The 63,347-nt window shown below is 45.7% G+C and overlaps 4 protein-coding genes across 8 annotated transcripts; all 4 read right to left on the bottom strand.

Moving 5' to 3' along the window:
• Nucleotides 1-2,735: 2,735 nt before the first annotated feature.
• On the bottom strand, nt 2,736-9,470 carry rnf208 (ring finger protein 208). 4 transcript variants are annotated; one of them, XM_029253211.1, is made up of 2 exons: nt 8,750-9,470; nt 2,736-4,829 (listed from the first exon to the last, which is right to left on the bottom strand). In XM_029253211.1, exon 2 carries the CDS (start codon nt 3,876-3,878, stop codon nt 3,090-3,092), a length of 789 nt encoding a protein of 262 aa, XP_029109044.1. In that variant the 5' UTR covers nt 3,879-4,829; nt 8,750-9,470; the 3' UTR covers nt 2,736-3,089. The 4 variants fall into 4 exon arrangements, with proteins under 4 accessions (XP_029109044.1, XP_029109045.1, XP_029109046.1 ...); XM_029253212.1 differs by having other exon boundaries at nt 9,192-9,470; XM_029253213.1 differs by lacking the exon at nt 8,750-9,470 and adding an exon at nt 8,185-8,499.
• A 3,246-nt stretch (nt 9,471-12,716) lies between these two features.
• LOC108932862 (uncharacterized) lies at nt 12,717-22,535 on the bottom strand. Of its 2 annotated transcripts, none has more exons than XM_018749535.2 (6): nt 21,860-22,535; nt 16,518-16,745; nt 16,276-16,447; nt 14,107-14,198; nt 13,651-13,730; nt 12,717-13,517 (listed from the first exon to the last, which is right to left on the bottom strand). In XM_018749535.2, exons 1-6 carry the CDS (start codon nt 22,394-22,396, stop codon nt 13,433-13,435), a joined length of 1,194 nt encoding a protein of 397 aa, XP_018605051.2. In that variant the 5' UTR covers nt 22,397-22,535; the 3' UTR covers nt 12,717-13,432. The 2 variants fall into 2 exon arrangements, with proteins under 2 accessions (XP_018605051.2, XP_018605060.2); XM_018749544.2 differs by having other exon boundaries at nt 16,518-16,682.
• A 5,500-nt stretch (nt 22,536-28,035) lies between these two features.
• On the bottom strand, nt 28,036-46,073 carry nt5c2l1 (5'-nucleotidase, cytosolic II, like 1). Its single transcript, XM_018754394.2, has 18 exons — nt 45,822-46,073; nt 41,405-41,478; nt 40,287-40,404; nt 40,026-40,121; nt 38,162-38,253; nt 37,753-37,810; nt 37,464-37,557; nt 36,093-36,146; nt 35,687-35,770; nt 34,817-34,858; nt 33,684-33,791; nt 33,020-33,086; nt 32,755-32,925; nt 31,976-32,027; nt 31,790-31,850; nt 30,970-31,146; nt 29,855-29,950; nt 28,036-29,634 (listed from the first exon to the last, which is right to left on the bottom strand). The coding sequence occupies exons 1-18, from the start codon at nt 45,941-45,943 to the stop codon at nt 29,590-29,592; spliced, it is 1,611 nt and encodes a 536-aa protein (XP_018609910.1). The 5' UTR covers nt 45,944-46,073; the 3' UTR covers nt 28,036-29,589.
• A 1,368-nt stretch (nt 46,074-47,441) lies between these two features.
• On the bottom strand, nt 47,442-60,705 carry slc2a11l (solute carrier family 2 member 11, like). Its single transcript, XM_018749899.2, has 11 exons — nt 60,700-60,705; nt 59,310-59,470; nt 56,962-57,086; nt 54,758-54,887; nt 54,292-54,440; nt 53,855-54,042; nt 52,827-52,937; nt 51,447-51,548; nt 51,164-51,239; nt 48,873-49,000; nt 47,442-48,284 (listed from the first exon to the last, which is right to left on the bottom strand). Exons 1-11 carry the CDS (start codon nt 60,703-60,705, stop codon nt 48,075-48,077), a joined length of 1,386 nt encoding a protein of 461 aa, XP_018605415.1. The 3' UTR covers nt 47,442-48,074.
• Nucleotides 60,706-63,347: the final 2,642 nt, after the last annotated feature.

The following is a 63,347-nucleotide window of genomic DNA, read 5'->3' as shown; positions in this document are numbered from 1 at the left end:
TCATAAAGCGAAGGACATTCGCTTCGAAAACTTTGTCCCAGCCGCAATCCAAGAGGCTTCAGTCCCCCGTTCATGTTGTCTCTAAGTATTTAAAATTGGGTGGATCGTAGCAAGTTTTCCTCGTTGTGTGAAAAATCGTGCCATATAACACTTGGACAAAGGCTGAATTAACAAACGATAGTAATAAATGACCGTGGCACGTTTTACATGAGATCCAGTCTGCACATGCGATCTGGAGACCAAAAGGCAAAGTTCACACCCCCGTTTCCTCATTCTGGCCACGTTATGTTGTGTTAAATGTTAATGAGTGACAGATTTAGGACTTTTCTGCTTGGACACCTTCTACGTGACAGTAAAATACAATTTCCTTGACTTGGACACATTACATGATTTACCTGTACTGCCCCCTACTGGCCCAGACTTCCCTGAGCAGAGCTCATTTTTTTCTAGCTCATGAGTTCCAGTCCTTTCGTTGATGCTTTTCTCCAAAGCAACTTACACTGTTAATCTACATACAATTATTTGCCCATTTATACAGCTGGGTAATTTTACTGGAGCAATTTAGGGTCAGCACCTTGCGCAAGGGTACTACAGCTGGAGGTGGGGTTCGAACCTGCGAATATAAGGTGCCTTTTTAATGCCAGCTGGTATGATGTTGTACCCTCAGTGTGTCCTAATGTCAGACTGCAAACAGCCTCAGGTCATCATGGTCCCAAAGCCCATGAGACAAACACTGGACACCTCACACAAAAACAAGAGCCAACACCCCCCCAAGCGGTACAATGAGTGAGCCCATCAATCACATGTCAGAAACACCCATCTACACTGACAGTGCACTTCAGAGTGACTGTTTTAAGGTTCAACATTAATTCTTTTACATCATTAAGTGGCCAGCTGCTAGTACAGTGGTTAGCGCTATCACTTTTACACCCAAAGGTTATAGGTTTGATTCCCACCTCCAGCTGTTGCATCCTTCAGCAAGGTATTTACCCTAGAATTGGTCCATTTAAATAAAAGTACTAAATGTGTGAATAACTGTAAGTACCTAAACATTGCAAGTTGCTTTGGAGAAAAAAGTCACACAGCGTATTTACTCGAAATTTATCTCGTACCCGTAATTTTACTTTACGAAGAGGAAAAAGTTTCGCATATCATATATACCTCGCACATGAGAAAAGTTTAAAACTGTAAGCGGTAGATGTTGTTACGGCACTTTCAGATATTTCGCCTAAAGAGAATCTGCGTTTTAACAATCGTCGGCTTTCCTTTGTTGTTGAGTCGCACGACCTTTTGTTCATACCGCACCAATCACATGCGGACCTACCGATCGGCGATGTTGTCCGTTTCGCGCTCAAGCAGTCGCGCGTGATGAAGGCGAGCGTCCGATCGCGTAAATAACGCTGATAATTAAAATTTAAATGAGCGCGCGCACGCGCGCGCGCACACACACACACACACACACAGAGTCTGAAATCGCTTGTCCCGAGCAGGGTCGCGGCGAACCGGAGCCTAACCCGGCAACACAGCACAGGGCGAAAGGCTGGAGCGGGAGGGGACACACCCAGGACGGGACGCCAGTCCGTCGCAAGGCACCCCAAGCAGGACTCGAACCCCAGACCCGTCGGAGAGCAGGCTCTAGCCAAACCCGCTGCGCCCCAAATGCATTCATTTTATAAATAATGTGAGAAATTATAAATTGTAATGAATACCGAGGATTTAACTATAAGCAACAATTTAATTTTTCACTGAAAAAGTTTAGTTTGCAAAAATTCCCGCACATATCTCACACCCCGATTTCTTGAATTCTGGGGGAAAAAGTGCGAGTTATATTCGAGTAATTACGGTAAATTAATGTTAATTATCAGACTTCTTGGCAACACTACTATAACACTAACACTGATGTTTTCGCTGTATTTATACTGTGCTGTTAACAAATAAATTCCCAAATGTCACATTATTCCTCTTTTTGACTTTGGCTGTGAAATGTGGATGCTGTTAAACATGTAACATTTTCGCACCCTTGGAAAATTGACAAATACAAATATGAAACTTGCAGTGCATAACATTGCAGAGCCTCACCTGAGTGTCGGTTTTTTGAGAAGAGACGTCGGCCCACCGCCGATTTCAGCAGAACACTAGTTCATAAAGATATATACAGGAATTCTTTCTTCTAGTTGGGAAAAATATTTACAGGCATATTTACAGCAATTCTTAATTCCATAAATTCCTTTTCTATGGGTTCAAATGCAGAAATTATGGCCTGGTTGTTTTTGAAACATGATGGTGAAAATGACATCAGAGCTGTTTCGCAGCCCCTCGGCATCAATTAAACCGAAACTTGCGGTTTCAGGACACGTCCCGAGTGATGCGAACCCCGTCTGGAGGGCGGGAACGTCGGCCGTTCGGCCTGAGCTGATAACATCGATTGCGATCGAGGACAGGGACAGACCTATGACGTTCAGAGGACACCGTCAGGTGACAGAGACCTTGGCGCAACTCAGACAATTTCAGATATAGTTTATAGTGGAGCGGTTTAACAGCTAATTATTGGATTGCATTTGCTATCAGGCTCCGATTACAAAAAAAAAAAAAAAAAAACACCAAAAAAACGCACGCGCGCACGAACAACCCAACTCTGTTCAAAGGAACACGAAGCCGAAGCTTCCCTCCATCCGCATTGACCATTTGTCCCGTCCACGTTTCGGACGGTTCGGACGCGCGGCTTTGCGGCGAACTCAAGAGCACGCGATGGACACAAGGTCGGATCGAGCAGTTGGTCGCTTTTTATTCTTGATCTCGAGCAAACCAGGGCGGCAGGTTGTGCCCCTTCTCGCAAACCCCTCCCGCTGCTTCTAGACAAACACATCAGGAGTAAATGAAAGTCCGTACATAAATACATTTATTAGTTACCTCCCATCAGCTGAGTCTTTCCCTTTAAGTCCCTCAGTCCATTAGTCTTCTCCAGCGCTATTAGATATAGAGATGTCAGTGTGTAAAGGGCTCCATCAGGGACGGCGGGGGAGGGGGGAGGGGGTGTCGGGTTCGGGTGGCGCGGCAGCAGGGTGAGTGGTGAGTGGCGGATTGGACCTCTACATGATGCCGCAGGACGACAGGGGGTTACTGATCTGGCAGGTGCAGGCCGACTGGCAGTACTGGCGCACCGTCTGGTAGCAGCTGCGGTCGCCGTCGCTGCCCCACTGCACCGTGCCGCCGGGGTCGGAGGGCAGGCGGCCCAGGATGCTGGTGTTGATGGCGAGCGCGGCCAGGCCGTAGTCGGTGAAGAGCACGGTCTCGCGGCGGCAGGTCGGGCAGGAGATGAACTTGTACTTGGGACACGACTCGTAGAGGATCTGCAGACACTCCTCGCACACCGAGTGCAGGCAGGAGAGGATGCGCGGCCGCTTGTTCGCAAAGTTGTAGGTGTGACCGCAGGTGGGGCAGTCCAGCGGCTCGCAGGGCGTGACCGGGCCGCCGACGACGCCGCCCCCGCCGCCCGCCGAGGACGAAGCGGCGGAGCGCAGCACGTACTGGTTCACGATGACGTCGTCCATCTTGTAGTGGAACTGGCTGTGGTAGCAGAGCTCGGCGGCGCTGGTCTTGCGCTGGGCCAAGTAGGCCCTCTCGCGGCGGGCGGGGGCCGGGGGGAGCGGGCGGGGTGGGGAGACCAGCGGCCGCGGGGGTATGTCCAGGGCGAGATCGCTGCACGCCTGGTTGACAATAACCTCCCCCTCACCGCCCCCATCCCAGGCCACCCGCGGCGGGGGGGCGTAGCGGGGCTGCGTGACGGGGGCAGGGCAGTCGTGGGGAAACTTCTCCGACTGGATGATCTTGACCGTATCCATGGGGATGGCCATGGGCTGGCGCCTCAGGCAGGACATCCGTTTTGCAGGACGAGGAGTAAGGAGGGACGCTAGTAGGGGGTGGGGGTCAGTGCCTGGTTCGCTTGTGCTCTCTGGGCCTACGGCAGGGCGCGGGGGGCACCGGTACGGTCAATGGCCGGTGGCGCCATCAGCCTTTGCAGAGGACATGTGGGCGGAGGGCTCTGTCCATGCTCACCTTAGACTGTGCCCCTGTACTCTTGACCCCGGCGGAGCACGACGGAGGGACAGAGGGACCGGATTCGCGGAGAATCTGGATCGAAGGCGGCCAGGAGAACAAACCCGGACCCCTGAGCTGTCCTGCGCCGCGATCAAGCGATGACCCGCCTGCCCGCTGCCGAGGACACGTGCGGGAAGAGCAGGGAACCCGGGACGTCGCTGGCTCCCGCGCAACCGTACGACGGCATCACATCACCACAGAGCGCCCTCACTTTTTACGCCGGTAAGGAGACGACCGCGCGCACGCGACACACGCGCTTCGGGCGCAGACCTCAGCCGGTGTCGACCGCGCCCTCGCCAGGAGTCTCTGAGGCGTCGGGCTTGGCCTCGCGCCGCTTCCCGTTTTAGCGCAGAGGAAGCGACGTGTCGGACGACTTGGGCTGCTCCACGCGCGTCCGAGCGGAAAACGTCCTTCCTCTTTTTGCTCACGGTGCAGATGCTCCGTCTTCAACTCCCGGCACCGTTTTCAAACAGCCGTCGCGGGGAAGACGACGATGTCCAGATCACCGGCGCTCAGGTCCGGCCGCGACGGACAGAAGGGCCACTCGCAGCTGAATTGGCTGCTCAGATAACTGCCCCTGCCCCCAAAAATCCCCAGGGGTTCGAGGAAGGGGCTGCCGACGTCCCTCTGCCGACAGCTCTCGACGCCGGCCGGCGGGAGCTGGAACCCTTCTCGCCACGTTCCGCTTCGAGAAGGTCTCTTGCCTTCCTCCAAACGGTGCGCTCGGCTGCCTGGAGACGAGGGAAGAGAAACACGATTTGTTCAGCGTAATACAATTTCCTTGTCGGGGGAAGCAGTAAGGAAGGCAGGTTTGTTCAGCAAACACAACCGCGGTTCTACCAGCGTTTCGTTCGACCGCGAGCCACCGAAGGCCGAGGCCTTTTCGCATCTCCGGGTTTTTCATCTCGCCTTTCCACTTCGTAATATCACATACACTTAAGACTGGCGATATTAAAAATATTCGCGCTCTTTGAGAGGGCGATATCTGGCGCTATTTATTCCTCGGGATTCAGCCGATCTAGTTCATCTAGTGCAGCTGTTGGAGGAGGATGAACACAATTTGAGTGCAAAATGAAGTACAATGAGCTCTAGACTGAAATTCACATCACGTTTATTAATTTGTCTGACAGTTTTCTCCAAAGGAGCTCACAATGGTGAGATACTAACAATTATTTACCCATTTATACAACTGGGTAACTTTACCGGCGCAATTTGGGGTAAGTACCTTGCTCAAGGGTACTACAGCTGGAGGTGGAATTCAAACCTGCGACCCTTGGATCCAAAGCACCTCTAATGACTCCACCACCAGCCACCTCACACTGTTATGTGAGGTGGGACTTGAACCTGCAATCTTTGGATCTGAAGACAGCAGCTCTAGCCCCAATCCCGCCCCCCCGCATGAAAGTCCTTCTTCCCGCCTCTGACTCGGAGGCTCCCGCTTACAGGTATGTGCAGCAAGGGCCCCAAATCGCACCCCAGCCTGTATATAAGTTTGTGGAAGGTGGGGGCGGCAAGGATGTAGGGGTAGCTGCAGTGTGAGGAACGGTCAGAAATACAAACGGCACGATAGCGAAAGGAGGGACTGCCCCGCCCACTTTTCCCAAGATACGTCTGTCCCACGGGCCCAGCCGGAGGCCGCAGCGGCGACACCAGAACCAGCCGTACCACTCCGTCGACATGCCAGGAAAGGGGGGCGGGGGGGCAAAGAGACAAGGCTGGCTCTCAGCAAACACAGTCCAGACTGCAGCAGCCAGACAGGGCAAGGGGCTGGTGCACATGGGGGGGGGAGGGAGGGTGCTCAGCTTGATGTATATGCTGTTGTGAGCCAAAACATTCCAGTCATTCATTCATGCAGAGCCCCCCCGCCCCAACGGCCTGTCACCACAGAAGCTAGCACTCGGTGTATTAAACACACACACACACACACACACACACACACCCCGTCTGTGTGTGTGCTGGGAGGACGGAAGACCCAGACCAAGACCAACTGCCTGGTTCGCCGGGGCGAGTGGCGCCTCACGCTGGCAGCCGCTATCAACCATCTCCTCTGCTGGGCTGAGACTTCCTGTGCAGCCTGATGAATTCAGGGAGATAGGGCTCATCTGTTCCGCCCGGAGCGACCCCCCACCCCCGCCGCACCGAATCCGGGAAGGGTTAACCGCCTTTCGTGTTCTCGTGTCCCTCGCTCCGCCATGTCCAACCGTCAGCAGGACAACTAGGGCAAAGTCCGGCCATTTGTTTCCTGCTTTGTCCAACTGTTGGTGACGCCCTAACCCCAACCGGTCGAGAGGCGGCCATCCAATCCCCCCCGAACCCGCCCCACCCCACCCCGCCCCGTCTCCAAACCGTGCCCGACTGCCCCAGCCCGGCTTCAGCGAGGGCACATTTTCAACCCAAAAAAGGTTGCGATCCAATCACATGCACCGCACCGCCTTCCCTGTCTTTCTTCGCCAGCAGTTTGGAGACGGTGCGCTGCCGCTGATCTGGGCTCAGGGAGGCATCCACTCCCCCCCCCACCGCTGGGTGTGCTGTGGCTGTGCCTGGGGGGGTGGGAGTCTGGCACGCTGTCCCCACCACCTCTGAGGGTGGGTCAGTCTACAAAATCCCGGAGGAGGAAGCCGGAGGCTGAACCATTCCAGAATCTAAGGGTGGGTCTCCTTAGCCCCCCCCACGCGCACACACACACGCACACACATGCTGTCAAGTACAGAGCTGTGCATTTACAGGCGAGCACACACACACGGACACACGTGCACTTGTTCATGGACACACACAGAGGCTAAAAGAGCTCATTATTCCTGCCCCCGCATGCATCCCGCACACTTTGTGCCGCTGCGTAACACCCGTCCCATGTTGGCTGGCGCACAATTAACGAATGAACAGCACACGTCGAACGATTTGTGACAGGCCTCCGTGGAGCGCGGAAAAGCGGTTTAGGCGTCACGTTAACGGAATAATTACCGGCACACACTCCTCCTCTAGGAGAGCAATTAAATTAAACCCCCCTACTGTAAAAAGAAACACACGTGTGGATGGGAGCGGTCAGTTAACCTAGTCCCCACACCTATGGCACCAATCCTCCCTGCCTTCACAAACACACACACACACCCCCAGTCGCCGACACACACGCGTACCCACCCACCCCAAACCTCCACTTTCTGTCTTTCCAGCACATTCCATCACAGGCTGCCCAGGGTGTGTTGCACACCTGCACCGGGGGTGTGTGTGTGTGTGTGCGTGTGCGCAGTTCGCTCACACACAGAACATAGCTCTCCCCTCCCCCAGCCGCTCTCATCTCCTCTCATCTCATCTCACTTCATCTCAACTCATCTCATCTCCCTCTCTGAGCTGGAAAAACACCATCACATGCTTTTGGCTTGATGGAAAACACTCACGGGAATGTGTGTGCGTGTCTGTGTGCGTGTGTGCGTTCACCGCTCTGCCTGCGCACGGGGAACAGGGTGTTTACTTTGATTTAACACCTCGTCTTCCGACAAGTCGCCGGCCATCTTGCCCAAGATGAACGCAAGCATCCTTTGTTACGGCGCCGGAGATACGGACGTGACACAAGCTCCCGTCCCCGAGCATCAGCACGGCAACGGCACAGGATGTACCCAGGGAAGGTGGCAGCATGTCACTCCCCTTCCCCTGCTCTCAATGTCTTTGGGGGGGAGCAGATGGAACGGTATTTGATAAACCATCGATGAGCGACTTCGATGATCCGGCGATCAGCGGGAGAAATGATGTGAAGATCCACGAAGGTCACCTGTTACCACGGAGGACCTGGCAGCGTTGGACACTTGACGCCCCCCAGCAGGAGCAGCAGCAGCAGCGGCGTCGCCGCATCCGTCCAGCCGGAAGAGGCATGTGGACCGTGAGGGATGCTGACAGGTGCTGGTGCTGAAGGCACATTCGGTGCTGACCGTGGTGGTGCCGTAAGGTTCAGGTTGAGGTCAGGATGGACGAACCTGGGTTTGCTCTCCTCTGGATTTCTGTACCTAAGTCGGCTATAAATGTGGTAACCACCCCCCCCCCCCCCCCCACCCCAATCCAATCCAATCCCTCCGCCCGCTGTTACATATTTACCCTTCCCCGTCACGAGCAGGCAGTCGGTGTCTCCTGTTCTTTGTCCTCTCGTGCAAACACACACACACACGTAGTACGTACATACAAATTCACAGGTGACAGGGGCAACAAAACACACACACACAGGGCGCGCCACACGAATCGACAGAAAACGCGCAGATCGGCACGCGGACACACACACACACACACACACACGAGCGCGCGCGCCGACGCGCGCACCTCCGGACACACAGGCGCATACCGCAACACAGCACGGCACACGTACACACGGGCGCGCGCGGCGAAAATACGCACGAGAACACACGCACCGTCGGACGCGTCGGCGAACACACACACAAGCACACGCGAACACGCGTCCTTGAACGCGCACAGAGACCGTGACGCACAGAGACGAGCACGCGCAGGCACGGCAAATATCCCCGCAGCCAACACATGACATGTCGCGTGTGTGTGTGTGTGTGTGTGTGTGTGTGTGTGTGTGTGTGTGTGTGTGTGTGTGTGTGTGTGTGTGTGTGTGTGTGTGTGCGCGCGCGCGCGCGCGCGACGTCCGTGGCGTGGGTCTAACCTGCAGTTACGGATCCCGCTGGTTGCGGGAAAGGCAGTGGCACGTCGCGCTCCGCTCTGGCTGCGGCGGTGAGGGTGGGGGTTGGGGGGGGGTGTCGATGCGGTCGCCTCGCGGCTCTTCGGACCGGATTACGTGCCCCACTCTTACGTAACGTTCTCCGGCTTTCTGGGCGGCTGCTGGATTCGGATCTCCGGCATGTCAGTCAGTGGGAGCGGAGCGGAGGATGAGCTGAAGGATGAGCTGGAAGATGAGCTGGAGGATGAGGAGTCAGTCGGGGGCGGGACGGGACAGAACGTGCGCTGGCGGTGGGTGCAGGAGGGGGTGGGGCTGAGACGCAGGCGCGAGGTGTCGGCGCGGGTCCGCGCGCGGACCGAGATGAGAGAGGCGCAAGAGTAGCGCGCGCGGGCTGCTGTGTCGGTGCGCGTCGTCGTCCCCCCCCCACCTGCGGCCGCTCCTTCCGCCTGTCACCGACTCCGAGTCCGGGCTGCCGCGACTGTCGGTGCGCCTCTGTGCGATCCCTGCTTATGCGGGCGCGTGATGATGCAGTGGCTCCCGCGCCCCTCTCCTCCTCTTCCGCGGGTGCTGTCACTCCACGCGCGCCGATCGCCCCCCGCGCAGCCCTCCTTTGCTCTCTTTCCGTTGCGTGACGTGCCGCTGCCCGCTGCTGCTTTCTTCTGCTGTGTGCGTGTGCGCGCGCGCGCGTCCGTGCCCCCCTCTCTGTCTCTCTCTCTCTCTCTCTCTCCCTCCCTCTCTCTGTCTCCCACCGCCCCCCCGCCCCCTCTCTCTCTCCGCAATGTGCGCTGCAGTGCTGCTGCAGACCGGTGCCTGTCTCTTCCCAGTGAAAGCAGCCGCCATCCAATCGTGTTGCGAGCGCTCCTTAACCCTCTGCTCACCACATGGCACCAGGAGCACACTGATGGAAGCCCCTGCGCTCCGAAAGCACACATGGGCACGTGAACGCGCACAAGGATGGTGAACAATGCACGCGCACGCTCCCCCGCACAGCATGAATATGGACATGCGCACACAAACGCGCATACGCAGAGTCCGCATGCATTTCGGCGCGCACCTAATAATTAAACACGCAAATTCTTGCCCGTGCATGCACATGCCTCCTTGCGGATGAGCGGAAGAACATACAACTTACAAATGCAAGTGCATGCAAAAACACTGCACGTGCACACGCGCTCTTTCCCTCTCTCTCACACACACACACAGACAGAGTGCATATTTGTACCAGGGGGTTGAACAGCACGACATGGCAATAACAGAAGCGAGAAATAAACTGACACGATGGGAAATAGCCCAGCTGGGCCTGAGGACCGGGCTGGACCCTCTTCAGACAATAGAGCCGCCTGCCCACAGGATGCCAGGCACATAAACAAGCCCAGATCTGCACAGCCCACCATTGTCCCAACCACGCACTCTCGCCATTGCATAACCGCAGGGTTTTAATCACTCCTGTGCAGTGGGGTGACACGCATTTTGTCCTATAAATAGGGTCCGGTACCATCCGGCAGGAGCCCAGTGGAACAGCGTGGGGGTCCCGCTTCCCTGGGCACAACAGTAGGTAGACAGGCCGGGGCACCCAGCGGTGCCAGAGGACACCGCACGTTCCCCTCTTACACAATCGTCCCCACCCCCTCCCCAGAAGCAGCACATCGCTGCAAGTGCCCCCCACCCTGCAGTTCTCATCCGTGCCACGTCATACTGATGTATGCATCGCTTCGCTGATTGGTCGCTTCAAAAACACAGTGTCAGTGCCGTAGAGGTTAGAGAGGTGGACAGGTGACACACCGACTGTAATATCCTCTTCGCTCCGAGAGCGGAATTCATTCATCTGAGCACCGATCGAAATCAGAGCACGAAGCCGCATTATGATGGTTTTATCCCTTAAACCTGGGCTCACGTTTGTCGAAAATTAAATTCCCTTCTGAGTTATTATTATTCTTCTTTTGCTTTCATATCATTTTACGAAAAGTAACAACAGCTCGAGACAATTTTGTAATGTTCATCTGATATATGTATCGATCTGTGATTGTGTCTCATTAAAGTCACTACCTCTTCGTCCAGATCTTCATAAAAGGCGGTCAAAGTAAATGAGAATTCAAGAGATAAATGGTACAAAGTCTTTGCACTTGCTGTTTATTCATATTCCTGCCTCTTTTCATTTAGAAATGCCTGTACAATTTCCTGAACTATGACATAGTGCAAGGTCACCTTGTGCCAAAAGCTCAGCACGGTGCTGGATCCCATGGCAGCGGTGAGCCGTGCACCTCTCCACCCACCTCCTCAAGTCGACCCTAGAGCCTTGTAAAGGAACCATTACCCATCATCCTTGAGCTGGGATTCGAGGTGGTCTCAGTGGGCCAGTGGGCAGTGCTGTGTGACTACTTGCCTTGAGTCCCATTTCCTTCTCCACCTTCACCACTGTTGAGTTCAACCACTCAGAGGTATTTAACGTGGGCCTCTGAGCATGTTGTACCTCTTTAGAGTCAGAGTGACTGTACTGTTTACTCACAGTCATGTTCCCTCTTGTCATGTGTTTGCCACACTGTTTCCCCCGCTGGCATCAGGGTAATTCCTTCTTCCATGAACACAATAGTCGTTCACCACCAGAGGCAACCAGATGTTATTATAACCTGTGGTGCGGTAATGATCTTGGGCACATCGTGCAATTCGCAAGCTCCCAAAGTTCCCTCAATGTTCGTTTCACCATCGTCACAACCCCGGCTTCCTTGGATTCATGTTGTGGTCACATGCGCAGACCCTCCTTCTGGGCTCCCAGGAGGTGGTGGATGGAAGCGGAGGTGTTGACCGTAGCGGGAGGCAAGGTGGGTCATGGGACAAGGCTGTTAGGAGTCAGCTAACATACAGGGGGGCGGGGGGTTGGTGTGACAGCCCAGCATTTTTCTGACTAATCCCCAGCGAGGGGGATGTGGGCGCTTGTTGACGCGACCGTGATCAGCTCCGGGGGCACATTGACGGCATCAGTGGCCTTGCTCATTCTTAAATATAGCCGCTGCTAGCACAGTTCGGCGAGCTGCTACAACCGAAAGCTAAAAAAAGAAGAAGGGATGCTGGGATAGCAACAAGCGCACCTCCAACTCATTCAGCGACAGGAGAATTTTCTAGACGGGTTATTTAAGATCGAGGATGAAAAAACATTTTTTGACTGAGTGCGAACGTGAGGAAACTGTGTGGTGCACTGTGCAAACACCGCCCCCCCCGCCAACCCTAATGGTACCAAAGGCGGAAATGTTTGTCAAAGGACATGGTGACGTGCTGTGAGTGGGAGTTCACAATGCAGGAGACACGGTGGGCGCTGTTAGCTAAGGCTGCATTATTAATCATCATTTCCTCGGAAACACAAAAGAAAACGAGCTGGATGAGCGGGCAGCTGAATAGGAGAAAGTAAAAATGCATTGTCTGTCGTACAAAGAATCCGGCGGAGAGAAAGACATACGGGCCGAACGTAGCTCCACATCGACGCGCAGTCGAAAGTACGTAGCGCAGCGTGCAAAAAAAACAACAAACGTATCGTGTTAAAGGAATTAAAAAATGTATAAAACTGCTGAAAAGCTTACAGAAAGAACAAAAGAGGAAATTGAAATTATTTATTTATCCATATGTATAATTCAGCTTTTGTACATAATACAGCCTTCACTTAGTTGAATATTTCATATAAGTGCTTCGTTAATAATTAATTCGCTCAAAAGGGTCAAATTAACAGGCAGATATTGGTAAAGCAGCTGGCTGTGTGAAGATTCACAGAGGAGCCATCTGTGTTTTTTGGATAACAAGTACAATGAAGACGCGAGTAACATGAGTTATGGCTTCACTATTGCCAACAGCAGCAGGTAGTCTAGTGGTTAGAGCTGCTGTACTTGGGCTCAGAAGTTACAGGTTCAAATCCCACCACCACTTGTAATGTCCTGGAACAAGGTACTTATCCTAAACTGCCTAGCTGTGTAAATATATAGGCATTTATTTCCTTTGGAGAAAAGTGTTGGCTAAGTGAATAAATACAGATTAATTCAGTCATCAGTTGGAAGTTCCAAATCCACCTCAACTTCCTGCTCATACTGAGGAAAAATAATACATGGCTCTCCGAGCAGCTTTTATACATAATACCTGGGTGTAGTTAACGAAAAAGTTGTTAATCTGTAAAAATTGAGAAGGTGCACCTGTGTGGGTAACCAACCGTTCTTGTTTCAGTCACTTTACTCAGAGTGATACCAGGTCCTCCTCAAACTGGTAAGATGGTTCTGGTCTCAGCTGGGAGCTGGACACAGGCGTGTAGCTATGTGGACCTCCCTGCTCCGTCCAGTCTGCAGCTCATGAGTAATGGCTCATGAGAAGGATCTTTAGAGCCAAAGGGACCTCCTGTAGTAGAGTGTGGTAGGAGGTAGAGTCGTGGATAGAGCTGTTGTCCATCAACTCAAAGGACCCAGGTCTGAATCGCACCTCTTTCTGAAGCGCCCTTGAGAAAAGTACTTACCCTGACTTAATCCAGTAAAATTACCCAGCTGTGTAAATGGGAGAACAATTTTCAGAAGTTTAACGCTGTAAGTCACTGTGGAGAAAAGCCTTAGCCAAATGAGTAAAGGCTATAGCATGGTGACAGGGATGTCCTCAACACCTCCTCTCTAGAGCCATAATGGAATGGTTCCACCACAGCCTTTAGGGCTTTTTCAAGGACATCTTCTTGAACAGCAGTCCAAGATGTTGGCTGGATTTTTGTTCTTCGCAAGGTGATGTTTGTTGACTGTGAGTGAAAGGAAACACACATGGGTGTTGAGGACCAAGTGTACAGTTACGTTGCCCATTCATGATGTTAACCTAGAGGAAGGGTACGGGCCTGTCTACTAGAGCATCTCCAGCTTCCCCCACCCCCCTACCTGTCCAACTCCTTGTTTTGCTTGTCCTTTTTTTTCCATATAGTCCTCTTTAGGCTGCTGGTCTTGTGAGTTTCCTTCTCCTGCCAAGCCCACAATCACATGTAGCCGATAATTACATACAGCCACACAACAGTAGACACAACTGCACATGCTTTCTGGTGGTAAACACACCCACACACAGTGACGCACTACGTACACCTAGATACGCCTAGGGTGCACAGTTGCGCAGTTATGCAACAGCAAAGAGCTGCAAAAGCACACAACGTATTCCCGCAAACACATCAACGTACAGCATTTGTGACTTGCTTGTAAAAATGTGCCGTATGATATACAAGTCACTGAGACTGAATGTCTGATTGAGACCCCAGAGAGGTCTCTGTGCCTATGAGGTCACTGTGATTGGTGTCCTCCGGAGACGCCACACTGCGTTCCCTCTCCAGACAGGCCTGTTCATACCTTCTGGGCTGTGGTCTGGCTCATCTTGTCCACCTCTGAAAACATGCTCAGGTTCCCAACGCTCTCAGACTGCTGCTGCTTCATCAGGTTCCCTGTGGAATCATGGTGAGGGGGTCCATCAGCCTCAGCAACTCATCAACTCCCTGAACATCCTACTCCTCCCACATCACACACAGCCCAACAGAGCAAATTGTGTCTTTTGTAAACTCACGACCGCATGTCATCGCTAAAATCCATGTAGAGTAGCCCCTCCAATCAAAGTGAAAGTTTTTACAGTCTCAATCGTGGTAACATGACTTGAAGCCCACAGAGGTGTAGACCCAAGGACATAAAGGACCTGGAAAAGTCCCACATGGAATAATGTCCCAGGACTCCAGCCAGTATGTTCTCCAACCTTATTGAAAATGATACGAAAAGGCGTTGTGCTGTTATCCATGTAGTAGGAGGTTGCAGTAAGTGCGCAAACAGTCCCCAAAAACAGTCCCCCTGAAACAGCCCCCACGAAACATTCCCCAACCCTCCCAACCACCGTAAGCCTAAATAAACCAACAATTGACAGCTGGAAAAAGTATAAAAAAAATAAATAAATGTCTAAACTAACAGAGACACAAGAATATAAGTAAAAACTTTCAGAGAGAAAAGCGAATTCCAGGTTGCAGTAGAAAAGCACATCTATGTGTCTCCAGGGTCTGGCAAAGATGTCTTTCAATGTATGAGGACAGACGTTGCCCGACGGCAAGTAAATTCTGCAGAGGAGCCTTGCAATGTGTGTCTAATCTCTTCGAGTTAATAAAAAATGCACCAAACCTCTGACGCCATGCACACAAGCAAGAGGGGTGGGAGGGGGGTCCGCTATTTCTCCAGCATTTTACAATAAGACAGCATCCCAGCAGAGACGCAAAGGCGATTAGGTCACGGTGGTCGTTGGTCAAACTCATTATCAGAATGCCAAAAAGCGCCATTAATGGTGAGGCTGGAGAGTGAAACTGACAATAGCGGACAGAGTGTCAACTGCTGACGTCTAGGAAGAGGTTCATTTAGAGCAGGTCCACAGACTACACCCCAGAGGGGAAGCAGTTTGTTTGCATATATAATATGAGGGATCAGCATCAGGGTAAATCCTGGCCAATCTGGATTTGATCATACGGAAATGAACTGATCAAATTATGACGCACGCCAACAGAGGCGGTATTGAGAGCTGATGACCACTGAAATGACCTAATAACTGATCCTAAGAGCATAAACAGGAGCTGAGAAACAGATCGCTGAGAAACCGCAGACCAGCCAGATATAAAATGCAGAGTCTAAGCGAGAAGGAGGAAAAGCGGGGTTCATGGCAATGGGACAATATGTGGAAAATGACTGGGAACTGAAATGTTTTCTGAACGGAGCCCAAATTTCGAGTGTATCAGTCACTATGAGGTGGCAGCTGTAGTGGGCCACTGAGAGGGGGGCGAGGGGCACATGCCAGCGCTGGTAACAAAGTGGATTTGCAGGAACTGGTTTAGTCTCGACCCAGACTAGCGCACTTTGTTGCTGGTGGCAATGGCTCCAGTAGCCGATACAGCGGATGTTCACCGCCGTGGAGTAAAACTGAACGTTCGGCACTGTTGTGTCTGCTGTTTGGACCGTTGAAGGAAAGAGCTGCACGTACAAGGAACCGTCTATTTCCAGTGAAAGAATTTTTCCAGATTTTTTTCATGATGACATGTTGCTGTTTGTCTGTGCTGTTCAGTTTACGCAGATTTTTTTTAAAATCCAAAACTAAACTAATATGTTCAGATTAACACAATTTTTCTTAAATCACCTTTGTTCACTCACTCACTATTGATAAGTGCTTCCACCTTTGGAGATGAATGTAGCAATTTCCAATCCCACCTCCTGCTGTGGTTCCTTTGAGCAAGACATTTACCCTAAAATGCTCTGGTAAAATTACCCAGCTGTATAAAAGGGTAAATCACTGTTAGTAACTTAACATTGTAAGTCACTGTGGAGAAAAGCATCAGCTAAATGAATAACTGTAAATGTAACTCTTTGTCCTGTGCAGGAGACAGAATTTACATTAAAAGCCAAAAGAGCTCATGCCACAATCTGCTGCTGTCTTTCATTTAATAGCAGTAGAGGCAGAAGTAAGTAACCCTTCCGAGGTTAACTCTGTTGACCACTTACCAATGCCGCAATCGCTGAGATTTGAGTCGGAGATGGAGCGTCGCAGGACTTTATCAGAGGATGGTTTGCTCTTCAATGAAAAGTGCTTGAACTCATACCCACGACTCTTCAGTGCTGGCTCTTGACCGCCGGTTTTGCTGCCACTATGGAGATACTGGCTGGACGTCACATCCTGCCAAACAGAATTTTTTAACATTGCGCTGACATTAGCAGTGCCACCCCTCCACCCCCATCAGCCTCACCTTGCTCCTCTGTTGCTCTTGCAACCTCTCTTTCTCTCTCTCCAGTTCTTGGTTCCTGGCCCGCAGCCTTGCGATCTCCTCCAGGAGCCTACAGACCTGCTCCAGGTACGTCGGCCCAAAGGAGGGCCATCCATGGGACGGGGAAGCCGAGAGTTTCACCTCATCCTGGGGGATGGAGATCGTTGCTGCTTCAAGCTGCAACTGCCACGCTTGTCTCTGGGTCTGATCCTGTTAATAAGACCCCTCATTTAGGTATGAGACACCTTTACCTGCTGTTACTTACATGCTAACAGATTTACACTATCGTCCAGTAAACAGCTAGAGAGCTCTTAAAGGACTCTATGGAACGTGTCTTAGTTCTCTAGGGATTCACAGTAGCGACCTTATTCTCTAAAGCCGCATATGGGAGAGTTTATTATAGTAAGTATTATTGTATTATAGAGCACATACTGTATTTATTATATATGTATTGTAATAAGTATTATTGTATTCTTATAGTTCCTGAAGGATGAACAACTACGCAGTCTTTAAAAATTATATGTAATTAATGATTGTAAAAATAAATATTTAGATATTTATTTATAATAATATATTAATCTATTATATAATAATTTATAATAATATACTGTATATACCAATATGTAACATCCTGCCTTAGCTATGCTGTTGGCAGAGTAAGAAAATGAGGGTTTATCTCGGTAAATCTCAGCAGCATCACTCCCCAGGAGGGGGATATGCTAAAACTCTTGATCAACAGAACAACGTGGGGTCAATAGCAACACTGTGGTTTTAAAACATACCAACAAAAACAGAAATATGAACCTCAAGACATAACATAACTACGGAATAAATAAATATATTCACTTTTATGATTAATAGCCACCAACACCATAAAATTTAACTGACGGTGCATCGTGGGAGAGTCACAGCTCTCCCACCCTTGCCACAATTATTATGCTTAATAATAACAATAATATAAATAAAATCCATCCATCCATTTTCTTTCCCGCTTGTCCTAGTAGGGTCGCGGTAGCAACAGGGAGAGCAGCCCAGCCACCCCTGTCTCCCACAACTTCCTCCAGCTCAGCCCAGGGATCCCCAGCCATTCCCAGGCCAACTGTGAGATATAATCCCTCCAGCGAGTCCTGGGCCAACCTCGGGACCTCGTCCCAGTTGGGCGTGCCTGGTATACCTCCAAAGGGAGGCGCCCAGGGGGCCCAGGGGGCATCCTTATCAGATGGCCGAACCACCTCAACTGGCTCCTCTCAATGTGGAGGAGTAGGGGCTTTACTCTGAGTTCCTCCCGGATGTCCAAACTCCTAAGGTGATATAAATAAAAAGCTATTTCTTATTGCTTTCCTGAAATCAGAACAAAGTAAAGAAAAACCTTTCATTGCATATGGATATTTGATGCATACAAACACACATTTGTTCATAATATCTGTTTTAAACAATGTGTTAAAAAGAGGGAAATGCAACCCACCCGAGTACTGTTGTTCTGGCAAGAAAGGAGTGAATAAAAAACTTTCTTGTACCAGTGGAGTTCTGTGTGATTAATGGTTTTTCGGGCTCGTTCGCATTTCGGTATGAACTTTCTGAGACTCACAACACTTGCAGCAAACTGCACCAGACGCGCCTTTTCTATTATTGTAAAGAAGCCATACTATAGAAATTCGTATCATAAGAAGTTTTGCCTTTAAGTGTTGAAATATTGTTTAAAAAAACTGCTTTCAGCTGGGGTTGGCATTCTAGTCACTTTCAGCCGACACCATCTGTGAGAAACTTGAACGTGAAAAATGCGACATAAAAACAGACCATATATGGAGACAGCTCGTAGTGTAGTGGTTGGAGCTACCGCCTTTGGGTCCACAGGTTACCCGTTTGATTCCCACCTCTGGCTGTGATACCCTTGAGCAAGGTACTTACTCTGAATTATTCCAGTAAAGTTACCCAGGGGAATAAATGGGTAAATAATTGTAACCTTACCAGTGTGAGTTGCTTTGCAAAAGTGTCAGCTAAGTGAATAAATGTATATTGTTGGGACAGTAGGTAGTGTAGGAGTCAGAGCTGCTGCCTTTGGACCCAAAGCTCACATGTTTGATCCCCACCTATGGCTGTAATAACCCTGAGCAAGGTACTTACCCTAAAAATTACCCAGCTGTATAAATAGTTAAATAATAGCAATGTAAGTTGCTTTGGAGAAAAGTGTCAGCTAAGTGAATTAATGTAAACACGGGTTTCATTTGTTATGGAACAGTATATTTCAATATACATGTGAATTTCCTAACTGAAATCTATTTAAAATGATATTTAAAAAGAAAAACCTTCTCATATTCAACATTTTCAGCCTACGGTGGACATGACTATAGCAATCCACAGTTGTTTTTAAAGTAATGACTAATTTAATTTATGTTCAGCGAAAATAAATGGAAAGCAGACAGAAGAGACGGACTACAAGGCACTCGGATTCCTCAACGGGAGACTCTTCCCAGGCCAGCATGCAAATGCACAAGTGTTTTTTTTCAAGGTACGGAAAGGTGTGTTTTCAGTCACTGTGAGCTTTTGGGTGTTCGAACGGGTACGGACGCGGTTCGGGCCGCACGGCCGCGCAGTCCTCCGCACAGTACAGCGCTTGTGCTTCGCGGGATTCCGACGCACGACCTCGGTTTGTGGAGAACCAGCCAACACGGGCGGCTCTAAGGCACACGGGCTCATAATGACGTCCCCAAGTGCCCAGATGGCTGACATACTGCAGGCAGTGTGTGTTTTTAAAAATACAGCAAATGACGTCAGTGCAATTCTCGGTGACACTGGAGGCCAACTGAACAACGTTGAGCGTTCAAGCGCCCTGTTGGTGGAGCCCGTGACGGTGAACACAATCGGGGTAAACAATTTCCTTTTGAACGGGCGAAAAGAAATAGAAAAAAATGTATGGGAAAACACAAAAATGTGGTTTTTACACTTGACACGTCAAAGTAAAAAGAATATAAAGGCCGCAGCTCTCAAAGTACCAGCGACTGAGAAGATGTGATGATGAAGTGAGATGCTGAAGAAAATTTATTTTTTCGTCAGTTGCATAATGGGCATAATTCCTTTCCAGAAATCCGCTTGCAAAATGAAGTCAAATAAAACAAATTGTTAGTTATTAATTTAAATGAGAAGGTTATGAATTCCTCAGTGACATGAGCTGTTGAGTTATTCATAACATTAAGTAATATTTGGTGAAAATAGTAAATGAGATCAAAGTTATTTGTAAAAATATTGCCTTTAAAGAAAATTTATTCACTGTTTGTTCACTTCAAGTTTAAATTTTTTGCCTTTTTTGCTTCTTTCAGCTTCTTTTCCTTTATGGCTCATTTTTATGATGGATGATGATAGTACAGGATTGCTGCGAAATGTTCGCAGGGGGACACATGGCTACAAGACAAGCGATATGAAGGGAAGCAGCGTGTGCCGTGTGCTGCTGGGCATGAGCAGGGTTCGAATTCTGAGCTCAATTTTCTGGTCTCGCATGTTTCTCACGAGTGTGACTTGATAGCCCCTTGTATGAAGTCCGAGTTCTAATAAGTGCTCGCTGTCTGAGAGAAAACTGTATTTAGCAAAATTATTATAACTTCAAAGAAGAAAGTCAGCATGCCATATAAAGTCATTTGTGGTTATGAAAAAGTACCTCCCCTGTCAAAATGTTGTTTTTGGCACATGGTTTGGGTAGCATAACTCCACCCAGTCTACAGATAAAACAGACACAACCATGCTGTTAGTTGGAGGTTTAAACTGGTATGAAATGACCTCAGATCCAATTACTAATTCAGAAAAAACTGAAGACAGCAGTCGCTTTCAGCTCTTCTGTGTTCCATTCGCCTCTGCCTACGGTATGTGTGGTGTGACATCATCAGCTGCCAAACTGCTCCCTTCCTGTCATTCAAGAACAGTCTATTTAGTACCTTCCTGAATGATTACACCATTTGGAGTCTCATAATCTAAAATCTCAGCGCAAAAAAAAGAAAAAAACAGCCACTTGGTTTGATGTTTATCTCTGCCTAAATCACAGAATTCTTTTCTCTGAGGGAGGATGTCCGTGCCCCTGCTGACATTCACACATCCGTTAGCAAGGATAAAATACAAGCAGTCCGCGGATTACGAACGAGTTCCGTTCCTAAGCCTGTCTTTAAGTCGAATTTGTACGTAAATCAGACATTTGTAGATTTCATGAGGACGGAGTCTTTTACGTGCTCCATTATTTTCACTTTGTCCTTTACAATTGTCCCGATCGTTGAACGACTGTAGCTTAAAGTTTTTCCAGTGTTCGCTGGCGTTTCACCTTTTTCCGATCGCTTTATTTTTCCACTTTAGTTTCAATTGTGATTGTTTCCCTTTTCTCTGGTGCATCACATGTACATTTTGCTGCCATGGTTACGAGGGTAAAAACAAAAAAAATTAAAGCCAAATACAGTAACACACGAGACACTGTTAACAACAACATGGCCCGACTGAAAAGAACCAAGTCTTTGTCGTATTTCGGGTCAACGAACAGCTGTAGACGTGCAATGTTTTGATGTGAGTCGTAAAGTAGCGCCCGTTTGTTATTACAAACCACTGTAGGTAACTCGAATTTTTAATATAATAGGTTTCCCGGTGCAGTTCGTAACTACAGGTTGTACGTAAGTCAGACGTTCGTAACCCGAGGACTGCCTGTAATTTGATAGGCTGAGAGGGGCTGTATGTAATACCCTTTGCAAATGCCCCACCCCATCTTTCAATTCCATTCATTCCTGCTTATCTAGACCTCAGCAAACTGGTTCTACACAAAAAACATCTTACAAATGAAAAATATGCCCTCAAAGATAACATCAGAATGACAGTACAGGTGGCACACAGCTGAATCAGGGGAAAACAATTTCTTTCACAGTTGCAACGGTGTTTTTTACTGTTAGCTCATGTTTCCTTCCACATCACCAAACTATTTGTGAAAGGGCTATAAAACTTGTGGTGAAGGATAAAAATGGTATGAATGAAAGACCTCAGCATTCCTCAGCTGAGTAACACAAATCCGATTCTGAAAGACTGACTTTTAATGCTTCAAATAATAGGTTAAACTCCCTCAAGAACCTTCATTTTAAAGAATGAAAGTCAATGCCACCAGTGCCCACCATGAGATTTGAAGTGGCCCAACTACTCACTTCTGAAATTATAATGAGGAATGACTAGGTCAACGTGTATTATTCAAATAAAAATTCTACCTTTTAAAAAGGGGTGGCTTTACCTCTGCTGGCATCCATGTGTCAGTCTACATCCCTGGGTTTGACTGAGACACTTCAGAGGAATAAAATTTAGAGTCTCACCTCAGACCTCTCGTTGTTGGGTTTAGGTTCCTGTTGGCAATGCTGATTTTTCAGCGGTTGAGGGGTTAGAACAGCAGGTAGTTCCTGCTCTCCTGATCTCTCATTGAAGTTGAATGACAAGGTCCAAGAGTTTGTGAAAGACAGGGAAAAGGCTTTCCTCCTGCTGCCGATGCTGGTCTGCCTGGTCCTCTGCAATGCCCGCTCCACTATGTTCTGTGACTGGTTACAGGAAACTTGGGATGAGGGTAAAGGGGCAGCTCGGGATAGTGGGCCTTCACTGTCCACCAGGTCACTGTCTCTGGCCAACGAGAAGCTCTGCTCTGAGCCCTGAGGACTGATTGGTGCTTCCTCCAAGCCGGAGTCCTCCGATTCAGACTTCAGCAGCATACCAGTCCTTTGGGAGTCTGTCCCCATGGCACTCTTACTGGGAGTAAGGGTTTCAGGTGCCTGAGGGGGCTCTTCCGTAGAGTTATCTTCGGAAATAGTGTCTGTCAACCAAGTCTCAAGAAGGGTCCCAAAATTCCTGTATAAGTTCATCCCTTTTGCTTGGTGATGCAGTGTTGAACGTTTCCTCTGCTGTGCTCTTCAGCGAGACAGAGATACACATGTGGGCTGGATAATGTATAAACATGTGGCCAGGTGAGCTACAGTGATAGCCCCACCTACATCCCTTCTCCTGGCCAAAACCTCTCAACAGTCTTTCCGTGTCTCACTTTATTTCATTGTCTTGCAAGTTCTTTGACCCCTCCCATCTCCAGCGAAAGCCACACCTCCCCACCTTTCTGAGATACCTGTATGGCAGTGTAAACCAGGCACTCTGTGACCTCTGGGCCCAAATAGTGTCGAATGAAACCATACTGTAGTATGAGGCCTTCCCAGGTACTGTGAGGCAAACTGTACTGCAGGAAGTACAACACTGAAGGATCGTGAAGAAGAAGAAGCTATTTTAGGCTTAAACAAGGTGCTTCGTAATTAGTGACCATGGTAGAACAGTTTGGAAAGGAACAAAATAAAGTAAGGGTAGATGCAACACACCCCAAAAAAAAGTAAATTTTAAAACAATAAGGACGGATTTGTTTTTGGGATCATCGAGACTTGGAGTTCCTCATTGAGCTTTTTCTGAAGAAGATGACTATCATTTAAATGCATGTTGCCTGGGGAGATTTCTGCTGGTCAAAAGCATGACCAGAGACATGGTTATGTTCTGAACATCTGGATACTGATCTTATCAAAAATTCTATTAAACGCCTTGTTGCAAACAACATACGTCAATGGCTGATAGTTCTTGACACAAAGATGACAGATTATGTGGGAAGTTTAAGAAGAATTTCAAGTGACATCATAAAGTGGTTATTGTAGTAGCTGAGATCACAAATTTGGAAATGTTACGGTGGCTTCTTCAGCTTCCGCTAGAAACCCCACTGCGGTACCACTATCTGAATCACTCCAGCATGATGTACAAAACTGTCAAGAACTTTCGGATTTAAGCAGTTGCCCTTTTCAACCTTTCTGCTGTCTTTCGGTGTCAAAAAGTGTTAAATCAACTAATGAATAACTAAGAAAAACAAAAATCTTTCCAGTACAACCAGTACCAGGGGTTACAGCCATTGCCTCATGTTTGAAGGACACTGATTTGAATCCAGGTAGCACTCTTTTTCAGCTTCAACTCTAAAAAAAATTCCCAGCTTTTTAAATATTGAATTTGTAGCTTAACACTGTGTATTTTGGGGAAGAAACATTACATATCAGGGGTTTTTAACCTGTGGTTCATGGACCCCTTGTGTATCCTTGGATGGACTTCCAGGGATCCATGAAATGTAGGCTAACTTTGAACACAACACTAAATTAAAGTTAAAAATACAAATATGAGTGCACTCTTACTATTTATGACATAAATATGTGGAAGCAATCAGTTTACAATGTCATATATTGAGCTCAATATTTTATTTATTATGGAAATTTATTTATGGGTATTTTTGTCGGAGGGGGTTCTTAGCCTTAATCAGATTCTTAAAGGGAGCCATGGTTTTGAGAAAATTAAGAACCTCTAAGCTAAATAAATGTAAATTCATAAAACTGATTAGAGGTGTAGCATGAAGAGTTTTTCGTTGGTGCCTAAAGAGGATCACTGAGGAGCCATTTGGGTATCTGAGGGAAAAAAGATCTTAGGAAAAGATCCAACTGAAAAACATGGCTAAAACCATGAACCAACACAACAACCCCCACCAGATAGGGAGGGAAGCTGAGAACAGAAAGAATCAACTTGATGAGGCTTTGCTCATTGTTACCTAAAGATCTGACAGTTTCAGTTTGGGCAGAAAGAAATTAAAAAGCTGTGGCGAAAACAAAAAGCCGCAAAGACAACAAAGGAAATGGTTGCGAACAGGAAGTTGGAACACAATGCAATATCTTACAGGGCAAGAGCTGTGGAATGTCTGAAACGTATCCCGCCTTGATGACAAAAATTGAGATTTGGCCCAAGTACTTAGAGATCAACAACAACAGAAGGGGTGTGCTTCCAACCGTCTAAACTATAATTTCCCTACCGATCATTTGTGATGTGTTACAGTTACACAGTTTACTACTCACTGTAAGTAGGATTCCTGGACTTTTGTCTCCAAACTAGAAGTCATTCTAGAGAAGGAACACCAATAATTACTTGCAGGCTCCACATTCAAGAGTTTTTGAGAGAAAAGGGAGAAAAGAGACTGGCTTGTAATGCTGGATTTAACAGTAGGGTTTCGATTAGGGTTCAGATTTTGGGTTTGAAAAGGTTTGGTTCTTGGACCAAATTGGCCCAGGACTCTCAGTAGAAGCACAGATGTTCACTCCCGTTGCAGTTCTGTTGAGCAAAGTACTTACCCTGAATAGTTCCAGTAAAAATTACTCAGCTTTACAAATGGGTAAATAATTGTGAGCAGCTTAGAACTCATACAACCCCAATACCGCAAGTTGCTTTGGAGAAAAGCATCAGTTAAAAATATCAATAATAGTATGAAACAGCAAATGATGAAACTGAAGTTATCATACATTGGAAATGTTGCCTTTAATTCTACAGTTCTACTCAGTCTGTGTAGAATTTCCATGTTCCCTCCATTTTCATGTGGGTTTCTCCCCACAGACGTGCTTTTCAGGTGAATTTATGTCTAAATTGTCCTAGTTAAGTCTGTAGTATGTTTTAGATTGTTGTGTAACCGCACTATGAACTTCTGCCCAGTGTTTGGAGACATTTTTTGAATGTGGGAAGACAAGATGTTTGTGTAAGCCTACACCTCATAATTTATTCTACGGTTGCCATCGTCACTCACTGTACCCCATCAATAAAGAGTAGTGAGCCAGTTCCAGAGGGAGCAGTGCACCCCAGGCCATGACACCACCTCCACCATGTTTCGCACATGAGCTCCTGTGCTGAAGATTGTATGTAGTCCCTTTCTTTCTTCACACCTTTCCCTCTACATCACTTTCGGGTTTATCGTCACCTCATCTGCCCATTACTGGCTCTGGTCTTTGTATTTCTTTGCAAATTCCATCTTTCTGTTGTTGATGCTGGTGAGGGGTTTGCATCATGCAGGGAAGTGTTTGTATTTCTCTTCTTAAAGTCCTCAGTGAGAGGAGAATCATGATATTTCCACTCCTGCACTCTGTAGACTGTCTGTGATTTTTTTGTCTTTTATTTTCACATTTCCCTTCAGTGTTTTAGTGATTTTTCTCCTGATGGATGTTGTGGTCTTCTTTGGCCAACCTGGTTGTGGCAAATTGCATAGTCCCTCTACTAGTTTCTTTCTTCTTCAGCACATTTTCTGCTGTTGACTTTGCACTGCCCAACTGCTCTTCAATGATTTAAATTTTTTCACCTTGGTTTCATCTTTAAAATTTCTTACTTTTCCATCATAGTCAGTTCTCTAGTGTTCATCTTGGTTTATAGCTTTTTGCTCAAAACCAGATTAAAAAGGCAGACTTTGATGGCTACAACTAGTTGTACGCACCCATGCCTCTTTAAGACTTTGGTTTTATAATTTCATTTCAGTATTCTATACAAGAATAATGACAATCCCTATAGGGTTCACATACTTTCAAGCAGCACTCTATGTGCATGCAGTTAAGGGAAGATGGAACAGGGAAGGGAAAGGAAGGGAAGATGGTCGTATGAAACTCATTACCCAGAAAAAAGCATTCTGTACTTTAGCTTCACGTTCATATTTTGATCCAAAATACAAATTTCCCAAGTATGCAATAAAAACAGCCAGTTGTACCAGTGAGTGCACCAGAGTACTTCTCACCATATACATGTGAAACAGATGGTCCCCAAACACAGTCTGAAATGATGGGTTGGTGCGTGATGAGTGGGCACCAAGGCTGTTAGAAATTTGTCAGATAGCACAGTCCCATTTTTAAATATCTGAAAACCAAAACCTAGTCAAATTCAGTAAGAAAACCCGTTGTTTTGTATACTGTGTATGTACGTAGGGAGGGGTGCGATGGCGCGGCAGGTTTCTTCTGTGCCCACTATGTGGCAGGTCTGGGGTTTGAGCCCTGCTTGGGGTACCTTGTGATGGACTGGCGTCCCATCCAGGGTGTGTCCCCTCTCCCCTGCACCCTCCGTTGCTAGGTAGGCTCTGGCTTGCCACCACCCTGCTTGGGACAAGCGGTTGTACATATGAACGATTACTGCTATCACACAACTGATGACAAACATCCTTATTTGAAGTCATAAGTCTCAGAAGAGGTGGCTGATAGAGTAGTGGTTAGTACAACTACCTTTGGTTCTGAGAGTTGTTGGTTCAAATCTTACCTAATGCTGAAGTACCTGGTAAACTTGTCCTGTATTTCTCCAGTAAATTTACCCAGCTTTCTAAATGAGTAAATAGCAGATAGCTTAGTGTTGTAAATTGGAGAACAGAGTCTGCTGAGTGAATGAGTGTAAATGTAAGTCATTGGAAAAGAAGTGTTCAAAATTTATAAATAGCTTTTAAATACGGTCATCCACTTGAAGGCAGAGCGACAAGGAGCAGAGTGAAGCATAGAAGGTTAAACATTAAGTTGTAATCTTTTTTATTATTAATAATGGCTGAGTCCCCTGGGCTTCATCCTTGTGGCTATTAATTCGACATTCAAAAACTGCTGCGGTGTTGCTGTATTGAAAAGCCAATAAAATATTTTTAGCCGCTGTAATTATATGGCAGGGTTCTTTTAGCATATTAATATTTTCATTGCAGATGTAGATGAAAGGCCTCTTTTATTTATCTGGAAGGTGGATAAAACTGTTGGTTTCAATCTGGGCTCTCCTGTCCTGCTCCACCACTCCAGCTATTACCGTTAGTCCTTTTAATTTGTGTCTAAAATTGGCGTAGAAGCATAACAGCACCTTTTTTACATTCTCTGCACATAAAAAGTGCTGTTATTACAGCATTAATTAAACACTTGAAGCGCATCCGTTGGTTGTTCTCGAGAGAAGTGCAAGAACTGCACAAAGTACCTCAAGCGCATCATGGAGCTCAACTTGAGGGAAAATTTATAAAACTAGTGGAAAACACACGTGATCCACAGAGCAACATTAATCGGCTCAATAGAGAAGGGGAAAAAAGCACAGTAAGGTGTGGTAAACGCAGTATCTAGGTTGAAAACAGCCTGGCGGGCAGCCCGCTCGCGCGCCCTCTGCCGCGACTCGTGGGTGCTGCGCACGCGCCGCGCGGCACGTGAGCTGCCAACTGAGCGGCCAATGAGCGCCGCGTTCCCGAGTTTGGCGCGCCCCTGCACCTGGGGGCGGGAGAACCCGTGCTCGGTGAACGGCGGGTTTCGGGCATGCGCAGTTCTGCCGCCTGCCGGGTAGAGCGGCGGACAGTAGGAGGCAAATATTGCATATTTTCGGCGAAAACGTGCAGAGCAGGAATCACCACAACTCACTAGTTCTCCCCAGTTCTGCTCCGCTAGAAGATTCTTTGGCCACACGATTGTGTAACTTCGTCATTATTATGTAACAGCATACATGCATGATGATGATGCGGAAATAATTTGCCGTCATCGTGTGTGTGTAATAATTATACACTCACTGCATTTCAGCATCCTTACACAGTTATTATAATATCATTATAAGCAGTTTATTTACTCGATGCAATGTTCTGAAACATGCACTTAAATAAATTCACATTGAGAGGAGAGACCAACAACTTACACGGTTTTAAATGCATTTTTAACGTTTATTTTTAAACAGAGGAAGACCTACGTGTTACACGATCTGTATCCCTCCCATTCAAACTCGGACATTTCGACAGAGACGAATTATTACCCTTTTTTCTCCAAAATGGTCCATAACGGCCATATAGTTCTTAGTTCTACATTTATAAATGTAAATTACGAAATTCTATATGAAATGTTTAATTAATGGCCGCACAGTGCTTGTTTACACCAGGAATGCATCAGAGTCGGTGAATGGATGAAACATGGTAAAACACAGTGAAACATCATCCTCGCAGGTCTCTTGGGGGGAAAAGGCACTCGGAAGGTTCTCGTTAACAAGCTGCTTTCACTGAGCCCATGATGTAAACTAGTAGCTTTCCTTAACAAATAATTACAACAATAATAGGCTGTGGTTACAGAAGGTGTTAGATAAACGTTTCTTCGATGTCTGTCATCACACTTCTGTTTTTTTTGTAGGAATAAATAACAGTAAAACAAAAAAATTCCTGCTGCATTGCGGTTGAATACGGTCTGCATCCAATACAACTGCAGTTCTTGAGATTGTCCACAAGGGGGCAGCAGAGCGGCCAACAAATCGTACTGTCTTATTTCATGGGGTAAAAAACACTACAATAAGCAAAGATTAAAATGATGCCTGTCTTCTCAAACGAAACTTTTCAGCAGGGAAATGTAACATTACTTAACGCTGAGCCATGCTGAATCAATGTCAACTCACGGTTTACCCATCGGCTCAAGAGCAGGGAATTCTTACACTTAATATTAATTCTTACAAGGAACATGTTATAATTGAAGGGCTCTGGTGGGGATAGATGATCAAACCCTTGTCCGCTCACTTACCACTTATCAGCAGAGCAAACACTTGTTAATGAAAACATTAATTAGAATATACCCGAAATAAAACGTCTTAGTCGTTTAAAAACATTTCTAATTCCATGTTTATATATTTTAAGCTGACACCTATGCTTCATTGAAGTGGGTTAGTATCTAGTCAATTAGTCCTTCATAATAGTAATGTTAGTTATTATTACCCAATGTGCATTTACAGCTAGCAATAATAATAGTATAAACTTGTGAAATGTTTCCTGAAAACTTCATTTTAGATTGCCACTTTCCTCAGACTGCTCTAACTGTATTGTTAAGTGGAGGTTTGCAAAAATCTCAGAACTTCACTGGTAACCAGACAGTGGCCAACCAGGAATGATAAACTCTCATTTTACCATCATCGGTATTGTTATGGTTACTGTTGTCAGTGTCCTTTGCAGTCCTGTCTGTTTTGTGGTGCAGTGTCTCAGTGTACCGTGTTTACTCCACACCCGCCTCTGCTCTGTGTCACTGCACCCACACTGCAGTCCGCAGTGCTGGTGACACCACAGCCTCTGGGTAAGATACTCATGATGTGGAGAAGGAGGAGAACAATGACTGTGGAGCTGTAGAGTGGGAGACCATAAAGGAACGAGCCCTCTGCCAGACACACACACACACACACGTACACACACGCTGTCCGTCCCACATCCACCTGGGTAGCGGTTCCTTCAATCCTCGTCGTTGCTGTCTGTGTCTTGCTCCACGATTTTTCTCTGTACAGGAAGGAGGAGAACACATTATGCGATGTGTTCATAATCACCTGGTCATTTATATATTCAAAATCCGTGTTCTGTTACCGTGACAAATTCACCTTGTTTTAGCGGCACCTTTTTGTGACTGACAGCATGCAGAATGAGACTGAAAATGAGTACCACCACATGTTTGAAAGTCATGTGCTGAGTATTTGTCCCTGTTCCCCCGTGGGACACCGACCTTAGCGTCTGTGAGCCTCAGCACGTGATTGGCCACGGATTTTTCGGACACAGGGAAATCCAGGGGCAGCAGATCCATGGTGGACTCGTGGGGCATCTATCAAAGTACATCAGAGATGGCTGCAGTTAGACAGGCCTCTCAGTCACTCATCACTCATGCTGCCTGTAATCCCGGTGAGGACATAACCGCAGAGGACATTCCTGCCATGGAAAAGAAGAGTCTGAACATACTGTACCTGCAGTTAGAGACAGAGACAATGAGATATACGCCCACCCCTTGCTTAACGTGGTTCATTTATTCCGTAAATTTGCCCCATTAGGTGAATTCCCATTGGAGGTGGATCAGATCCATCACTAATTTTTTTCTTTTCAATTATGGGACAAAAAAAATTGGTTCCCAGGTGAAAAACGTCACCTAAAATGAATAATGAAATCAAAACAAACAATTTTATGCACGACAGTGATGAAAAGATTCATGTAACTGAGTTGTACTCCTGCTGTAGTACTTGGATCAAGGTACTTACACTGAATTGATCCAGTACAAATTACCCAGCTGTGTAAATGGGCAAATAATTGTAAATAGTTTAACACTCCAAGTCATTTTGGAGAAAACCACCTAGTGAATAATAATAATAATAATAATAATAATAATAATAGTAATAATAAGATGTTTAGTTACTATATAACACTGTTGTCCTAAGCTGTTGTGCAGAATCACCCATGTGGAGCTGAATGTCTGTGTGGTTATACTGTCGCGTCTGTCTTTGTCAGGATCACGCAAAGCTCATCTATGGAAATGGAATGATCACATAATGCGCAAAAATGCCGCTGAAGCGGAGGTCTTAATCACATCGTATGACAAAAGGGTATAAATTTCCACAATCCATTATAGCAATTTTCGTGAGAGGGATGAGTGTATTAGATTGTCTCATGGACAGAGAGAGCAGCAGGATAATTACTTTATTAATCCCTGCAGGGAAATTCATATCATTATCATTCTGATTGATCATTAGGCCTTTGAGTTGGCGTAACATGTACTGGGCAGGGAACAGGAGAAAGTAACAGATCGATGAGGTCGGGCCTTGTATTGTCTCATTGGAGGTTCCCAGAACTCACCAGGACAGGCGGTGCTCGGAACAGGTAGCTGAACGGGTAGTAGAGCAGATTGAGGCAGGAAGACGCGTACAAGTCGGCGTAGCGCATCAGCTGACTGGCGAAGAGCGTCTGGCGGGAGCCACAGCGCAGCAGGCTGCCCATCTTCCCGTAGCCCATGTCCATGCAGTGGGTCAGCTTCTGCTCTCGTGTGTCAGACGGCAAACGAGTCACACCCACGTTCACGAAAAAACACGCGCCATGCACACGGTCCCCAAGCTCCACACGCAAGCGATCACGGAAAAACACGAGTTCCGCCAACACAGGATGGAGATTTATTGGAGACAGCAGTCATAAGAGTGGTCAGTTTCACATTCTTTATAACAGCAGCTGGGCAGCACGGTGGCATGGCAAGTAGCGCTGCTGTCTCCTAATGCTTGGGTGGAGCGAGAGGATGTGGGTTTGAGCCCCCCCTTGGTCTGTGTGGAATTTGCATGTTCTCCCTGTGTCTGCATGGGTTTCCTCTGGGTGCTCTGGTTTCCTCCCACAGTCTAAAGACATCCTGTTCAGGTTCCCTGAGAGTGTGTGTGTTCCATTGATGTATGGATGAGTGACCCAGTGTAAGTAGTGTATCTAGCAGTGTAAGTCACCACAGTAAATAAGGTGTGTGGGCTGATAACATACATAGAGTTCTTTGGAAGTTGCTTTGGAGAAAAGCACCTGCTAAGTGGAAAAAAATGTAAATGCAGCAATTGATCTTACATTATATTGTTAAGCTGAGCAGGGTACAAAAAAAAATGGGGTGTTTATAAGCGTGTTTGTGGCGTGACGTTCATTCGCGCACCTTGATTCTATTCTGGATGGCGCTGATGTCCGGAAGCTCCGTGCTACCGCTGTCCAGGTCTCTGAGGGCAGAGAACATCACAGCTGAACCCCTGACCGACATCGCACAGCAGTCTAGTGATTGCACTCCGCGGTGAAGCACCTCGGGCACACAGATACAAAGGCAGACACAATGACGCTCGCTCACTTGTAGAGATCGGCTAGAAAGACGTCCAGAGTCTTCAGCTCCTCGAATAGATCTGGTGAAAACAGGAGAACGGCTCAGCACTGCTTCACAGCTTCACGAGCAACGATGTGACCAAGCAAGAAGAGAACAAAACTGGTCCAAATACGATGGCAACCGTCACTGATTTACAAAACAAACCACCAAACCCGGTTCGCAGATGGAAACGAATGAGTGTGTCGGTGAATATGAATGTTGGCACTCCGCTCCATTATATCGCTATAAAAGGAAGACATGCAGGGGTCCCAGTGGTCACTTTCTGTCCGTAATGTCATAACCGGAACGATGAAAAGTATGCAGTCATTCCAAATGGTGAACAGTGTTATTATTAGAAAGTTAATAATCTCTCCCTGCACCTCAAAATAGCATCATGTCCCTGCGCTGAGGAACTGGACGGCCAGTCGAAAGATGCACTTGTGCGCAATGGAAGCGGCACAGCGGCGCAGCGGTAGCGCCGGCGTCTCACAGCACCTGGGCTGCGCAGCTGGATGTGCGATCCTTCCCCATTCAGTCTGTGTGGAATGTGCATGCTCCCCCCACGCTTGCACAGGCTTCCCTGGGGTGCTCTGGTTTCCTCCCACGGTCCAAAGACATATGTTTCAGCTGAATTAGTGACTCTAAACAGTCCATAGTGTGTGTGTGTGTGTTAAAGTGCTCTGGTGTAAAGTGTCTGTGAAAGGAATGAATGTAAATCGACGTGCAGGCCCTCCCGGTTTGGTCACGTCGCGGCGAGCGGTACTCACAGTTCTTCTCCGACCACACCTGCAGCTCCTTGGCCAGCTCAGGCACAACCAGGTACGTCTTCCAGCCCTGCTTCTTCTTCGACTTCAGGATGTCCCCAAAGATGTGGTCACCCACGTACAGGATGTCCTTACCCTTTACCCCAAGCAGCTCACACACAATGTCAGAGGAGCCTGGACGGAAGGGCGGGGAAGCGACAGGAGTCAAGGACGCTGAGCTGAGCTCCACGGACAAACCCAGAGAAGCGGCCAGCGGTTGTTCTCCCACCTCCAGAGTAGATGGTTCCGTGCTGCAAGTCACCCGTGTACGTCCCAATGCGCAGCTTTCCCGTGGTCTGCAGCCAGGGAGAAGAACACTGCTCACGTGGAGCCTATGGGCTCGTGCTCATGCTCTTTACCGCGTTTACTGTACGCTTCCCTCAGGTGTTGCGGTGCCCAGCTGTTTACAGCTGTGTCCTTTGTAGCCCCACATGCATCCTGACCCCAAGCCTCTTTACTGAGCTTTAACTTTGCCTCTCATGTGTCATCATTTATACAGCTGGTGACAGTACAGTATCTTGTTCAAGAATACAAAACAAAACGTCAATTTCCCATCACAGCTCGTTTACTACCACACACTGGGTCACAGTGAACTCAATTAATAATCTATTTATTAATCTAATTCTATTAATAAATGTAATTAATTTTCATTATATTAATTATCTACTAATAATGTATACTGTTTTATATATTTCTTAATTAATTCATGATTTAATTAATTACTATATTATATCAATAAATATAATTGGATATTCATTATTGATAAATATAGAATTTTAATATCTATAAATAACAAATAATACATATCTAAATCTAATATTTAAATCTATATACAGTATATACAATATCTAATTAATAATCAATAATCTGTAATAGTAAAAAAATGGTCTCACCGTGTCCACCTGCCTCAAGACAGTCCCCTCTGCAAAGAAGAGCGGTTTCCTGGTATCCACAACAACCAGGTCGAAGAAGGAGCGCCAGGGGCGCTTTGGGGTTCCGGGCTGCAAGAGACAGAAGAGGAGAGGAGCGCAGGAGCAAGGGGTACGAGAAACAGGCCGAGATTGAGTGGCAAATGTTTTTAAGAGATGGAGAACAGGGTTAGATGTTTTTTTGATATTAATATCTATCTATCTATCTATCTATCTATCTATCTATCTATTTTTCTTTACAAAACATAAAAAAAATCCATCTACCAATCCTCTGACAACACAAAGGTCTACAATTTATACAGTAAAGCACACTGAAAGTGGAAGGAGTGGGAAACTGGTAGCCTAGTAGCTAGAGCTGCTGCCTTTGGGGCCAAAAATCACAGGTTTGAATCCCTTTGCCTCCTGTAGTGCTCTTACATTTCCATGTATTCATTTAGCAGACACTTTTCTCCAAAGCGACGTACATCTCATAGAAAATATAATGTGTTCATTACTTTAGATGCAGACGTGTGAATCTTAAGTGCAGTTAGTTTGTTTCGTTCCACCATATGAACCAGTTTTCATCACACAAGTAGCTGCATAAAACTTTATCTGAATATCATCGATTCCTGATCACCTTCCTAGTTTTTTTGTTTGTCTGTTTGAAATATAAACATTTACGTTACATTACAGGAGGAGCTGCGTAAAGATTTATCCAGGCATGATCTTAAAGTTTTGGTGCATGAGCATTTACACCTTACATGAACTTAAGAGATGACGGGCGAGGTGAGTTTTAAGACCCTTTTTTAAATGTGGACAGGGATTCAGCATTTCTGAGTGAGAGGGGGAGGTCGTTCCAGCACAACAGAGCCAGAACAGAGAACCTTGAGCGAGGTACTTACTCTATATTGCTCTGCTAACATTATCCAATTGTCAAAAGTCACTTTGGAGAAAAGTATCACCTAAATGAGTAAATGTCAAAGGGGTGTGGAGGTGTGACTGAAATAAAGAAAGTGTTATGGAGAAAAGATCAACTCAGAGGGTAGGGCTTTTGGGGCACAGAGAGCAAAGGACAACTAACTTCCAGACAGACAGCATAGAAAAGTGGTGCGTCTCACCTTGGGCCCATGGGGGAAATCGAATAAGTAGGTCATGATGGCCTGTGGAAAGCAGAAGAGGGAATTTGTGGATCTGAGCTCCCTTTTCACACAGTAAGAAAGACAGAGAGACAAAGACACCTGCGCACAGTACAATGGCCTCTGCTTTTTCTGCAGTGCACCAGAGCGCCACCAGAGGGCACTGCGTATGAGGGGCTGCGCACAACAGCGAACCAACTGCCAGTGTCAAAACTTAATCCCCCTCCCCTTCCCCAAAAAAACAAGCAACCTTTGTCATTTCCCTCTATTTTTGGTTCATCGCATGGCAATCATTCACAATCATGCACTCACATATACAGACACTACAGGCAATTCAGTCACCAATTCACCTGCGGCCGACATCTTTGGACTGTGGGAAGAAACCAGAGCACCCAGAAGAGGCCCACAAGAACACGAGGAAAACATGCAGACTTCACACAGACTGAGCCAGATTTAAAGCCGGATAATAACTCCAGTTCAGGAGGTGTGAGGCACCAGTGCTACCCGCTGCACCACCGTGCCTCCTTAGGTAAGAGACCCTCAGCTTCCAAATTCCCTTATCAGAAATGCTGTAGCTTCCATTTTTTTAGTTGTTTCTTCCTTGAATTAATACTGCAATGCTAGGATATATTTTTATGCTAAAAGCTAAAATTAACCATCTGTTATGCCAAGTTTTGGGGATATAACGTAAAATTGCTCTTTTGTCAATAGAACATATGTTGTTATGCTTAGAAGGAACCTGCATAATGGAATTTTGATATACTGGGGTCCCACGGTTCAAGGGTGTGTGTTCTCCACTTAAAGTGAAGATACTGTGAAGAAAGGACATGGAGTATTTCTACAGCAGCTCACCTCTGTGTAGCTGTAGTCACTGTTAGTGGCCAGGAACACTTTAGCCACCTCCTTCATTCGGCTCAGCAGCAGCGGGAGGCGTGGCTAAAAGAGATGAAGGCACACGGGTCAGTGGGGGTGCCTATATAAATGTCCGTGCAATTTGGCTCTGCTCTACGTACTACAATTTTGCTCATCGCAGAAAAGCCATTTCTACAGCCAAACACACTCTCCACTAGGGAGTGTGTGTGGACACACATAAGAGTGTGTCTGTGGGATCAGTACAGCTTTTACAGCAGCTCTTTAATTCTCCAGATCCAACCAGGCTCTGCTGCAGGACATCTGGATCACCCTCTTCGCTTTACATTTTCTTTGATCTCGAACCCATTTCATCATGGAACACGGCTTGCCGTGCCCCATCACTTACATCTTTGATGACATACTTCTCCAGGTTCTTCAAGGTCTTCTCCTTGAGACTGCCCTGCAAAGAGACCGAAAAACAACCTCTAAATTCCCGTTCAGTTAGCATAGGCTAATAACTGAACTGGTGACAGTGAATTTTAAGGTATACAGGTATCCCTTGATTTACAAACTCCTTTCATCCAAAATTTAGATATAATGGCTCTTGACTTTTGATACTCAGTTTTTGATTTATGGAACAAAAAATCCAAATACCCAAATTTATTCAGGTGTGTCCAAAAAAATTAAGAGAAAGTGAAGTAATCTACTGTAGTCGGAGCATCTGCATCCAGATCTCTCCATCTGTTGGTGTGTTAGGAATGTGAGAGTGTTGAGTGGGGCATTATGAGAAGTGTATGAAATTCCACATCAGTGTCCGTTGGCAACAGGGTGTGTTATATAGCTGAATAATTGTGGAGACAGCACAGCAGTTAGCAGGAAAAGTTTAGCTGATGGTTTTCAGGTGTGGATACAGGTGGTCCTTGATTTACGATGGGGTTACGTTCCGCGAAACCCATCGGAAGTCGAAAATATCGTAAGTCGAAAATGCATTTAATACACCTAATACACACCTCTACGTGACAGACTGGGAGATGCGGATCGCTGCCGCTGCCCAGCATTGCGAGAGAGTATCGCACCGCATATCACATCACTTGCCCGGAAAAAAATCAAAATTCAAAATTCAAAGTACGGTTTCTACTGAATGTCCATCGCCAGCTCACCATCGTAAAGTTGAAAAAAATGTAAGTCGAACCATGGGAAATTGGGGACCACCTGTACGCATTTTAGCAGCAGTGTACAGTTTTAGAAAGTTGTTCACAATGAATGCGACATGCTTAGTGGAATCATGCTGGGTTTATTGCTCCTCCTGCAGAGAACTAATCAAGTTCATGGAAAAATGGGAAATACCCCAGAGCAGTTAGTGTGTAAATGTATTTAATATTGTACTGAAATCATGGGTTGATAGCTATACAGGTTATATACGTGTTTTACAGTGTTTTAGTAATATTTGGGAAAAAATGTTTTGGAGTTTACGAATGGGCTGGAAACACATAATTATTTTTTCCCATTTAAAATAATGAGAAATAGGCTTTCAGTATCTGAAATTTTGACATGTGCACTGTTTAAAGGAGCAGATTCCCTAAATCAAGGAATGTCTGTATCTTGTTATCCCAAAGCAAAGGTTACAAGAACACAAAAACATTTAACTCAGCCTTTTGCCTCTATTTTTAAGAAGCAGGCTATCTTTTGGGTTCCTTGCCATCGTAAAGGCTGTGAGTCTCCACATCACATTCGAATCCAGAGATGGGAAGACTTGCCATCGTGGACAACCACTCACCGTGTCGTGCACATAGTCCATGGCATCTCGCACATCTTGGAACATGCTTCGAAATGACATGAACAGGTCTCCGTGCCTGTAGCCCTTCAATTTGCTAGAGAGACATAGAGACATTACCGTCATTCAACCTCCACGAAGGCTTGTCTTTTAACAGGAATAGACTGTAGAAAGCGCAGCACAGTGAAGGACAAAGAATGGACACATGAGGACTGGAGAACTGATACACAAGCAAAGCGGAGATCCTCAACAGCAGAAAATAGATGGACGGCAACTGGAGGAACAAACTTACTTTATATATCTGGTGCAACTGCTGAAGAAGTCCACAAGGCAGGCGTAGAGGTATGTTTCTGGAACAGCGCACACAAGCATCAGTGCATTGTTGAAAGAAATAAAAAGGTGATAATAAAAAGGTGACCTGTGTTTTTATTTTTCAATCCAATTTCCAATCGAATATATTAATTAGTGGAGACCTGATTAAGGTGCTGGGGATGCTGAGGGATAGTAAAATGTATTCTATTATGTCAAAAAGGAACCTAACCTGAACAAATAGAGGGCATTTAAGAAAAAGGACAGTATAGGTTATACACCCCACTTAACACTGAATACATGGCACTCAACTTTTTCTCAGCGACAGCTGCTCTGTGTGTAACATCTGCACCGGATGTGCAACGGTGCTGAGAAAAGGGAAGGCCACTTACCTGCGAGGTTGAAGAGGGTGTTGAGGATGTAGAAACGGTCAGTGTTGTCTCTTTGTATGAACCTGTTTGGGTAATATGTCTGGATCTCTGAGCTGCGGAGGCACAAGCAGAAGACAAAACACACACAAAGTGAGACATGCACGTGCACTCCGACCAGCCTTAAATGCTTATTATTTTTTTTATACTTGTACCTTGTTTTATGAACATCTGAGTTACAAATTTGTGACGATATGAACATTTGCCAGTTTTTCACTGCGTTTCATAAAATTTCTCTGGGGCGGGTATGTAGCTACATCCAAGACTTTTACAGAAAATACCCAGCCAGGAAATAGAGGCCTATTGTTATACTTTTTGACGGATAGGGTTAGGTGACCACATGTTGGCAAACACGTGTTTATGACGAATTGACCTCATCCTCGCGACCAGTAAAATACAGTTGGGAATTTATAGGGAAACACTTTATTATAGTTTTTTTTTTTCCAGCTCAATAGTGTTTCTTTCTCCCGTGGTGCCTAAAAGAGAAACAGGGCACTGCCTTGTGTGTGTAAAGCGTAACACGTCGAGCAGGAGAACACGAACATTACTTTTTTATTTTCAGTCACTTAAAAGTAGAATTATCTTTAATGTTGCTTCATGTTAATAAAGTATAATAAACAGGCATCCAATTTGTACTGTATGTTGTCTCACACCTTGTGCTTCCAGGAAAGACAGACACTGAGATCCTCAATTGCATGAGTTGTTAATGAAAAGAGAATAACAAAACAGCATGTTTTTTTATTTGTTATAGCTTTATCTGAGTTTTTTTTAACAGAACTTAACCTGTGAATGAATCGAGGGATTAAGATGTATTATTATACATTTATAGACTGTAAAGTAGTGGGCGGACTTAGGAACATTTCTGAGTTAAGAACAGACTTGTGGTCCCAGTTGTGCCCAGAAGTTGGGTTGTATTTAGTGTAATTTACTAATACACTAATATTGCTGGGAGTTCACACTGACCTGCACTCAAGTGAAATTTGTCATTTCTATGCGTATCTCTACAAAACAAACATACATGTTATTTGACGATAAATCTTTTGGAATTTTCCCTTGAACATTTTACACGAGTTTTTCTCGTTGTTTAGGCACAGATTTGATACTGTCACTGTTGGCTGCAGGGGGGCAGGTTGAGAGACAGTGGGCCAGAACCTTAGTCCCAACGTGAGAGAAGAGATAGTGACTCCGGGGACTGTGTGTGAAGGCTCTATTTATCCTGGCTGTACAGCGGGATCTAAACATTAACCATGAACTGGACTTCAGGGATACAAAGAGGCCAAATGATGTGCTCATTCCGCTGGCGGGGGAGCTGACCCAAACTCAAGCTGTGCAGAAATCCAGTTCCTTGCATGATGTCCATTGCACACACCCTCACGCATGCTGGACCATACACTGCGGTCCAAATCCCCTTTGCCAGGTGCTGGATAAAAATACACTTTAATACTCACAAGCTGGTCACTTCATCCATTCTAGTTCAAGGGAGTACTTTGCAGCATTAAAATAGACTTGCTATTTCAGTTTCTTATGTATTTTAAAAAGGCTGGACATCCACAAGTATTTCAGAAGCTTCGAAATATGTCACTTTCTCCAGAGTCCCTTGAACCTACGCCCACACATTCGCACTATGCTGTGGATACTTTGTCTCCTCATTGAGTATTTTACTTCTCCTGCTCGTTGCTGGTGACAACTTTTCATTGGCGTACGCACAACGTGCGTTACACACAGCTAAATTTCACAGACTAAAAGCAATTTCAATCTCGTCTTTCCCAGCAGAACAACACACCGCCACTGGTTGCTCATATGTCCCTGGCAGAATAGCCTCGCTCACCCTTTGAGGAAAGTAAATCCGTGCGCGCACAGCAGGATGTTACCGTGGGAATCCACCTTCAGGAGGTTGCCGTACATGGTGTCAAACACCAGGCCTCTGAGGAGGAAGAGGCAGAGCAGAGGAAACACCTCTTGAGCCAGACACTCAAGTGCTGACGCTTCAAGAACAACGCAACAGGACAAGTATGAATGGATCATGATAAAATGTCTTAAATGAAGTGTAGGAAGGCGGAAGGTGAAACGGGGTCATGGGGTCACCTACCGTGTAGGGAAGGTGGGGTCGTACTTGTACTGCAGTAGTTCGTGTGGGTAACCGATGGACACCAGCCTGTCCCTCAGAAGCTCAAAGCCCACTTCCTCATAGTCTGGGGATTTGTACACTGTGGGGGAGACAGGACATTTTACCAGCAGAGTCAGACCAAGATGGTAGGTGTTAAGTCAGTGAATCATTCATAAAATTAGCCATATGAATTATACATTTTTCTCAGTCTTTCTGAAAACTATGGTAACTAATAAACCACAAGAACTGATGACTATGACCGCACTGTGCAGGTGGCGCAGCAAGTAGGCGCAAGAGAACGTGGGTTCGATCCCCACTCAGTGTGCGTGGAGTTGCATGTTCTCCCCGTGTTTGCGTAGTGTTCCTCTGGGTGCTCTGGTTTCCTCCCACACTCCAAAGACATGCTGTTGAGGTTCACCCATAGTGTGTGAGTGACAGAGAGAGCGTGTTCCATTGATGTATGGATGAGTGACCCAGTGTAAGTAGTGTATCTAGCAGTGTAAGTCACTACGGTGAATAAGGTGTGTGGGATGATAACACTACATAGAGTCCACTGGAAGTCACTTTGGAGAAAAGTGTCTGATAAATGTAAAATGACCTTACAGCCCTTAGATACAATAAAAAAATTCTTTAGAAAGCGATTTCACTGTACAGTACTAGTAAGTTACTGTGAGTGAGAGGTGGGAGTGGTGGGACAGACAGTGGTCAAGGATCCGTCCTAATAGAATAATGACGGCCAGCTGCACCCGCTTGAGGAAAATTTTGAAGGACTTAAAAGCAGCTGGTCTGAGGACTGAAGGGGTCTGCTTGGGGTGTGTGGTGCGTTTTATATTGTTATTGCTGAGTTTTTTTTTTTCCGGACAGTGCGTGTGGTTTCGCCTGAGAGGGCAGCCACCCCCCCTCCCAAAAAATCACGATCAAAACCTGTTTTAGTGAAAATCCTGTTGCCCTGGGCCTAGATTATATCCCTATGGTCACCTCCACCCCACAACCAGCCACAAAAATGCCTGAAGGTGACACTGATTCAGAATAAAATTACAAGATCGGTCTGTGCTGAGCAGTTCAAAACCAAAGAGCACGTCTCGTTCACACACGCTTACTAGCCAGGGTGTAGTCCATGTCAAAGCCATAGCATCTGATGTTCTCCAGGGTCAGACTCCTGTTGACAAACACCCTGAAACAGAGAGAGTGACAATGGTTGGAAAGGTCACAGAAGAATCTTCTGGAACAAGTCATGTAACTCAGCCCATAGTGACTACATCACTTACGTAGATTTTTCTGGATTTTGTAGTTTATTCCCATAGATTTTTTTCAATGGATACATTTCAACAAAACGAAAAAACAAAATTAGATTTTCAACTGAACATGTGTGTTACAGTCCTTATGTTGGCGAGTGGTACTCCGTTGAATCTTCCAGCATCTCCGTCCCCATGTGTCAGCAACTTTTGGGCTCCATGTCTTTGGTCCTGGCCCAAGATTCATTAGTGAAACGTGGCCTTTGCCACACTCTGGGCCGGTGACTTCCTATCATGTCTTTACACCACAGAATCTCCTTATCTCACCCTTACCATCTGCCGCAGTGGCCTTTGGGTGGTCACGTTAACACTAGCGGTGACGTATTTTGGGAGATTTTCAGTTTAGGGGTAGTCAGTCTGGAGATTTGGTACGGTTTCCTTCACAAAGACTACAGCTCCCCTTTACGCTAATTACATTTACATTTATTTATTTAGCAGACACTTCTCACCAAAGCAGCTTCCAATAAACTCTATGTAGTGTTACCAGCCCACACCCTTTATTCACCGCAGTGACTTACACTGCTAGATACACTACTTACACTGGGTTACTCACCTATACATCAGTGGAACACACGCTCTCTGTCACTCACACACTATGGGGGAACCTGAACAGCATGTCTTTGGACTGTGTGAGGAAACCAGAGCACCCAGAGAAAACCCACACAGACACTGGGAGAACATGCAAACTCCACACAGACTGAGCGGGGATCGAACCCATCTCCTCTCACACGACCCAGACGCTGTGAGACAGCAGCGCTACTCGCTGCGTCACCTTTATATAAACGTACAGTGCTCTGAAAACAACTTCCATTACAATTATTGTGACCTAAACCCTTGACATCTCCCCATCCCTTGGGGAGAAAAGGGGATGTTCTAAGAGCTGATCAGAAGGCCTCCACTTTTATTTCACTTTAACTGATAGTCACAGCCCAGGCGATAGTGAACAAATTTGTCTGGACCTGCAAAACGAAATGAGCCACAAAGAGTCACCTTAACCGCTGCCACTCTTTGTTCAGGGAGAAATAAATGAAAGAATTCACTGGACGAAATATAGTTCCTCATTTCTGGTGATTGTAATGAATTTTTTTCACCACCTCAGAGTTAGTGCTCAGGAACAAATCTGTGTTATTTTGCAAACTGGACTGTCTGTTTTTTTGATTTCATGATTTATAATGTTTTGTTTTAGATGACCATAGCACAATACTTAATTATTTTGTCTTTTTTGAGGGGCTGATTTTTCAACAACATGAGCAAGCATCTTCTATCACACAGTGATCCTGGATCATCATTTCTCTGCACCGATTTTCTGTAGCTGCCCGGATCAAATTTAAGACCCTGGTTATTGCCTACAAGTGCATCAGTAGAACTGCTCCCAGATATCTACAAGACTTGATCATCCACTACACCCCAACCCGACCGCTTCGCTCTTTTACATTTGCCTGATTGGTGGTCCCACGCACAAAACGTAAAGCACGGAGGTTCTCGGTTCTGGCTCCATTGTGGTGGAATGACCTCCTCCTCTCACTCAGAACTGCTGAATCCCTGTCCACATTTAAAAGGGTCTTAAAACTCACCTCTTCCAGACTCACCTCACCCATCATCTCTTAAGTTCATGTAAGGTGTACATTTTCATGCACTATGAGATCATAAGTGTTAAACAACGGATGACCCTTCACACAGCTACTCCTGTAATGTAATGTAAATGTTTATATTATATTTATCAAAAAAAAAAAAGGAAGGTGATCAGAATTGTGGATATTCTGATAAAGTTTTATGCATCTACTCATGTAACGAACATTGGTTCATATGTTGAAAAGAAACAAACTAGCTGCACTTGAGAATCACACGTCTGCAAATATGTCTCTTCCTCCTAATGTAATGAACACATTGTATTTTCTATGAGATGTGCGTTGCTTTGGAAAAAAAGCATCTGCTAAATCAATAAATGCATGAAAATGTAAGATGTTTAAAAAACCTCTCTTTTTTGCCTGTCCAAAACACTTTTGCTTGTGCTACAGCTCTCAGTAACAAAAACATGTTTATGTTAATAAGCCAGTTACTGCTGACATTGGGGCCACTGCAGTGGAAAATTAAATCCTGCAGTTTTGTTTTCCAATATTTTTCGCTTTTCTGCTGTGGCCTTCAATGTGACCCCATAGGTAGAGGGAGGTAGAGCGTAAATATGAATACAAATCCGTGTGTTCTTTGCTTTATATACTTTACCTGCGGAAATGGTAAAATATCATCCATCCGCATGGTCGTCAACAGAGACACAATATAGAGGATTTTTTAAAATGACACTTCCCTATATGTCAATATAGAGAATTTTTTCAATGACACTGAAACTGCTTTTGACCTCATTTCAACTCCAACTGACTGTGTTTGTTTCCAGAGAAATGTAGCTCTGACCTCTCCTAACTCCATACATGTGCATCACTGTCAATACCTGGAAGCTAAAGTCTAAACCAGTGTGGCCCCCATCGCTATACCCCACTGTTCTTGTCAATACTTTTTAGTTGTTACAATCTGTTAATGATTCTCACGATGGCAGCTCTCTCATCCAGCACGTGCCCAGGCATGAGACCCGACACGAGAGTGGGTCTGCGACAGTCTAGCAAAGACACTGTAAAGTCCACAGCAGCTAATATATATTTGAAAAATACGCCAGGGTACTTAATGACAACCAGACTGCTGGGGAAAGCCGTGAATGCCGAAACGGTACGGGTGCCGTGCAGGTTAAAAACAGCAAAAACAGCACTCGGCATCGAAACGCCAATTTTGACTGCGGAAGCCGGACTTGTAAATACAGGGGAAACTATGTCAAATCGAAAGGTTTCGACTGATAATGAATCCTAATTATATAATACCAATGTAAATGTGAAAATAATGAGAATACCAACACTGACAGCATGTATTTATCGATTAGACACCACTCCTTACACTTAAAATATATGATGCAATGTAGGTCATAGAAATTTGATAAAACCTGCTGAATCTCAAAAATGAATGGACTTTACTATGTCCACCATATTTTTGCTATGTAAATTATTACATAACCAGGGCTCATTCTTAGTAAACCAGGGTAAGGGTGCCAGGAGGGTGAACGGTTACTGTGAGTTCAAAGAGTTGAATGCGTTATCAGTCTGACCCATGTTCCCCATAAATTAAATGCACCATTTAGACAATATTCATTGATCTTTTAGTATTGGTGCCGTAATTTGGTTTTACGTGAAATCCTTGAGCTATGACTGTCACTTGTGAGAATTTGAGAAGAGTTCAACATAAATTCATTATTCCCAAAATGCTGTTAGCTTGATGAAACGCTCAAGGAATCGTATGCGGAAGGAAAGCTGAACTCTGACCTCAAGATGTGGCTACGCCGCGCAGAAGTTATAACAGAGATCGTGTGAAGCAGTAGTGCCTGATGCGAATAAAATGAAGCAATCCTCCCTCAGCCTTGGCTCATATTCGGGAAACAGAGGTCAGGAGTGTGCTGCTGTTTCATATGGTTCTCAGGTACCTTCATAAAATATGCATATGATACTGTAGCACATTGTCCAGGTGCTGCGGTGTGGTCAAGTTGAGGCCAAACAGCTTGTCTGGTACTGCAGGGACCAAAAAATGAAAATCCTACCAATAGTAAGTACTCAAGGCAGCTTTGCACATATATCATGGGGGGGGACAAGATTGCTTGAATCACCAGGGCACGTGCCCCCCTTTTTAGGCCATTATAACCAGTCTGTTCTCCTGAGTGAATTCCCCCGGGCCACGTGGGCTCAAAAGGGACGATTATTTATTTATTATTTATGTCTTTCTCAAAAGGGAATTTGCTGTAGAGTCCTAGAATGGATTCCCAGAAGGCAAATCCCTCGATGACAGTTCGGCTAATAAAAGATGACATGTCATGTAATGAATGAGTGATCTTTAACTTTGGACGAGACCCTGGCCGGAGCTCGCGCCTCCAGCAGCGCATATCGCACGTGAAACACTCTGCGATCCGTGTCACTTATGGGCCACACACACACACACACACTGTCCCGGCGGCGAGTGTCACCCGGTTCGCGCGTGCCAGCCAGGCTGTGCGGGTGCCGCGACGCGAGCGAAAGACCGGCGGGGAGCGCGGCGAGCGCAGCGAGCGAGCGGAGCGGCCGTCCGCCCCTCCTTCCACTCGAAGAGCGTGACGGCGCGCGACGGAGCCTCCTGGCGGCGCGCGCTTCCTCACCTGTGCAGGCTGTCCCGTTTCGCCGGGCGCTCCGCCTGCAACTTTCTGCTCTGGAGAGTCTCCTGCGCGATCCGGACGGGCTCGTCCGCAGTCACGGCGCTTTCCGTGGAAATGCTGCCCATGCTGGAGTTCCGGGGCACTTGTCTTCTCCACACCTTCTTTGGGCTCTTCTCCAGTCCTTGTCGATTCGGTGCGAACTCAGCGGTACGGATGGGGGCTCTCCGAGATAACGAGGTGTGCTTCAGGAGTGTATTAGAGCCCCCCCCCCGACACGCCCCCCTCGCCCGACGCTCCCGGCTTTGCTTTCGTCAGTAAGCAACCCCTCCCAGGCAGGCACGGAGCGCTCCGATCGCGTGGTGACGGCTGCGGGGTGCGCGCTTTCGTGCGTCCTGTCCTGCTTCGTTGCACCGAGCGGCTGCGGCGGCTCCGCGACCCGCTTTGCCACGCGGAGATTACGTTATCGCAGATGGGCACGCGCCGACAGCTGGCGCGCACGCACGCGATCGCTCACACGGGCGCTGCGGCTCACGCTTATCGAGCTCCAGGCAAAAGGTTTCGACGCCCAGAACAGGAAGTCCGAGCGCACGTCTCTTTCTTTTGTACATACGAGGTGTCCAAGTGATCGACTCTTACGTCACACTGGGTGTCAGATTCAGAACGTCACGGAAGGTGATCGATTTTGAAAGTGAGAAAAGTAGCAATGACGGAGTGGGTGGTGGTGACGCGGGAGGGGGGGCTTCTTCCACGATAAAGGACAACAAGCTATACAACCTGTAACAAGTGATAGACCTTCTCGTTTTTCAAGAACTTGTGGCCACGTGCCCAGACCTTTAAAGTTTAAATGAAGAGAGCACCCCTCGCTCTTCATGTCACCTAGATGAAATGCTTTAAATAAAGTTACAAACTGGGCTCTTCGATGTCGAATGTGCAACTCCCCCCCGCCCCCAGCAGTCCACGCCAGTGCACGAGACCCACGTGGAGAGCCGCTGTCACTGTGCCGGTGAGACCCTGGCTAATGCTGCTCGGTTTCAAAGCCCTTGAATTACTGGCACCGCCATCGAAGGAAAAAAAGTGGGAAACAATTTATTGTAAATAGATTTGGGTCTGATTGGGCAGAACAGTAAATGATCTTTAGATCAGAAATGGTACGTTTCTCTTTTCCTCCTAAGAGGACTTATACTCGAAATAAACGTACATCTGTAGCAAAGCTGGGCAAAATAACTTAAAAAGCGACAATGAAAACTGCTGCACAGTTCTATTCTTTCCTCTGACGTCTTTCTCCATGGTGATTAACAGCAGTAGGTTTGTATTCTAAGCCATTTAGAATATTTTACCCATTTATGTATCTGGTTAATATTCAATTCAGGGCAAACACCTTGATCAAGGGTGCTACAGTGAAAGGGGGGATTTGACCACAAGACCTTCTGACTGTAGGGCAATGTCTGTAACTACTATTTTAGCTGACTAAATTTTAAAAGAGCAGTGTTTACACAGGCACTAAACGCAACATGTGAACAGCTAACTGGCCACAATGCCTGGTACTACAAAAACTAAATATGTTATCTGTCTGTCATTCTCAGCTTGACTCCTAAGATTAGCAACTGCTCACTCTATTCTTAATATCTATATATGTTACAATAAAGCTCAGCTCTAGATTGACCAAATGGCTCTCCAAGCATGGATCATCTAAGATGTCATTATCCTGCAGTGTGTGTGCTTTTTGCATGGGGAGATGGGGGGTTGTGAGGAAGGACAATCACCCCCTGCAAACAGCTGGAATTGTAGATAGTGACACATAAACATCCACCCCCGTGAGTGCGTGTCCACTGCAGCCTGTGTTTCAGGGGTGAAGACCCACTGCTGATTATGATTATCCTACTGTTCTTGCTGTGACTATAATGAAAAAGACACAACTTGCCTACTTTCAGCACCGATCATCTTTTATCCATTAATGTAGAGGAAATTCAATAGTTATTTATCTGATATACTTCTTGTTTTAAATCCAGAAACTTTCAAAACGTGTTCTGGAGCTCACAGCTGAACTTGGTGTCTCATCTGTGAGAGGGCATACTTTTATCACTGCAGTCACTGGCATTGACGATTATAACATTTTTTTAAACACTGGGCATAGGAAATAAGATGAGAATTGTATTCCTGTAGATGATTTTTTTTTGGGGAAAATAAAGAGATCCCAGCAGGTACTTTTTTCTTAAATGTATAGCCATACATCAGAAGAGGAGAAAAAAGTACACTTCAGAGTTTAGTTGTTTTGAGAGTCCAAAATTCATCCACTGCCAGTTGTGCTGCCTGTTTGGTCCCAGCTATTTTGTGCATTCTCTGAAAGTCATCCATAATTTCCAAAGTTGATCTGTTCTTGGTCTCCGGAATGTGGAACCAGACAAAACACACAGCGATGATGCAGAAGACTATGAAGATGATGAAACAATACTCTCCCAGATTCTCCTGTACAGTGAAGGGAGAAAAAGTTTTCAGTGCTCTGAGACATGATTTCTAGCATCTACTTTGACTCTGTCTCATTCTGACCGTGATGTTAGAAATCATGTTAGATGTAGAAGAGCATATTCAAGTCTAGCAGCCCTGAAGCTTTCTGGAATTTCAAACATTTGTGGGAGTTTGGACTACTGTGGAAGTTTAACTGCCAGTGTCACATAGGATATCCAAAATCAGAGCGCTGAACTCTTTAAATTAATTATACCTTAATCAAGGCTTAGAACCAAAATGGACCTCTATAACGCTTTCTTGTGAAGCATGTTTGTATCATCAGAAGCAATTTATCACAAAACAATTACAAAAAAAGAAAATATTTTATAGAAAATCTAAGTAACTGTTAGTATCTTTGTTTCAAAGTTGAAGCAGGTTTAGGACACACTTCTGGTTGAGGAGTCAGGATGTTTTCTCCTGCTGCATCTTAAACTGTTATTAACCAACAGATGCATTTGGCTTATATCTGAGAACTGTTCAGGTAAATATGTAATCCGGCTTCATGAAATACCCCTTAGATGGGGAACCCGCACCACCACTGGTACTTACCGCAATAAGAGGGAAGATCATCCCAATGATGAAGAGACCAAACCAGCTGAGGCAGCAGCCAACAGTGAAGGCTGATGCTTTATACTCTTGGGTAAAAATCTCTCCAGGTAGGGATGCAGTTACACCACCTGTGAGATGCAGGTGTTTAGAAGCCATTGTGGGAACTTCACACTGATTTCCATTTTAGTAAGTAATTCCTAACCCCAGCTTGCTCAGTAAACAGATAGGCAGCTAGCTAGGTGGATAGATGAATAAATAAATAACTTCATGTTGATAATATACCAGATTGTTTGGCACCTCGTATTCTTTTGAAACAGCCACTTAAAAGAAAAGTTCTAAAAAAAGTTGTCTTACATTGTAGAGATATTGCCAAGGTGTGCTGTTGAGGTTTACTATTCTTGTGGGGACATTTCTGAACTCTTGTGAACAGGCATATTGAGGGCATGGACAAAATAACAGGAACAACTAACAACACAGCAATATCAAAGACCTAATAAGGAATCGGAACACCCTTTTTTCCTTCAGAAAAGCTTCAAACCTTCTTGGAATGCAATCATTCAAGTCCTGAACTGTGTGTAGACGGATACTGCACCATTCTTCAAGAATTAAAGCTTCCAGTTCTTTGAGGGATGAAGGACATGGGGATCTACTTTCTATTCTGCACTCCGTAGAGTCACATAAGGGTTCAGAGGTGTTTAGATCTGGTTACTGGGGTGGGCATGGAAAGCATTTGATTTGGTGTATCTGGGGGCATTATATCCTGGAATATGGGAACATATTGAGGGAGCAGTTTTTACACTATAGGGTGCACCTGGTCCTGTAAAATGGCCTTGTATTCCTTGGCCATTATATAACCATGCAGAGCAATTATCAGACCTTAGAGAGTCCCATTAGATGGCTGCCCATACCATTAAGGATCTCCCACCCTGTTTAACAGTTGGCAGCAGACATTGCGGCTTCAAGGCATCCTTTGGCTTTCTCCAAATGTAAACCTGTATGGATGTAGGAAATAGGGCGAAATATAGCTCATCAGACCATATTACTTTCCCCATGTCTCAGGGGTCCTGATTTTGTGCTCCTTCCACCAGGAGTCTTTATGTGGCCTTGGCCCTGAATACAACCAGGTTCTGAATGTGAGCTCTGCCAAAACTTCCTGCTTTGTGAAGCCAGCATACAGCTTTTATTGAGGCTGGGATACAGGTGCTGATTCTATTCGGTGGTCATTTTTGAGGCACTTAGCCACAACGTACAGGCAGGGATAGATGGACATGAGTGTTGATCCTGTGAATTTTTCGTCTGTCCCTGCCTGTGAGCATTGACTTTGTACACCGACGCTGCCGGGAGCACCTAAACCGATTACGGACCGGGCACGGCCGATTCAGGGCACACATGTACAAAATGGGACTAGCAGACAGCCCTGGATGCCCCTGCAGAGAGCAGCAATAAACTACAAAACATCTGCTAGATCACTGCCCTGCGTACACGCTCACACCAGTGGATTTGACGAACATCGACGATACAGACGTTAAACTCTGGCTACATGAAGTCACTTTTACAGCTTAAAGCTTGCCCTAAGTTACTAAAGATCTGTTTTTGATCACGCACACACTTTTGCTGAAGCCACTTATCCCAAACGGAGCGGTGGCAAACCGGAGCCTAACCCGGCAACACAGGGCATAAGGCTGGAGGGGGAGGGGACACACCCAGGACGAGACGCCAGTCTGTCTGTTTTTGATCATACGATTTAAAAAAATAAAATAAATAGCTTTGACTTGCAACTACTGCAGCTTTTCTACATCCATATGCGGTCATTATTTTATTAATAGTTTTGCACTTGTGACCAATGGATTCAGGCACTACCTGTTTGTAACTGTTAGTTGCCTCCTGTTGCTTGGAAACTCACATCAAAATGCTAATTTTCAGACCTCTTTTGTAGTTAAAAAGTAATGCTGATTGACAACCTAATATGACTCACCTGTGCGTTTGTAACTGTAGTGTAATTCTTTCAAGTTAAATTTCTTCTTCATGCTGTGTTTCTATTATTTTGTCCAACCCCTGTACATGCACACATAAATGTTTTAAAAATTTGCACAATATGGCTTATTTGCAAAAATCTACTTCTTTGCATATTCTTAACCAAGGTTTAGGCAATGTCAGCCTGCAAGTAATATAAAGGTGAACAAAGTCTGCCTGTGTCTGTGTGTGTTTTGATCTTGGTTTGCTCCTAAGGAACCACAGCTGGAACAGAACCCAGGCAGGTCTTGAAAGCTGTATTGGTTTTACATGCATACCTGGTCCACAGCCAAAGATGAATATGTACATAAAGATGAGAACCATGCTGCAGTACGGCATCCAAAAGGCAAAATTCTGAAAAACGTAAAGCAAATTTAGTTTAAAGACTAGAATATACTCATAATACAAGTTCTGTACACATACATTTTCTGAAATTGAACATGTATTTTAGCCAGAAAGAGCCAATAAATGGCACAATAAACTTCTCACTGTGGCTGGTGAAGCACACCAGGAAAGACAGGTTTGTAAAGGACGGATATTTAAAGGAGTGACATGGTTTACCTGCAGGAGGAGGCTAATGGTGAGGAGGCCCAAAACTGTACCCATGGCTAAATAACCTCCAATGAGCAGAGGTCGCCTCCCAGCACTCTCAATAACCATGGCCTGTGCAGAAACATCCATGATCATTTCTCTTGCTTACAGTTACTCATTTAGCTGACACTTCTCCAAAGCAGCATTAAAAAAAAAAAAAAAAAAAAAAAATTACCATTGGAATTTTATTTGAGCATCTGTATTTGTGACTTTATCCAAATAATGATACTGCTCTACCCAATGTCGAATGTTCCTTCTATCTGCCATGCCCACACCTTCAAGCTGACATGGAACACCTGGAATGCAGCGCAGACTGGGGCATGAAAGGCTGCATCAGATCAGCAGCTGATGCGGAACCTTGTTCAGCCTTGTTGTTTGCGACCTCCTAGCTCTTCTAATTCCTGTTCCCTAACACCTTCCCCGATCCCGTCCCTTGTTCCCACGATACTGTACCTCTTTATGATCTTCGACCTCTTGCCTGTGTACCGACCTCGCCTTTTGGATTCTCCCTGTAATGACGTTTGCACCTCAAAGACTAATTGCCTGTTCTTTGACCACCTCTCTTGGATTTCCCTGAATACACCACGTATACCGCTCTGCACTTGGGTCCGCCGCTTCCTTCTGGAACCAGACATGACACTATCGCTTGCAAATTCATTTATAGATAGTCTGCAAGTTGTGATGGTCTGACTTACGATTTTTCGACTTTACGATGGTGCGATAGCGATACACATTCAGTAGAAACCATACTTTGAATTTTGATTTTTTTCCCAGGCAAGCGATATGCAGTATGATACTCTCTCGTGATGCTGGGCAGCGGCAGTGATCCGCATCTCCCAGTCTGTTACGCGGTCACTAGTGTATATAACCAATACTCTGCACTGTTCTGTGTTTTTTTTGGATACCCCCTATATCTATGTTGAGTTTTGTGCATCCATCATGTCTACAAAACACCCATCTGGGTCTTCTGTTACTGGTGAGAAGAAGAAGAAGGTGATGACTCTTGAGGAGAAACTCAAGATAATTGCCCAGCATGAAGGTGACAAGCCCATAATGGTCATCGCACATGTACTTTGACTTTCGCAATTGACAATCTCGACCATCTTAAAGGATAAGAAGAGATGATGTTCGGTAGGTTAGGTGTATTAAATGTATCTTCGACGTACAATATTTTCAACTTACGATGGGTTTATCAATACATAACCCCATCATAAATCAGACCGTCTGCATTTCCATTCACCTTTGCTACCTCTATGCTAATCATGATTAGAACTACCTAGGACAGTACCAAGCAGACAAAGACAACAAATTCTGTGCAGTGTGGCTGAAGTAAAGAATTGTGAGGCTCACACAGGTCATTGAGGTCATGACTTCACAAATGCTCGTTCCCAGAGTGGCGTAACGCATCTGAGAAGGTTGTAGCCCCGCTGTCCTGAACACGTCAAAGCTATAGAGGTAGACCTGGAAGCAGAGAAGAGCAAGGTGTGGATATTTCAGCAAGTTCAAGTGACATTAGTTATCATTCATCAGCAGTAAACTGTAGTTTTAGTCATTTGTACCAGTGGGTTTTGTGGTAAACTACTTCAGGTTAAGTTCTCAGGTGAAAGGTTTTTGAAGTGGGTCCCAGCTAAGATTCAAACCAGCAACACTGTGACTAATAATTACGGAAATCAACTAAAAATAACACAATCAGTATTACAAAAAACAGCAAGCTCTTAGCTGTAATGACCTATTTTGCATGTTTGGATAGCAACTATTAGAATAAAATATGAAACTTCACTTGAAAACTTTAAGACATACAAAACATCAATCTTTCCCAAAACCTCCCGTTGTACTGTGTTTTTGTCTTTTTTAAGAAAGACTTTTAATTTTACACCCACTCATATGTTGCACAACCAACTACAACTACATATTTGTGAGAATAAAACCAAAATTCTGAACCACTTTCATTGTACATCAGACATGCTAGTTTGCCTACTAATTTTATATTTTCAATTATTCATGATCAATAGCCAGTTGTTTGAGGTCTACAGTGCCTCCAAGAAGCACTGGAGAACTTTATTTCTGTACAGTATAAAAATGTCTCCTTGAACCCTGTCATAGCCTCTACAAGTCCTGGATGAGCTCCAGACTTCCATGACTGTGTACTGCAGTTACTCACAATGAATGAATAAATAAGTAAAAGACTACCCTAAGACAAAACTAGTACTATTTTATTAAATATATTTGCGTTATCATTATACGGTATATAAACACCTCTTATGTATGTATTGTACTGATTACACAACAAAGTCAATGTTGACTGGATTGACAGAAATTGCATGAATGACTTGCTGAATGATTGGTTGATGCATATGATGGGCCACATATCTACTTACCACATTGATCCCGCTCATCTGGAGAGAGAAGTATAAGACGATGATAGCTAGCAGCTGCCAGCGAACAGTTCGGTCTCGGACCAGCTCCATCGGGCTCGTAGGTCGCACCTTCTGAATTCTTGCCTTTTGCAGCAGCAGCTCCTCTAACTCTAGGGCATAGCTGTGTTTTCCCCACAGCTGTTGCATGGCTATGGGGGGGGGGTTGGGGGTGGAGCAGGTTTATTGTACCTTGGTCCTACAATCAGAGCAACTGAATGTACCATTATTAAGTTTTTGATTTAGATTGTAGGAATATTCCACATACAGTGGAAATTTATGTTGGGTCTCACATAAACAGGAGACATAAGCTGAATACATAAACACAATACTCTATGAGAAACACCCTGTTTTTCTGAATGTACTGGAAAGAAAAATCTACCGATAGCAAATTGCCTTACCTTTCTCACAGCCCTTGTGGTCCCCCAGGTCAAGCAGTAGGTATTGAGGAGACTCTGGCATTAAGGGAAGAGTGACCAGCTGGAGGGTCCCTATCAGACCACTGAAGCCCACCAGCCATGGCCAGCACTCCTCTGTGCCTAAGAACTCCCTGAGAGGGCAAGGGGTAGCTCAGCTAAACCAGTGAGCCATTGATCTTCTGGACAGAGCATGTGCTCATCATAGAGTCAGGAATTGAGTACACAGCCTAGTTTATTATAGCCCCTGTTCAAATTTGGGTTTTAACAAAGTAACTATTAAGGAAGAAGAACAAAAATATATGTAGTCTTTTAAAGACCATGTGTCTGTGAGACTCAGTTTTGCTGTGTACATACAGAGAGCATGGTTTAGTACCATCCGTGGTCAGCACAAGGTGGCCCCTGGATATCGGTATAACACCTCCAGGTGTTGCTGTGGCAGATGTCTCACCTGAACCCCAGGAGCTGTGCGAAGAACCTCCCAAACGCAATGAAGAAGGAAACTGATGCGCCCATCAAGCCACGCAGCCTCTTGGGGGAACACTCCATCACATACAGTGCATGAGAAGTGAAACCAATGCCTGGGGGTTGGGGAGCAGGGGAAAACGAGGTGAATTGTGCAGTCAATGTAGGGGCACAGTCCAGCTTAGGCAAAAACTATATCACATGTGGGTCATTCCACTCCTCTAGAGTGGAATTTATTCACGGCTTTGTGTTGATTGAATCAAATGTTCAAAACCAACTTTAACGAAAAGTATCATTGCAGGGCTTGGTTATGGAGTACTGCTTCTTCTGCTGTCTGGTCTTCAGAACAACCTCAGATTGCTGATTCAACTAATTTGAACACAGACATATAGAGAATGTTTATGGAGTACTCCATTCTCCTCAACCTTTAACACATTTAATTCTGATAAGGAAATCTAGTTTTTTTTTTTTTTTTTATTAAACACAATAAATTCAATGCAATTATAATGCAAGAAATACATACACACACACACATTTGCAGAACCGCTTGTCCCATACGGGGTCGCGGGGAACCGGAGCCTACCCGGTAACACAGGGCGTAGGGCCAGAGGGGGAGGGGACACACCCAGGACGGGACGCCAGTCCGTCGCAAGGCACCCCAAGCGGGACTCAAATCCCAGACCCACCGGAGAGCAGAACTGTGGTCCAACCCACTGCGCCACCGCACCCCCTTGTTCATGCAAGAAATATTTTTATGCAATATTTCTCTTAAAACCTATTTAGAAATAGTCCAGTAACACCATTTTTGCTGGCAAACATTACACGAGCACCTGCATTTGCTCAGTGACGAGCCCATCGCCTGCCCCACAAAACATTCGACTAAGAAACTTTGAGTAACACACTATCTCCTGGTCCCAATTATGTTTGTAATGTGGGGGCCAACTTTACATATACATAAATATATATATAGTTGCATAGTGGCCATTGGTGGTCAGGACAGAGGCTTCAGAAATCAGATCTTCCAACAAAATGTTACTAACAAAAAGGCATGACAAAAAATGGCCCCTTAAAACAAAACATCTCAACTAAACTACAAGCTCACTACTTCAGCAGGGAGCCATTCTCCTCCCTGGCATCTACCAGTCCTTCCTCTTGATCCTAAGACCAATTTCCATATATACTTCCCTTGACTGTCATAACCTGCAACAACTGATTCAACGTAAGGTGATGTGTTAAGTCCAGCCTTTCATTTTGGTTACACTTCCTACACTGAATACAGACACACACCCTTTCACCCAAACACTTAAATGCACTCCAGCGTGTCACTCCCTACTGCATCAAACTCAGCTGCAAGCTACTCTAGTTCACAGGAAAGATGACAGTAAGATCAGGGTAACAGGACCACACTATCTGCAAACAACAGCAAGACACTCCTGAAAATGTCCTCAGCCAGGATACTCTCCAAATCTGACTGTCCCTTGATATCCAGTGCATGATCACAATAAAATGAATGAAGCAGACTCCTGTGTATATGATTCACCCTAACTCGGGCATAAAAAAAAACAAAAAAAGTTGGCCAAAGCTAGTTCTACTCACTCAAAATTCTCACTCCCCACAAGAGTTCAGACCAGCTGCCTTACATATTCCCCTTCATTGTCTTTTGACAAAAAGCAGATGTTCTAATCCACAATTTGCAGGGCAGCCATTAATTCTATCCCAACCCTATGACATGGCTCCACCTCTCACCAGATCAGTATACTCAATATATTATGTATAGCACTCATTTAATAGTGTCCCATGCAACAGTTTATGAAATTATATACCCTTTTACATATAATGGGTTTTTTATTCAGTAGGCTTGAGTAAGCTGAGACAACAAATATTTCACCATAAAAAAAAATTCATTTTAGTAGGTTTCCGGTGTGTATTGACTACTTCTACCACACACACACACATTTTCAGAACCGCTTGTCCCATACGGGGTCACGGGGAACCGGAGCCTACCCGGGAACACAGGGGCGTAAGGCCAGAGGGGGAGGGAACACACCCAGGACGGGACGCCAGTCCGTCGCAAGGCACCCCAAGCGGGACTTGAACCCCAGACCCACCGGACAGCAGGACAGTGGTCCAGCCCACTGCGCCACCGCACCCCCTTATCTACTTCTACCAATTAATTCTTATCACTCTTACCTGCATTTATCCCATAAAGGAGTCGTCCAACTATAATCATCTCAAAAGATGTGGCTGTTTTACTGACCAGCATGAAGATGGATCCAGCTATTGCCACAAAATTGTTCAATAGCAGGGTTTTTTTTCTGGTAGAGGAGAAAATAAAACCATCACTTTCCTCACTGAATTAAACTCTGAGTACAATTTAATTATGTAGTAGTTTACAAATTATTCCAGTGGACCTAGACAGTAGAATTCCACAGACAGAGTGAGATTTACAAAGGAAAGTGCAAAAATAATGGAAGCACAAAAATGTCTTTATAGTGTATCGGGGCTCCACAAGCAACCAGAATGGCTCTAGTGCACCTTGGCAAATATTTTACTATTAATTTATCCAATTTCAAATTACTGCTTATCCTAAGCAGGACTGTGGTGATCCAGAGCCTATCCTGGAAGTACTGTGCACAAGGCCGAGGGGGATAGCCTACAGCCTGGATGGGAATATCCCACCGATTTCATCTTTGTCCACCAAAAAATGCCTGTCTCAATGTACACGAAGTGCACATCTGCTCCGAAGACACACTACAAGAAGTTATTGCTTTCTTCTCGTTGTGTAGCTAGGTTGCTAACCATTCACTAACTAGGTAACAAACTCTGCCTTCGGTCAAAATAGAGTGGAACATCACTTATATCTACATTTATTCATTTAGCCTCTTTTCTCCAAAGCAACATACAGCTCATAGAAAACACAACAAGTGCATTATATAGACTTAATAGCTAAGACTCATTTAGCTGACACTTTTCTCCAAAGCAACTTACAATGTTAAGATTACAATTACTTACCCATTTATACAGCTGGGCAATTTTAACTGGAGTAATTTAGGATAAGTACCATGCTCAAAGGTACTACAGCTAAAGGCAGGGATTAAACCTACAACATTGGGATCCAAAGACAGTAGCCCTAACCACTACACTACCAGCTGTCTCAAGACAGAGAGCACCTCCTTAGCTGTAATAAACTAGATATATAACATGTTTTAATTCAGTGCTTGCTATATAATGTCTTAACCATTTCTTAGTGAGAAACAATAAGAAGTTTGCCTTATGCTTGTGTTCAAAGTGCTCTGTGTCACTGCATGAGAAGAGCGCTCTATTTATTTTAAAAAAAAAGTGAATTGAATTGAATTCTCCTGGAGAGTAGCTAACTTGCTAAGTACTAGTTTTATAACAAGTTTTGTTTCCTTGTTAACCAGAAAGCAAATGTCAACATTAGCAATGGAATATCGCTGAAGTGCCTCAGATAAACACCATTAATTTAGCTTCAAAAAACTAGTTTATTCTAGTGTAATTTCGATGTCCTAAATAAATATTTACCACACACACACTTTCAGAACCGCTTGTCCCATATGGGTTTGCGGGGAACCGGAGCCTACCTGGTAACACAGGGCGTAGGGCCAGGACACACCCAGGACGGGACGCCAGTCCGTCACAAGGCACCCCAAGTGGGACTCGAACCCCAGACCCACCGGAGAGCAGGACTGTGGTCCAACCCACTGCGTCACCACACCCCCTGAATATTTACCAAGCTGTGTTTATTAAATCAGCCAGACTGACTGAGGAAGCAAGTTCATGGAAAAAACTAACCATGTAAATTTAGCTTTCTTTGGATTTTGAGTATCTGAACTAACTGGTCTTGTTAATTTGTTAATTATTTGGAAAGTGTTGGTGTCTGGGTTTCATTGAGACAATTAGAAACATATCAGTTAAGGATAAAGACTTATAGTACAAAGGCTGTCAGTGCCAGTGCTGCTTCTGCCCTTACTGTATTACCTTTGAGCAATGTGCTTACCCTGAGTTGCACCAGTATAAATACCCTGTTATATAAACAGATAAACAATTGGAAGTGGATTTTGATAAGGATGTCAGCTAAATGGCAAAGGAATGATTTTACATATATTCATTTAGCAAATGCTTTTCTCCAAAGCAACACAAATCTTAGAAAATACAATGTGTTTATTACATTAGGAGAAAGAGAGACTTAGATGCAGACATGTGATTCTAAAGTACAGTTCATACTTGATTTTAAGCATGATGGTATGTTAGTTCCTTAAATATCTTAAAGATCACATCTCTATGGAGGTGCCTGATTTCAGTATAATTTGTATCCCTCAGATATTTAAGTGTTTCCACTCTTTTGGCACTTACTGATAGCTTGTAGTTTTATCTGTTTTTTACAGCTGGATGTACCTGAAAGCAACTCAGTTTTATGCCCTTCACTCAAGGGTTAAAACAAGCCCATCTTGGCAAACACAACACCACCAGCCACCATAACATGAAATAATCCCTATGTGTTTACTAGCTGGACTTACCTTCCATAAGTGACAATAAGTCTTCCAGAGAAGAAGGCCCCAATGACTCCACCCAGACAGAAGACGGAAACAATGAAAGACCAGATCAAGGTTAAAGACTGAGGCTCCAAGAAGAGGCCATAGCGCTCCTGGCAGGTCTTATTCACCAAGTCCTTAATGAACTGCAATGCAAAAATGCTTAAATAAGCTTCACACAAAAAATTATTTTCATGAGGCTCAAAATCAAATGGATGAAAACCATCCATCTCTCAACCTTTTAAAAAAGTTGCATCACTTAATGACATGAGACAGATAAGCAGGTTATTGTTTTAACTATTAAGAATCCATCCTTTAATCATACATACTCTTTGAAACCACTTGTCCTAAGTGGGGTTACACCAAACCAGAGCCTAACCCAGCAATGCAGGGCACAAGGCTGGAGGGGGAGGGAACACACCCAGGATGGGACACCAGTCCATCACAAAGCATCCCAAGCAGGACTCAAATCCCAGACCCACTACAAAACAGGACCCAGCCAAACCTACTGCACCACCCTGCCACTGCCTATTCGTTAATAATCATATGATTTTTGTTTAAATCATTTTTGCTGCACATTAGCAACGTTATTTACAAATTAAATCTTTATAAATTAAAAATATTATTTTGCTCAAGATGCAAAAAAGTTTCATGCATTTCATTCTAGCAGACTTCTCTGATAACCTTTATGGATGCCAAACATTACACTTACTGTGAGCAGAAATGTTGCAGCAAGGATTGTAAATAAAACCAAACAATATCATTATATTACAACCGTTCTTAGGCCCCTGCATTGGCTCACAGCAATATTTAAGACAAACATTAAAAATGTATTGCTTAATTTCAAGGTTGTACAATTAAGCTTGAGTGTTTACAGGCTGGGGGTGCGGTGGTGCAGTGGGTTGGACCACAGTCCTGCTCTCCGGTGGGTCTGGGGTTCAAGTCCCGCTTGGGGTGCCTTGTGATGGACTGGTGTCCCGTCCTGGGTGTGTCCCCTCCCTCTCTGGCCTTCCGCCCTGTGTTACCGGGTAGGCTCCGGTTCCCCGTGACCCCGTTTGGGACAAGCGGTTCTGAAAATGTGTGTGTGTTTACAGGCTAGGGGGGCATGGGGGAATGGTGGCGCAGCAAGTTCAGCTGGGTCCTAATTTTCAGTGGGTCTGGGGTTCGAGTCCTGGTTGGAGTGCCTTTTGACAGATTGGCATCCCATCCTGGGTGAGTCCCCTCCCCCTCCAGTGCTGTGTCCTGTGTTGCCGGGTTGGGTTCCACCTTGCCGCGACTGGGACAGGCAGACTCAGACAGTGTGTGTTTATCTGACTTATTCATCAGAAAATTATAAAAGCACGAAGGCACTCTTTGATCACAAGACAGACTTTACTATCATTCCTAAAATGAATGACTGTTGGTAGTAAAGTACTCGGGTTATTGTGCCACTGAACAGTGGAATAGTCTACTAGCCAATGATATGGATGCACCATCTGTCAACATGTTTAAGTCTTTACTACTTTTTATTCGCATACTGGGTAAAGCTGTTTGTTCTGCTCTCCATGAAGCTGTCTGTGCAATGTGACAATCTTGTGTCCAGGCTGCTGTCAAAGTCATTGTGTGCAGTAACTATTACATACAGCTGGTCCCTAACTTATGAACATCATTGGAATTGAGACTTGGTTTCTTACTCAAAATGTTTGTAAATTGAATATGAAACGGAGCAGGTCAGGGCCTCTTTTTTAATTCTTTAAGCAGCTACTCATATAATGTGCACCAGCAAAAATGGGGGTATTGGACAAAGTGACCATACCTCTACAATTGTCTGTCCACTGGTGAAACGCACTTTTGTTTACTGATTTGAACATTGCTTTTAGAGAAAAGCTTCACCTAAAGAAATAAATGTAACATAAATCTGTGTGTGTGTAAATGTCAGCAACCTGGACAACTTCACGATATGGGAGGCAACAGCGGGGTTTTTCGGATGAGAACAAGGCATCACAGCAGACTGTCTCTCCCATTTAACATAATGTCAACAGTGGGGGGGCAGACAGCACTTCACTGTGGTGAGCTGAGATGGCTCATGGACATGCCTGGCCTTTTTTGTTTTTAAATAAAAGCGTTAATCTTACAATCTTAAATGAAGATCAAGCATCATACATTTGTTCGCAATGCTACACAGCAGCTCTAACATAGTGTCTGAATGTTTTACAGAGTGAAGGACATTGGCTGTGCTCTTGTGAACTTTATTTCTTTACATCTGAAATACACACACACACATTGTCGGAACCGCTTGTCCCATACGGGGTCGCGGAACCTACCCGGCAACACAGGGCGTAAGGCCGGAGGGAGAGGGGACACACCCAGGACGGGACGCCAGTCCATCGCAAGGCACCCCAAGCGGGACTCGAACCCCAGACCCACTGGAGAGCAGGACTGTGGTCCAACCCACTGCGCCACCACCCCATCTGAAATATCTGTGAGCCAAATTACCAAAAATTTCTCTGTTTTCTGACTATGTCTTCTGGATTGCCATATGAACAGTCTGCTTGTGCTCCGCACTTGGGTCCGACACTTCCGCGCAGGGGAAACTCCATGACAGAAGGTTCCGCCTTTTTTTTGGACCCAGCAGAATTAGAGCGCCTCCGGCGCTCGCTCGCTGCTCAAGATGCTTTGTTAACAATGCATGAGCAGACCCTCTCTCGCCTGCAGAATATGATCAAAACTTCCTAGAGCGCACGCAAACCTCCGCGTGCAGGACACATCCCGCACACAGTCCACTCCGCCCTCGCCGAGGCAGGCCTTCCCCAGGATCTGCAGCTGGCCCCTCCCACCAGGTATGATGGTACTCCTGCGTGCTGTGACAGTTTTCGGCTGCAATGCAAGCTCATTTGTTTTAGCATGCCCCAAGTGTACGTTTCTGATCTTAGTTGGATTGTGTACATGATTTCCCTTCTGACCGACCAGGCGTTGGATTGGGCCACGGCCTCATGGGGGCGCCTTTCCCAGTTGTCATATGAGGACTTCAAGGACCACTTCCGGTCAGTGTTTGGGCTTCCCTGTGCAGACCTGACCACCAGCGACCATCTCTTTGCCCTGACCCAAGGTGATCGCCCTGCTGCGGACTATGTGCTCAAGTTCAGGATTCTAGCAGGAAAGAGTGGCTGGAATCAGAACGCCCTCTTAGCCTGTTTTCGAAGCGGTCTGAATCCCAAACTGCGCAAGGAGCTGGTGGTTAGGGGCGAGAACCTGATCCTCAATCAACTCATTGAAACTGCTGTTGAAATAGATTGCCATGCCCAAGATAGTGAGCCCCACGCACAACAGACCCCATGCACCTGACTCGCTCGAGGTCGACTTACCACCATGGAAAGGCAGCGCCAGCTTCAAGAACGTCTTGATGGTCAGCCTTTAGGAAACGGGTACGTCGATACCCAGACGGAACCCCTCCACTTAAGGGTTGGTGCCTGTCACAGGGAGCAGCTTCCATTTTATCTGATTTCCACCCCAGAGTCCCCAGTAATCCTTGGTTTTCTGTAGCTCGCCCTGCATGACCCTGTCTTCAAATGGAGCACTGGTGATTGGTGACTGGTGAGAATGCGGGAAGACCTGTCTGAGTATTCCTTGAAGTGCAACATCGGTCGAGTGTTCAGATTATCCGTCACAGGTGCGCATTCCCCCTGAGTATCATGATCTGTCAAACGTGTTCAGTAAAGAATAGGCGGCAGTACTCCCTCCACATCGGCCTTGGGATTGTGCTATCGACCTCCTCCCAGGAACGACACCTCCCCGGGGGCGGATCTATCCACTCTCCATTCCAGAACAACGGGCCATGCAGCAGTACATCACGGAGGCCCTGGCTGCGGGGATCATCCGTCCATCTACCTCCGCAGCAGTGGCCAGATTCTTCTTTGTTGCAAAGAAGGACGGGGGCCTCCGCCCTGCATCGATTATCGGGGGATCCATAGCATCACTGTTAAGTATCCCCATCCCTTGCCACTGATCATGGCCGCCTTGGAACAGGTCCACCGAGTCCAGTGG

This window comes from Scleropages formosus, chromosome 6 (genome assembly GCF_900964775.1).
Source record: "Scleropages formosus chromosome 6, fSclFor1.1, whole genome shotgun sequence".
Lineage (NCBI taxonomy): Eukaryota > Metazoa > Chordata > Actinopteri > Osteoglossiformes > Osteoglossidae > Scleropages > Scleropages formosus.
This window is presented reverse-complemented; position numbering and strand designations above follow the sequence as displayed.

Bases quoted from the DNA above. Each gene is read 5' to 3' on its own strand.
- slc2a11l (XM_018749899.2), bottom strand. The intron at 51,549-52,826 runs GTGAGCCTCACA...GTTTCTGCACAG, and splicing joins TCATGACCTCAATGACCTGT to GCCATGGTTATTGAGAGTGC. The intron at 51,240-51,446 runs GTAAACCATGTC...TACGTTTTTCAG, and splicing joins CCATTAGCCTCCTCCTGCAG to AATTTTGCCTTTTGGATGCC.
- LOC108932862 (XM_018749535.2), bottom strand. From the start codon at position 22,396: ATGAACTTATACAGGAATTTTGGGACCCTTCTTGAGACTTGGTTGACA. The intron at 13,731-14,106 runs GTATGAACAGGC...TGGGCTTGGCAG, and splicing joins GCCAGACCACAGCCCAGAAG to GAGAAGGAAACTCACAAGAC. The intron at 13,518-13,650 runs GTAGGGGGGTGG...TTTCACTCACAG, and splicing joins CAAAACAAGGAGTTGGACAG to TCAACAAACATCACCTTGCG.
- nt5c2l1 (XM_018754394.2), bottom strand. From the start codon at position 45,943: ATGGGCAGCATTTCCACGGAAAGCGCCGTGACTGCGGACGAGCCCGTC. The intron at 38,254-40,025 runs GTGAGCGAGGCT...GTGCCTCCGCAG, and splicing joins GGATTTACTTTCCTCAAAGG to CTCAGAGATCCAGACATATT. The intron at 37,558-37,752 runs GTAAGTTTGTTC...ATGTCTCTCTAG, and splicing joins AGTTGCACCAGATATATAAA to CAAATTGAAGGGCTACAGGC.
- rnf208 (XM_029253211.1), bottom strand. From the start codon at position 3,878: ATGTCCTGCCTGAGGCGCCAGCCCATGGCCATCCCCATGGATACGGTC.